This window comes from Spea bombifrons, chromosome 11, assembly GCF_027358695.1.
Source record: "Spea bombifrons isolate aSpeBom1 chromosome 11, aSpeBom1.2.pri, whole genome shotgun sequence".
In the NCBI taxonomy this organism is placed as follows: Eukaryota; Metazoa; Chordata; class Amphibia; order Anura; family Pelobatidae; genus Spea; species Spea bombifrons.
Genome location: NC_071097.1, coordinates 7,619,763 through 7,691,851, shown reverse-complemented (window position 1 = coordinate 7,691,851; position 72,089 = coordinate 7,619,763). Strand labels below are relative to the sequence as shown.

General features: G+C 43.7%; 1 protein-coding gene across 1 annotated transcript; it reads right to left on the bottom strand.

Annotated features, from left to right (window-relative positions):
* Window positions 1-41,296: 41,296 nt before the first annotated feature.
* On the bottom strand, window positions 41,297-51,147 carry RBP3 (retinol binding protein 3). Its single transcript, XM_053450515.1, has 4 exons — window positions 48,130-51,147; window positions 47,603-47,793; window positions 45,082-45,224; window positions 41,297-41,916 (listed from the first exon to the last, which is right to left on the bottom strand). Exons 1-4 carry the CDS (start codon window positions 51,130-51,132, stop codon window positions 41,588-41,590), a joined length of 3,666 nt encoding a protein of 1,221 aa, XP_053306490.1. The 5' UTR covers window positions 51,133-51,147; the 3' UTR covers window positions 41,297-41,587.
* Window positions 51,148-72,089: the final 20,942 nt, after the last annotated feature.

Sequence of the window (72,089 nt, the reverse complement as noted above, 5' to 3'; positions counted from 1 at the left end):
AAGAGTTTAGAAAGCGATCGTAAACTTCAATGGTGTAGCAGAAATGCCTTGATAGTGAGGCATTCGGTAACACCAAACACCCACCCCAGGAAGAGCTCGCAAGATTGCGGCTAGTCCTTTAACCCCTTAATGACAAAGCTCGTACATGTACGGGCTCAAAATGCATTGTTTTCAATGGGTTTAGGGACTGCCCATTGTCCTTAAGGGGTTAAAAAAATAAAGAAGTTTCCAAAAAGGTCTCTCCAGACGCTCTTGAAAACTATGCAAGTCAATAGAGCCCAGCTTTCTAATCACAATATGATTAGTAAAATAAATTTTAAAAAAAATAACAAACAAAAATAAAAACATTAATGTTTTAAAAAAACGGTAACATGTAAAAATAATTTTCCACTGATGTCACCATCAGGGGAACCTATATATTAGCTAATTAGCACTATATCTTCAAACCACTCTCACATGGAAAGAGTTAAAATATTGGCATGTTAAATGCCCATGGGGTGTCTACTTTTAAAAAATGTATGATTTGATGGGGTAAATTGCATTGGCCGGCTTCAAAGATACCCAAAAGAGCACATGGGGACAGAAAGCCTTTCTTGTACTGGAAAAAAAACCAATATATAATTTGTGTGGGTTCAGTAAACGGGAAAGAAGAAAATTCCAGCTAAACACGAGCACTGTAGAAATGTTAAAACAGCCATTATCACGAAAGGTACAAAAAATAAAATCAGTAATTGCCACGAAGGGGTTAAACAGATGAAGCTGTCCTCCTCCGTTATCTGAAGCTGGTAACATCAAAATACAAGTGGATTACATAGAGGGTGTTTACTCTCTCGTCTTGCTGTTTTCTTGAGTTCGGTTCCTGTACACTGCAATACCCAGAAATCATCATGGAGGGAGTCTGGAAAATAGTAGCTCAGAGAGAGAGGGGTCACAGTCACTCTGCCACGTGTGTAAAAACTGAGCAGTACGCACTCACTGCCTAAACTACCAAACACAATGGGAATCTCTGTCTGTAATATAGGCTGCTATATAGGCACTGAGTTACAAATTACTGTTTTCTTGGATGCCTAAACAGTACCATCAAAGCACTGGATTTATAAGAAAAATACCATAGCTTAATTTTAGGCAGAAAACATCTGATGTAGTTCTCACAGATTGAGTCTGAAAATGTCTGTCATTTTATTGAAACGTATATGAATGTAGGATGTAACTTGAGCCCTGTGTGAATGGTGTTCATTCTTACAGGAAATATACAGACAAAATCACCAATTTGCAGGCCTGGAGTGCTCATGAGACAGTATAAGCAAATGCCTGGTGGTTCAGTGCCTGCCAAATTTGTTTCCCGCTTGTGCTTCGTGGACACCTCGTGCTGCGCAAAGGGTGGGGAAATGTGCTATAAATATAGGGGCAGTAATGAAGGTTTTCATGCCTTCTGGCTTTAGGGTGGAAGGCTTTGTTTAATGTTTTATTTATAAAGATGTTTGAAACTCTAGGTTTGAGCCAATAGGTTTTGTTTTTACAAGTTATTAAAGTTAAATAAAAGTCCACGGCCTGTTTATTCCAAGTTTCAAGTATATGTGTCTTTTATTAAGAAAGGTATTTTATGGCAGTACCAACTATCCCTTACAACCACATACATACGCGCATGCCTGTGACTCAAAAATATAGGACACTGGTGTGTTCACATCCAGGTCAACGTCAAAGTTTCTTACAGGTTAACTGAGGCCATCTATGCCCATAATACATGGTACGCTAGACATGACCCAGAATAGTGCCTCACTTATCCGCAGTGTCTATATCCATGCTGCTGTTGAGTACTGGTATATGATGTTATGAATGAAGATAGCTCAGCATCATCTCTCGCTGTGCCTCTTCCAGGGTCCTGGGCAGTATTGTTGCTGTCTACCATTGTATTGGAGTAATACAATAGACTTGCATTGTTTATCCCACCAAGAACCAGCTGACTCTTGGCTAAAGGGGTATAACAAAACAACCTCTTTATTAGGGGAAAAACAGCCTTTCATCCAGTACAGGTCAACATTTTCAAGTAATTATCTCCAAAATACTTATGTTAATGGAAAACAAAGAAATGGCTATAGGTAGGCCTATTGAAATGAGTTAATTGCTTTTAATTCCTTACTAAAGTAAGATTAAAATTGTAATCATGTGATATGCTCTTGAAATTTTTCTGTGCCCAACTCAACCAGCTTGTTCTTTCACCTGGAACTTTTGTTATTTATTGTGTTGACCATAAGGCATAATTCCTCAAGTAGATAAATAAATGGAAAATGCTGCACTCATATATCTGTATTTGACCCGTGTTCATTTTGTTCCTGTAAGCACAATTTCACTCAATGAAATATTAAGTCAAGCCGGTGCAGAGTTTTCCACTTATCTACTCTGTTTGCTGTTATCTTGGAGGCACCTTTAACTCTCAGCACCCTGCTAGATTCATCCAGGCTACAGGACCAAACCTCTTGGCACCCCCACCAAGACTGTAGCCAGATCTCATTCCCCTAGACAAAGCTTTTAGTCACGGAGGGGGGGGGGCAGGTAATGCCAAGTGGCCTAATCAGCTTTTTGCCCCTTCAGGGTAACTAACATATGGACACACACTCCCACACATACAGAAACTTACTAACTCACGCTAACACACAAACATACGCCCTCTTACACTAGCAGACACCTTAACACTAATGCTAACACACTCCCTCTAACGCAATCTTACATACTTATGCTAACATATTTACACACACACTCACACTTACACACAAACACCAAAACACATATACACACATACATAGATACTCCCTTGCTAACCCTCTCACTCTCTTACTCCCTTCCTTATCCCACCTGGAGCATTCTTTCCAACTCCTTGCGTTACATGATCCCACCAAGTTCCAGGCTCTGCAAGTGGTCCAGTCTGACTGGGCTTTTTTGAAGAACTGAATGCTTCCCAGGCAGACCTGCACCTGCTTATATCTCAAACAAATTGTTATTACAGGGAAAAGAAAAAATGTCCGTGCGCTAAGCTAGTCTCAGACTAGCTTAGCGTACCGACATTTTTTCTTTTCCCTGTTTGCACATATTTGAGGTTGTTGGCTCCTCATCAGTCTGGTTGCAGCTTGCTGTCCAGGGGTTAAATGGGAGGAGGTTTAATTGCACATCCCCCAACACATTAATAAGGTTTTGGTAGCAGTATAAACTGCTTTGTGTGTCCACTATGTAGGAGGTGAGAGTAGGTTCTCACCCTATTGAGAGTGTGCCTTGACGTGGCGGGTGAGCTTAATTATGCTTTGGTCAATTCATATAACCAAATCCTCTCATTTATATTATGTTTTTATATTTGTTTCCAACTTTATTAGAGTGAGAAGTGCAGACAGTTTTTGTTTTTTGTATAAATTGTTATTACACTTTACAGAAAATCATGTCTTGTCTAGTGCTTAACCACGTTGCTGCAGCGTGAACAGTTTTGCAGAATGAGCTTGAAGTTGAAGCTGTATGCCCATTTGTGCCTTTCTTCTTTCTAGTCTAATCCAGGTACTAGAGAAAGATTCCCAGATACAGCACACTGTACAGGTCATTGCTTGGCTGTTCACAGAAGCTGTCCTTTGGGCACTGCTCATGTTCAGCTGTGCTCATTTTGTTGTAGCTTGGCAACAAGAATCTGTGATTATCTTTACAAACCAATGCCTTAAAAAATAAACATTTCACTATTATTTTACCCATCTTTAAACTATTCTTGTAACAATTGGAGCAAAACTCAGAAAAAAACAATTTACAGAGAAACAGATGCTTCAAATCACATTTCATATTCTTGTCTTGAGCCTCCAAATGTTCATTTAAAGAGAGCTACTTATAATTAATGTAATGCACAATGATAATGATATTATGAAAGTGTATTTGGAAAAAGATATATTTCAGGGATTGAGGATATGTTTAAACATTTTTTTCCATTGTTTATTTTATATATTACTGTATTTATTAAGTTGTATTTCTGTTGAATATTTGTTCCAGAATAGATATAAACAACACCTCCTCTACACATGGAGTTTATCAGTGATGGTGGTCTGTCCACTAAACTGCAAAGGCTTGCAAATTGGCAAAAAATGTGAGCTTTATGTTAACATTTTCAAAATTACATTGTTTTATATTATGGATGAACACTTTAATTAGGTCATAAATTGAGTGATGGCTTTGTGTATTATTGCTAGACCAGCCCTGAAGGGTGCTTGGATAGACCTCATCTGTCATGAACCTTACCAGGTCAGGAAACAGTCTAAGCTCGGGGTTAACGATTACCTAAGATTGGAGGTCTTTATTCATAATGATAACCGAATACAAAAGGAAAATAAAGCACACAATAGTCTAGAAACAGTTGAGTTAATCCAATGCAGCTAAGTTATATCTCTTGTTGCAGACAATTCAAAAATGCATAAGATAGCGAACATGAAAGTTCATAGCGTGAAGTCTAGGAATAAATCCAATTGGAGCTGTTGTAGAAACAACAGTTCATGAAAGCAGGTTGGCAGATTTACACCGGTGAGTATAATTCTGTTACCCCAGAGTCAATAGCTGAAGTCCAAGTGAGATATTGGAGCGATAAGAAATATCGGAATCATTAGTAGATGTAATAATGATGAGCAGAATCAATGAAGCAGAGTTGATGAGCAGAATCAATGATAACAGGCTTCTGTAGTTGAGGAACTTGAGTCGAGTAATCGTAATATTCCAATTCTTAAGAGAACAGCTTCAGAAGTATTCCATTGGTACTATGTTCTTTAGTCAGGTAAGTGCAGGTTTAATCACAGGATATCAGTAGCCAGATTATACATTTTTATTAACTATATACTACAGTACAATAAATAAATACTTTAAAACAGGTTAAAGGATATAATGAAAAATGATAAAATGAATATAAACATTTTACATAAATTAGAATAAATACATAAAACCAGTCTTTGGGACGTTGCAAGTAAAATGTTCCACATATTAAGGCACCAAAGTCTCTTTGCGTTCATTGAACCCATGCCTTTGCAATCCTTTAAAAAGTGTTTGTGTACATACCACTTAAAGCCATCTTAAGACAAATGGAAGGGTCTATATATTATTTATGAAACAATAAAATATTCCTGGCCTTCCAAATTGCTTCTTTTATACAATTTATCATATTCCATAAAACACGCGACTGGTCAGCTGTGGGACAGGTAAAAAGGCCATATAAAACAGCTGCATAGCTTAAAAACTGGAGGCCACAAATCCATTTTAAAAGCGGGCCTGTCTTTTTCCATATGTCCTGTGCATATAAACAGTTCCAAAATAAATGCAACACTGTCTCATCTTGGGAACACTGATCCCAAGCCAAGCCAGATTCGCAGCAGTGCTGTAAGGTGATCGCACTCTTAATGTAAAGGCCTCTGACACACGGGAGTGTCCAGATATAGGCCTGGTAATCAGGTAAATCCAGGTGAAAGTCAGACCAGACAATTGTCATGTAGAGTGACCCCTGGTGGTCGAAATAGGTAAATCAGAACAAACGTAGGGTTTGACATGAAAGATCCTGCAGTCAGGATAGAATCCTGTCATCATCCTTCCTACAATTATATTTACGCTACTTCCAAGATCCCACAGGAATGGAGGTAGAAAGACTGGGATGGGGTCCGTGCCCTTTCAAGATTTTTTTTTTAAATCACTTTAGGTTTTTAACCTCCATCAACTTGCATTGACTCAAACCTCCTGCATTCGACTATATGCAAGTTGGGATTCCGTTCAGCTTTTGCTTGCATGGCTTTAGGTTCTTCAATTACAAGGATGATTTGTCTCCTTTGGAGGCAATTTAAGCACTCTTACATGGTTTTCCGAGGCAATGAACCCTTTCAAAAAGAACAAAAGGTTAATAACTGGTATTACAGTTAACCCAGAGTCTCTGTGTTTACCCTTGTACTAAAGAACAAACCATTTACCAAAATGTACAATTTCTGTGCAGGGCCAAAAAGGTTAAAAATTCTAAAGCTTGTTCTGACCCTCCAGGGGCACTGTCTCCTGTGATTAGCTCAAACACAGGTTCTCCTTGCTTCCTCTTGACTGGCTCTCCAGCACAACCCTCCTCTTTTTTTCTTGGTTTCTTTTCTCTGTGTCACTCGCTTTGCTTGTTCTGTGGTTGCTATAAGCAGACTTCAATTTATAAGAAACATTTTCAGGTAATCACTTTTAATTCTTTGTTTATGGATTGGGTGATACCTTGTTGTCTAGTGTGATACCACAAGATCATGGAAATACGGTAAGAAGTAACAATTTGCAAACCTTTGTCAAAAATAGTAAATGCCTAGTTGAATTTTCACCAGCAGAGGGTGGGAGGATGGATAGTTGGGGGGGGGATACGAAAGATATTTTAAATAATGACTACTCAAATAATGCAGGGTCTCAAAGAGTGGCTGTACTTTCTAGTGAGGAAATTTAGCGGCAAATAAATGGATAGTTTTTCAAGAGTGGTACCTGGAATTTTAAGACTGTCAGGAATACAAACCACTCTATGGGAAAAAACTCAGGGAGCCTTTCTTGTTTATTTTTATGTCCACATTTTACTTCAAATTAGCATGCAGACATTATTGTTCTGGTGTTATGCAACATGATGCTATAGGTTCTTATGAGTTATTTGATGGTTTTGTATGTTCACTCTTAAAAGATAGATGAAATTGCTCAGAAGGTGACAGTTTAGAGTTCTTGGTATTGATATGGTGTAGAGAAAACCTCCAAATTTTTAAAAATGATGCATATTTTTACGTTATATATTACAATATTGCATTTAATTGGGACACTGGTACAACAGGTATAAAAAAAAGACATCATATGTTTGAGTTATCCAACAGCACCACCTACTGTTTAAAATGCTGTATAGCAACATTCAGATATGTTCAATGACTGTGCTTAATTTGATCTGAAATATTATAATTTTATAGCAAGATATAATTTGCATAACATCTTTACTCTGCCACCAATAGCAGCAAAGAGACAAACATGAAAACAGGCCTTTTTTGCTGCTACGGCCAACAGGTCAAATCAATCATCCATTCAATTTTCCTATATTGATTGTTTCTATTATTGATTTTCGTTATTATCAATAGAAACAATCAATATAGGAAAATTGAATGGATAATTGATCTGAGCTGTTGGTGGTGACAGCAAAGAAGAGGAGGAGGAGGAGTGGCTGTCTCCAGGCTTTATAGTGCCTGTTTTATGTTGATTGGTTATATATTTTGATTTTCAGGTTTGTCTCTTTGCAGCTATTGGTGGTAGAGTAAATTATGAAGCCTCCTGTCTTTATTAAAATTTAGATTATATATACACCAAGGTTATTATAATCTCTAATTCGCCTGGTTATAAGTGTAATTAAATTAAATTTTTGTTTTCGGTATTCAAGTTGACATAAGCTTGTGGAGAGGTATCACTGTTTCGTTTAAAAGTTAAATACCTGGGGGGCAACTGCAGGGGGCAGGTTGGCAAATAAAAACAAAAAAAATATTTTTCTCAATCATAACTTTTATTAAATTTGAAAAATAGTTTACATGAATGCACATCGGTCCCCAGTCTTGCCACTCTGCCACCTGAAATGCCTTATACCCCCCCTATATGCCACTCTGCCTCCATGATATGCCTTATACCCTCCTATATGCCACTCTGCCCCATGATATGCCTTTTAACCCCTATATGCCACTCTGCCTCCAGAAATGCCTTATACCCCATATGCCACTCTGGCATATAGGGGGTTACAAGGCATCTTATGGGACAGAGTGGCATATAGGGGGTATAAGGCATTTCTGGAGGCAGAGTGGCATATAGGGGTTAAAATACATATCATGGGGCAGAGTGGCATATAGGAGGGTATAAGGCATATCAGGGAGGCCTCCAGAAAAGCCCCCCATATAACACTCCCCCCCGACTTACCAGTGCTTCTGACTCCCTGGTGTCTGGCGCGGGCAGAGGGTGGAGGCTGGCATTAGTTCTGCCGAGGCTTCTATGACTGAGCACCGCAAGGTCATGTGAAGCCGGTGCTCCGACATAGAAGTGCTAGCAGTAGCAGGGGTTGTCTGCGTCCATAGAGCAGACGTTCACCGGCTGCCAGAGAAGAGAATTGCCCGCTGTGCTGCGGGGAATTCTCCTCTCTGGCAGCCGGGGAAGGTATGCGCTTAGACACTACCCGTAGACAGCAGCTGAGTTTACCAGACAGGAGGATCCAGGTCCCCTGCAGCACTGCGGGGATCTGGATCTTAGTCTCATAGTCAGTCCTCTATTTGAAGTCTGATTATAAGACAACCTCGAGTATAAGACAAGCAAATACCGTAAATTCCTACCTGTGATATTTTTCATTTGTAACTTAACATTGTTTTTATAAAATACACTCAACACCAAAATATCATTCTGCATGTGAAAAGCAGGATGAAACAGAATGTATCATCACATCACAAGCAAATTCAGCCCTACCTCTAGTTTGCATTGTTTTTGACCTTTTACTGTCACTGTTTATCTGCTTCTCAAGTAGACACAAGCCTCAGGGAGCTGCCAACATTAGCATCTACAACTTGACAGAAAGCATGGGAAAGTAAAGGAGGGAGAAAATGTTATACATTTGTCAGGATGTTTCCAGAGACAGATATTAAAATAACATTTACTTAATGAATGCCTAATGGTATCCTGCCTTACATGAGACAAAGATGGATTCTATATATTTGGTCTAACATTTTTATTGAATCCTAAAGCTGAAGTGGGACATTCTGACAAATGTATTCATAATACATCTATAGTCATAAAGGGCCCCTATGTTAAAATCTGCTAGAGACTTCCAATAGTCACTATTTCCAGGGGACAATCCTGTGACTGACACTTCCGTATCTTTGTTCCCTTTCTGTTCCTGATTCTTTATGCTTCTATTTATGTTTTCTTTGTTATGGATACATTTATCTTTCATGCCACTAAGTACAGACCTTCCACCTGCTCCTTTGCCTGTAACATGTTAGAATTTTATAAATAAGGTAAGCCATGTGCCTGACCCCTACCCCCAAAAAGGGGCAGCATAACCTTTTGACTTGGGTAGTGGTATGGGAGAGAAGTGATATGGTAGAACTTGGGTGTAATTTAGGGAAGGTGGTACCTCTCCTTTGTTCACTCCCTGTTTGGGTATTTAAAGAAAGTGAGGGATAGAGTAAATCCTCTTTTGTAAAGGTGAAATTGAGCTTTGAAATTGGACATTGCAAGAAGCTTACTTGATGGCTTGAGGGGGATGCTGGCACAGAACCACGCGTCTGCACTCCAGACCGGCACAACACGGCTCAGGGATAGGATGGCAGGATTCACAGCCGAGTTGGCTGCGTCGCAGCTGTTAGTGAGGACCTCACAGTTGCCAGGAACAAGAGAACAGAATATGAACATAAGAACAGATATGGCAATGCTCACAGTCTGTCTATGCCGGAGTGGCAGTGTGGCGGAGCCCTCTATCACTGGGGCCACTGGAGAGGCCTGACAGCCAGCCTCCTCCCTATTGACTATGGGCCCTGACTTTGTTGAGACTTCTGTGGCTACCCCCAGCAGGATATCATCTCATCACTTGGTGAGGGGATTATCCCTGGCAGACAGCCAAGATCTGCAACCAGGGAGTGGCCGCCAATGTTTTACTTTAATATCAGCCCCCCACCCCATGGTGCACTATATGTTGTCCCCCCCTTCCCACCAGTTCCACCACTACAGACATTTCTTCCGGCCAAAGCTTGGAACTGATTTCGGCCAGTAAAAGATAGTGGCATTTGGGACCCATATTGTATTGTTAATCCCTTTACTGACCGTGTTGTCTCAGGGAGGCAGATTTAGGGGGCAGTTTGTATCCCAATATCTTCTTTTATGTTAATGGTGCTTTGCTGGCTATATCCAGCCATGTGTGTGAAAAATAAATCAGTCTTCTTTTTGGTTATACCCTACACTGAGTCTCGGCTAGTGACTGGGAAACCGGGGAAAGAGTGTGTTGTCCCAGGATTGGGGAGCACAAGTCAGCGGAGGCAGTCGGTCAGACTATCCAGCTCCATGATAGTTAATGAAGTTGGGCATCCCTTTCAGTCTGGTGTCGATGGTTCAGGTAGCGCTTCATCAGCAGCAAATTAATTTGAAACAGCAACACATTCTTTTTGAATCGGATATGCTGCAGAGGTGGCTAAACTTCTCACGAACAGCTAGCCTGGCCCTGTCAAAGATCTCCCCCTTGACCAATGGTCCGGCAGACCAGGCAGATCCACGCGGGTCTGCTGAAGGCTGTCCGACTGGACAAAGTTCAAAGGTGCAGGCCCTAGTTTATGGCCCTATTTGTCAGAAGCATCTATAGAAGGTGGGCCGGGGTTGCCCAAAAATATAGTCAGCAGTCCTCTGTGAATTGGAGGACGGTCCCAGCTCAGCCGGGGGCACATAGTTATCCCCCTCACCGGGATAACAGGGACACTTGGGGACTCTTGCTCCCTCGTCTTGGGCTTGGGATCTGGGCCTGAGGCAGCTGCCGGGAAACATGTAGAGATAGGAAGAGGGGCCTCTACTGGGACATTGGAGGGACCAAGGGGACACTCCGGGGTGGGTACTGGTTTAGTACAGGGATACCAAGGGTTGGGAAAAGCCATCGGGGAACACAACCTCCACCACCTGGGCTACACCCGGTGCCACTCCTGGGCCACCAAGCGCCGCAGAAAGAGGCACAAGGATCGACGAGGATCTCTACCAGGGTCTCTGCGGGCAGGTCTGGGGCATTGTTGGGGCTGGGGGCAAGTATCCTTATGGGGTTACTGGGTGCGCCCAGCTGCTCTGCTGGAATCTCAGGCACAAAAGGGGGGTATGCAGGAATAAGGACCTGGATTTCTTCCAGGGACTCAGGGAACACTTTGGGGATAGGGACCAATGTCAATGCTAGAGCACAGGGAGGGCTATGCAGACCCTCAATCTCCCTCTCTGGGATAAGTGCCCCTACATGGGCACACGGAAATTCAGGGGAACACTCTGTTGGTGCCCTTATGGGGTCACTGGGCGAGCTAAGCAGCTCTGCGGGGTACTCGGGGGACCAAGGGAAATACTTCAAGTTAGGGACAGGTGCCAATACTGGACCACGGGGAAGGTTAAGCAGACCCTCATTCGCCCTCTCTGGGACAGGTGCCTCTGTCTGGGAACGGGAAAAGTCAGATGAACACTCTGGGATAGTGTCCTGGGCTTCTGGGATTGTGCCACTTGTTGCCAGGGTTGTTGATGGGAGACTTGGGTCGGAGCTTTTGGATTCCTCCTCCGCTTCTTCTTGCCGGCGAGGACCTCGGTTCCTCTTGCACAAGAGGAAGTCACTTATGGTTCCTATAGGTACACCTTCCCTCCGCTTATACCACCTCTGGGTCGGCTTGGAAACTCGAGATTAACTGGAAAAAGTATACATTTTATGAGAGGAAAGTGGTCAATGTGCTTACTAGGGGCCAAGATCTAATTTTGAGTAAGTCGCCATCTTTCCTTGGCGGAGCCCTACAGACAGTTAAACTGTTACTTTAGCAGTCAAGTGAGTAGTCAGGTTTTCTGTAATTTCTCCTCTTTATTTTTCCCTCTTACCACTCCCGTATTCAGGATTTCATCCGTGCCACACCCCTCCTGTGGAATTCCCTTCCCTGTTCCATCAGACTTTCCACCTCGTACACAACCTTTAAAACCTCTCTGAACACCCACCTGTTCAGGGAAGCATACAGCATTCCTTCCCAGTATTCTCAACCATCATCATAATTAAGCCATCTGAATAATTAACAGCTTCAACATATCATCGGAACCAGATCAACTCATCCCCATCCAAGCATCTTATTGTCTCACTTCCCCCTCAACCACCGACTAGATTGTAAGCTCGCAAGAGCAGGGCCCTCTTCTCCTTTGTACCAGTTTGTTATTGTGTGTGATTCTAAATTGTTCTACTGACTGCGCTGTGGAATCTGTCGGCGCTTTATAAATAAACGTAATGTAATCTGTTTGGTGTAAATAATCTGTTTAGCATCTTTTTTTGTATGCACTGTATGCAAATATTCCTTTATTAAATTCTGTATTTGTCTGGTAAAGACTCACGTTACCTGATTAGACCAATTTATTGGTAATTTGAAATCACATAATTGTGTGGGTTCTTCGTTTGAGGGACCAAGGCACCCCATTTATAAATTGTCTTGGTGGTGGCTGCGTTATGATATTAGTTATATCATTATAGTTAATTGTGTAAATATATTTCCAGTATAGGGCAGTGAATTTTAACCCTTTTACCACCAGAACCAAGTTACGGGCATGCTTGGAGTTCCTGACACCACCCATAATTCATAATGTACCTTACTTATAGATATGCGACTCTACCCCCCCAGATATGCCACTCTGCTCCCCTGATATGCTTTATGCCCCCAGATATGCCATTCTGCCTCCGCAGATATGCCTCCGCCGGCTGCTGGAGAGGAGGAACCAGGTTCCCTGCAGAGCTGCAGTGGACCTGGATCCTAACCCTGCAGCAGGGCTAAATGAATAAGAAACCCCTACACAGCACCCGGAACTGCATGTCCTGGGCGTCGAGCAATAAGAATTGCACATCCCTGAGCTAAACGCCGATTATAGGCCGCACCCCCACTTTAAAGATTTAAAGTTTGGGGGGGGTGTGGCCTATAATCTGGCAAATACAGTATTCGCCGCTTAATCTTTCTGCTAATGTCTACTGCAGGATTTTTTGCTGATTCATTCGTAAGGGTATCAGTGAAACACATTAGTGGGCTGTTTATAAATGATGTAAGTTGACAACCTCAGTTGTGGTCCCATACTATGCAAATGTATATGATTATAATTTCTGTCATTTAACTGACCTTGTAACATCTTGTAATATTTTAATATTCTGGTATATCTTGAAATATCAATTGTAATATCTCAATGGTACATTGTACCTTTGTTGACTATCATATGATGCTCTGATATTACACTGTATTGTATTGCTTTTCATATAAATAAAGGAGAATTGAAAAAGTTTTTGGTATATGATTGGTAAAATATTGTGGTAATGTTGCATTAAAATGTCCACTTTTTTTTTTTAATACATAAATCTTACAAAAAACATATGAAGGACAATAACTTACAATACAATAGCAGCATGAGATATTGGATATTGCTGATCATCTATAGGTCTCTTTATGTATAGAGGTCTATGTGATCTTCTAAATCCAGTCTGATTACAAATTATCTATGCATGCACATTACAAATACAGACAATGTTATTAACATTTATATAGTATATGGTATTTGTAAGATATTATTCAGATAGAAATTTCCAAAGTGGGTTGATCCTCTTCTCTTCTAATTTCTAAGTATTTATATGGTAAGTCTTCCCCGTATTTCCCAAAATTTGTGCATAAGGCTTGGTTTCCATTTGGGTTTTTTTTTGCTAAAAACGCCTATAAAAACGCCAATAGCGCCACCTGGCGTTTTTTTGTGAAAATTCAATAGGAAATCGCAAAATGCCATTTCCACTTGGCGTTTTTCTGTTTGGCGTTTTTTCAGTCCTCTTTGGCGTTTTTCTGCTTTTTTGGGCTCTGTGGCAGTTTTTCAAAACTGCAGCATGTTGACACTCTGGCGTTTTTTGCAAGAAATCTTGGCGTTTTTTCTCCAATAGAAGTCTATGGGAGAGAAAAAACGCCATGAAAAAGCCATGTGGGTTTATTGCCTTGGCGTTTTTTATGGCGTTTTTTCCACAGTTACAATGCAGAGGATGGACCCAGTATCTGTGTGTCCTACGAGAAATAGGCTGAAAACAAACAGTTTCACACAAAACAAAGTCCTGGACTGGTTCATATTGAATTTTACACCATTTGGAACAAACATGCCATTACAAACAAACATACGCGACGCATCAACTGGATCCTGCGTGCCAAAAGCAACAGCAAACAATTTGCACCATCATTTGGGGCCAATCTTCCCAGAGGAGCAGACATTCGGAATAAAGCATGCCTTACAAACCACAGAAAAGAGACAAAAGGGTCTACCAAGTAAATGACATCAGGAGAGGGCAGATACTTGCCATTTATCCTAATCCCTTTTAGCTGGGTGAAACTTCTAACTTGTAAAGGCTGGAAAAACTGCCTAAGGTCAAAAAAAGCAATTTCCACAGAAAGGCTAAAACGCCAGAAAAAACTGCAGAAAAAACGCCAAAACGCAGGTAAATGCAGTGGCAGTTTTCTTGGCAGTTTTCCTGGTGTTTTTCATCAAAAAAAAAACGCCGGACAAAAACCCAAGTGGAAACCTAGCCTAAGTCCATTAGCTCTATAGTCCACGTTTTAAATTTCTGGTCACCTTATCTTAGATAATTGTGAGACTCTTGGACCAATCTTTAGAGACTGTAAACATTGTGGACAGAGGAGGCAACCATTGATTACTTATGGCCTTTATCATGAAATCAAGACCATTTCTTAACACTTGCATTGCCACTTAAAACACGCTTTATTTTTGGCAGCACAGTCATGCATATTAAAAATAACCAACACATTGAATTGAATTCCCATAAGGCTCAGCCAGACATACTACTTCCATGATGCTGGCTGAGCGTCATGGGAAGTGCAGCAATAGTAAAGCTGCAGATGCTAGCTGCGAACTAAAATTCCTATGATTCTCAGCCAGCCAGGTGTCCACTATAATGCTGGCTGAGCGTCATTGGAAGAGTAGTCCACAGCATTAGAGGCCACACACCAGGACAGGCTCTGCCGCACCGACACCCCCACACACACATATCAGGACAGGCTCTGTCACACCAACACCCAGACATACACATACCAGGACAGACTCTGCCACACCGACACCCACACACCAGGACAGGCTCTGCCACACTGACACCCACACACACACACATACCAGGACAGGCTCTGCCATACCAACACCCAAACACATACCAGGACAGACTCTGACACACCGATACCCACATCTGGACGGGCTAAGCTACAACAGATAAAAATGTATTTGCCACACTGCTTAGTCATTAATCCCCCTTTTGTGTTGCCCCCTTGAGAATCTCTCACAGCCATCCCCTCCCTTTTAATACTGATTTATCATGTAATGGCTCCTGCTGCCCTCTTGTATATTGGTAACCCCACAACCTTGTGTATTGCCCCCAGCCAGGCCTCTATTATGTGTTAATGCCCCCCATTGTGTAATTATACAACCAGCCAGTCCTCTTTTAGTACCAATATAAGTGATATTCTTAGCCAGCCCCCCTTGTGTATCAATGCCCCCACAACCTTGTGTCCCTTGCCTTCCCCCACTGTGTATGTATGCCCCCAACCAGCAGCCCCTTTAGTATTGATTTATATAATGCCCCAGCCTTCTCCTCATTGTGTATCGTTGCCCCCATCACTTTGAGTACTCATGGCCCCCCAGCCAGTCCCTATTTTTTTAGAACCATAGTCATTACCTTTTTTCTCTTTCCCCCTGCTCCGTACTCTCCTCCACGGCACTGACCGACACACAAGCTATTGACTCTGTGACTCTGTGGGGCGGGACAAAGAGCCTCACTGAAGCAGAAGTGGCATGGCACACAAGCCGGCTGCTTAAAGAATTTTGGATGGCAATTGGAGGCGGGTGTGCAGCCTCATCAAATTGCGAAGTTTCTCTGCTCCACCGGCCTGCTGATGGGACGGCAAAACGGGACAGCGGTAGGGTTATGCGGGACTGTCCCGTCTAAATCGGGATTTCAGTAAGGCCACATAGAAGACTTATAAATAAACTGCAATCTCTGAGTTTAGAACCCAATGTTGTTGAATGGATTAGGGAGTGGCTGAGTGTCAGACAACAGAGGGTTGTAGTGAATGGCGTATATTCAGAGCAAGGTCTTGTTACCAGTGGGATACCTCAGGGATCTGTACTCGGACCCATTCTTTTTAATAATTTTTTTAGTGATATTGCAGATGGTCTTAGTGGAAAGGTATGTCTATTTGCTGATGACACAAACATTTGCAACAGGGTTGATGTTCCTGGAGGGAGAAGCCAAATAGCAAATGATTTATCAACTGGCATTTAATGTGGATTAAAGCAAAGTAATGCATCTAGGGCATAAAAACCCAAGGGCAGAGTATAGAATATTTGATACTGTCCTAACCTCAACGTGCGAGGAAAGGGATTTAGGGGTAATTATTTCTGAGGATTTAAAGGTAGGCAGACAATGCAGTAGAGCAGCAGGTAATGCTAGCAGAATGCTTGGTTGTATAGCGAGAGGTATTAGCAGTAGAAAGAATGAAGTGCTCATGCCGTTGTACAGATCACTGGTGAGACCTCACTTGGAGTATTGTGTACAGTACTGGAGAGCGTATCTCCAGAAAGATTTAGATATGTTGGAGAAAGTACAGAGAAGGGCTACTAAAATGGTTCATGGATTACAGGATAAACCTTACCAGGATAGGTTAAAGGATCTTAACATATATATATAGCCTGGATATGATGGAAACATTTAAATACTTAAAGGGAATCAACAACATAAAGGAACAGAGTTTATTTAAAAGGAGATATACTACCAAAACCAGAGGACACCAGAGAGGTGACCGCACCCCCCACACCAAGTGAGTGTAGATAATATAAATAATACCAATTCAATGTAGCTTCAAAGAGATCCGAGCAGTATATTAAATTTAATCATAAAACAAGAAAAAAAGAAAAAGACATCATAGTGTAATTCAAGAAGACATATATATCTGGTAGGCAAATTGGACCCTTACGTTTGGTGGGGTTTATTCAAGCCCATAGATCGCGCAAAGCGTTGAGCTGGAGGGGTTATTCGTCTCCCGGATAGATTTCACTCTCCACCGTAGATTTTTTTATGTCCAAACTTTGTAATCTCAGAAAAAAGTATTTTAAAAGTATAAAAGTATATTAAAGTATTCAATTTTTCATATCACCCTCGCCACCGGATCTGTGCTTCAAAAATTCGGGAAGATTTTCCTCGTTTTCTCTTTTTTTTTTCCTGAGATTACGAAGTTTGGTTATAAAAAAAAGAAAAGCTTGATATTTTGGAGTATGGCTAGGAGAGGTGTCAAATTTGCGATCTAGGCATGGTTTAGGCAAAAGGACTTCCATAACACAAAAATGCTAATTGACTGGAGTAAACCTCATGTACGGTTCATTGGGTTCACACCACATCTCATTTAAACTCTCGCCGCTCCACCCTCGTAGCATCTCTGCCTGAATGGGCAACCAGTCCATGTATCTACTACACACATATTCACAATAAACCAAGCCTACTGGGCCTGACAAGTAGGACATAAAAATGTGTACTTACAGAAACAAAAGGTGAGGAGTGCACGAGTTTAAATGTTTTGGGTGGGTCAGCCACACAATTTCATCTTACTGTAAGATTGTTTAAATAGACATTTGTAGTAATTTTATTACTAAACCAGATGTATTTCCTGCAGTACCATTAGTAATTGTGATATCCAAGAAATGTGGTTATGCGAGTTAGCAAGATTGATGGTCTGACACATCTTGCTCCATGTATGCGTGCCTGGATGAAACCCTCCAGGGTCCATATCTCTGTGGCAGGTGTGAGCAAGTGGCTTGTCTGGAAGCTTATATTGGAGATCTGGAGAAGCAAATTGCAACTTTGAGACAGATTGTCAATCTTGAAAGGAGTCTACTGCTCACTGAGTAGAGTGTAGTAGGGGCAGGTAGTGGAGTGGGAGGAGATAAAACAGCTGGGGAACAGGCACATAGCTGGGTGACAGTTACATGTGGTAGCAGTGGGGTGGGAGAGGAAAGGTTTAGCTAGCCCTGACCTTGTGCAGCCTAACAGATTTGCCCGATTGAGTGAAGATGTTGGGTGAATCTGCTAAGGGGAAGCTGTTCCTTCTTACAGCCGAGGGAACAGCCCCTCTAGTACGGGTGGGGTTGAAAGTGTAAGAAAGGCTAGACAGGTTGTGGTGGTAGGGGACTCTATAATTGAGAGAGCTCTGATCGCCTCAAACTGACAGTTTGCTCGGGTCCAGCATGTTGCTGACAGAGTGGATGGATTATTGGGAGGGGCTGGGGAATACCCGGCTATGATGGTCCATATTGGTACCAATGACCAAGTTAGTGGAAAATGGAAGGTCTTAAAGAATGATTTTGGGGAATTAGGAAGTAAGATGAAGAAAAGGACCTCCAAGATAGTATTCTCAGAAATATTACCTGTGCCGCATGCAACAGTAGAAAGCCAGCTGTAGATTAGGGAGGTTAATGTGTGGTTAAAGTCATGGTGTAGGAAGGAGGGGGTTGGCTTTTTAGAGCAGTAGGGCTGATTTTGCGCTTGGGTACAATCTTTAAAGCCGTGATGGATTGCACCTAAACGGAAGAGGGTCTGCTATACTGGGGGATGGCTAGATGGTTGGATGTGATTTTAAACTAGTGGTATGGGGGGAGGGACACAGAAATCTAAAAAATTTAGATAGGACAGAAAGAAGAGGGGCTTTACATCAGAACAAGGGGACGGAGATGGGAGAGGGGCAAGATCAGAACAGAAGAGGTATGTAATAATAAAAATTCACATAAAATACAAGAGACTCATGATAATATTAAATGTATGCTTACTATTGCAAGGAGCCTAAATAAAAAAAATGGGGGAATCAGAGGGAATAGTATACACTAAGCAAGATGACATAATCGGCATAACGGAAATGAGACCCATGACTGGGCAGTTAACTTAAATGGTTACACACTATTTAGGAAGGATAGAATAAGCAGGAAGGGAGGTATGGTATGCTTGTATGTCAACAACGAGCTAAAGTCTAATATTAAGCAAGTAGAATGTGACGAGTAAAAGGTGGAAGCTTTATGGGTAGATATCAGCTTGGGGCAAAAAAAGGAAATCAACTTCTGGTTGGGAAATGTTATAAACCACCTAAATGTTAATACTGATGAGGAAGATCAGCAAATTGAGAAAGCTGCACATCTGGGTAACATGTTAATTATTGGAGATTTTCATTACCCGGACATAAATTGGGACAGAGGGACTAGTAGTTCTGCAAGGAGATTCAGGTTTTTGAACCTGTTAAATGACACCTTTATGTCACAACTGGTACAAGCACTAGAAACAATGTAGATCTATTCTCAAAGATTCAAGTGGGGGAGCATTTGGGTAATAGTGATCACAATATGGTGTCTTTTGAAATAAACTCAAAAAAGAAATTGCACATGGGGAATACTAAAACATATCATTTTAAAAAGGCCAATTTCAATAAGATAAGGGCGGCTTTACAACATATTAACTGGCATAAACTCTTTAGTGAAAGAAATGTACACGTCTCAGTATGTACCATTGGGTAATAAATATAAAAGCAACAGATCTAAACCAATCTGGCCTAGTGGGAAAGTAAACCAAGAAATTAAAAATAAGAAAAGGACTTTTAAAGCATTTAAATCAGACTAATCGGAGGCATCCTATATAAGATATAAGGAAGCCAATAATTCATGCAAAAAGGTGATTAGATGGGCTAAACTAGAAAAATTCTTTAAATATATAAATTCTAAAAAAAAACAAAAAAATAAAGTGTAGGTACACTGAAAACAGAGATGGGTGTGTAAATTAACGAGGACCAGGAAAAAGCAGAAGCTTTAAATAACTATTTTTCCTCAGTATATATTAAGGAGGAACATATGGCAATGAATATGCAAATAACTACTGCAAAAAACTTGCAGAAATATTGTGATTGGATGACTCAGGACAAGGTGCTGCAGCCTGGCAGGACCCATCTAGTAACCTAGTTGACACTGGGGATCACCATCCCCTCAGACATGCTGCCTACAGAGTATCCTTGGAGGTGAAGGCTGACATTAGGAGGGACATAGAGGGGATGCTGGAGCTGGGCATAATTCGGAAGTCTCACAGCCCATGGGTCTCCCCAGAAAGTTAATGTCAACAAAGCTCTGGGGCCTGACGGTATTCACCCACAAGTACTTAAGGAGCTAAATCTGGAAATAAGTGAACCTCTGTTTTTAATCTTCCAGGATTATTTTCTTTCAGGAATTGTACCAGAGGACTGGAGGAACTCAGATGTGGTTCCTATATTCAAAAAGGGTTCAAACTCTTAGACATGTGAGCTTAACTTCTGTGGCTGGGAAAGTATTTGAAGGGTTATTAAGGGATAATATTCAGGAATTCATTTGGAAGAACAGTTTTATTAGCAAAAATCAGCATGATTTTATGAAACATAGATCATGTCAAACTAACTTAATTGCATTCTAAGAAGAAGTAAGTAGAAGTGTAGATCAAGGTGTTGCAGTGGATGGAATCTACTTGGATTTTGCCAGGGCGTTTGACACAGTTTCACACAATAGGTTAGTATTCAAACTGAAAGAAATTGGTCTAGATGCAAATTCTTGTTCTTTGGTTGAACATTGGCTTAGTGATATAGTACAGAGAGTTGTCATAAATAGTAATTTTTCAAGCTGGGCAAAAGTGGTAAGTGGTGTCCCTCGGAGTTCTGTTCTGGGACCAATTTTATTCAACATATTTATAAATTACCTTGAAAGTCGTGTTTCTGTGTTTGCAGATGACACTAAACTCTTGTAACAAGGTGCGGGGTGTTGTTGTGGAAGGGGTATACATTCCCCCTCGATTTTGCAGGGTTTTATATGACATATAGGGCAGGCTGGTGCTCCACCCCGCAGTTTACATGCACCTGGACTGACACAGGATCCAGGCCAGGAGTTTAAGCTGACTCTAATGCACTGGTCAGCTGCAAGTAATGAGCTGCACTGACTGCAATATAACCTGACCTGTTGGACAGAGGGAGAGAGTTTGTTTGGAAGCAGCAGGGCCTGCTATGCACAAAAGAGACCATCAAAAATTTTGGTGGGATTACGTTTTGTTTAGTCTTAGACTAAAGTAGTGAGGGAGTTATATGTTAGTAAGCGCTCAGACGAGCTAGGCTTTTGTTTGTAGGGAATTTGTGTACTATGAAATTCTGTATATAGCTGCATACGTGGACTACAAATAAATCGTGGTTGATTACCTAACTGAGATGTGGTGTTAATACCCTAGAGGACCGTGCTGTTTGGTACCCTGTGTGGGTGCAGGATCACACTCTGTAAAGTAATACAATGTGGGCAGGATATTACTTTGCTGCAGAAGGATTTAGACTGGGGGACTGGGCACACAAATGGCAGATGAAATGTAATGTAGATAAATGAAAAGTTATGTACTTCGGGGTAAGGAATGCACAAGCAACTTACACCCTAAATTGTAGTAAATTAGGGATAACAACAAATGAGAAGGATTTGAGAATTGTTATAGACGACAAAATGGGCAACAATGTGAAATGTCAGTCAGCAGTTGCTAAGGCCAGTAAGGTATTGTCATGTATAAATAAGTACATCAATTCGCTGGATAAAAATATAATTTTGCCTCTTTATAAATCAGTGGAAAGACCACGCCTTTAATATCCTGTGGCAGGCAGAGACCACTGGTCTCCCTGCTATAACAGTTAAAGGTCTGTACAAGTAACTTTAGTGGTCGTTCGTATGGAGTTTTAACTGCTGTAGCAGGGAGACCAGTGGTCTCTTCAGGCCAAGTTGCTGGGAAAGGATTTTAAAAGTACAGGTGTACTTTATTGGTTGATGGCAGAGGAGGCCCCTGCAGGCGACCAATAGAGTTGCTCGTACGGACATTTAAACTCCTGGCGCCAAAGCTGCTGCGTAGTCCGTACCACGTTAACCCCGTATAAAAAAAAAAAACGGAAAAAAAACAAAGAAAAAAACGAACACGAAGAACGCACGCAAATATTCGCCCGAACAGAAGACAGGAACGGGCGAATACTCGCGGAAGACGAACATGAAGACGAACACGAAGACACTACCGACGCCCAAGTGTACTTTCCATTACCTTTCCCACTACAGATGTAAGACTTACTGGCCTGTAGTTGCACAACTCCTCCCTACTGCCTTTTTGTGAATGGAGGGTTTTTGAGGGCCCAGCTCAAGACCTTACAACCTAAAGGAATAATATGACTAATTGAAACAAAAGTAGAGTTGAAAAGAGGGAATAGTAGTTATCTGGTAGCAGTAATTAGGGCTAAGTGGTTTCAGCATGGAAAAGAGGATGTAAAAATAAAATTAACGGGTTGGTGGATTAGAGGTTGGCTTGAGATGATAGTAAGCATGCAGCTTGCTATGGTGCAGGAAAGCTAAAAAAGGAGAAAGAGAGATTAAAAGAGAGAAAACTTAAAGTTACAAAGGGAAGGAGTTATGGTTGTGTGAGACCAGAGGGGGAGGGGATCAGGGCAAAGGAATGTGCAGATACCAAACTTTGGCCAAAAACAATTGGACCAAAATACATATTTGGTACATCTACAGGAAAACATGCATAATTGTACAAAATATGAACAAAGAAACTTGCTCACAGATCTGGCACAATGGTCCAAATGAGTTTCAATATCTTTTATATCTTGCAAGTGTCACGACCGCTGACACCACGGCACTCACCACAGAAGTTCTTCCACCTGGAATCTTCCATTCTTCAATGCTTTCATTTAAGAATAAATATATATTTAAGGCAAAGTTTTCCCTGTTCTACCATTGTGTTTCTTCTAGGTGGAGACTTGACCGCAGCCTAGAGTTCTAGACTTGGTTACAATAATCATCAGTACTTGAACAACCTGGAAGCCTGAAAACATATTAATTACAGGACCATGAACTCTAGCCACAAGGAGGATCAGTTACTTGTTTGGCCTAATGGACAAACGTGCAGGATCATGGGAGTCCACGATCTTAGGGGTGAAATGACCACACAATGTAGGTGATGGTAATTTAACTAGTAGTGTATTTTGTGACATGGCTTTCCAGTCATGACAAACTTTTCCACAGTAGCTCATATAAGGTCAAAGGTGACTCCAATTGTACAGATATAACTCTTTAATAGTTTTCCAGCTGTAAGGACAGGGCTGTCTTTAATACTGATTGGACCCTGGGTAAGCATTTGCTTGCCCCCTCCCCATGCTCCCTAGCATACAATCACACTCTCCACCCCAAAACCAGAATAACCACAAGAAAAAAAGTAGTTGCTGCACTGGCTCTGCAGATTAGGAGGAGACTGTAAGTCAGTACGATTTTCCCTTCTTCTAAACCTAGTGTGACACGTCCTTGCACCACATGTGTAGGGCAGGGGAGGAGGGCAATACAATACTGATCACATAGTAGATGAATAAGGTGAGGTAGGTAAGTGCGAGTTGCTATCAGTGCCGGCCTAAGTTTTCCAGGTGCCCTGTGTGGGTCATCCTCATGGTGCCCTCTATCATGCCCTGGTCTCCTCCTTCACCGTGTCACACCTCTCTAAGCCTCCCCCATATAGTTCAGATATAGATCAAATGAACAACACATGGAAACACACCATTGCGGGTATAGATCCACTGAATAAAACATACAATCCCTGCATTTGTAGGAAAACGTATATAATACACAGAAACATATCATTGTGGATATGTAGTAACTGAATAATACACAAATCCAGCCTTTCAGGTATAGATAAACTGAAAATAACATTCAAACTAAGCATTGAAGGTATGGAGCAAATAAATACTACATGAAAACCCAAAGTGTAGTTTGAAATCACAGGTTACACACCCCAAAGGCCAGCCCTGTCTCGCAGATAGCACACATAGGATTTGCCCCAGCACCCAGATAATCTTTATTTCTCTCTTTTCTCTCTATATCTCCCATTTCTGTTTGATCTCCCATTCTCATTCTCTGTCATCCTCTTTCTATACCTCCTATTTCTCTTTTTTTCCTCCTCTTTCTCTCACCCTTTTCTCTTTATCTCACCATGTCCTGCTTTTTGTTTCTCTCCTCCTTTTTCTCTTTATCTCCTTCTTTCTCTTTACCTCATCCTTTTTCCTCTCACCATTTTTGATCCCCTTTCTCCCTACATCTCCCCTTTGTATCATCTGTACTCTCTTTTATCTCTCCTCCTCTTTTATATATTACTAATTTCTCATTATCACACCCCTTTCTCTTTATATCTGTTCTTTCTCTATCTCTCTTCTTCTCTATCTATATCTCTTCTTTCTCATTATCTCTCCACATGGTCATCTGTGCATGTAAATGCTGCTTTGCTGAAGTACTCTCTTTATGTTGGCTCGGTTAGAGGAAGATCTATGATCTCCCCAAATGGCCTTGCTCCTCCAGTCTGTAGAGAGCTGTCAGGCTGGCAGACACCACAATCTCTGGTGGTGGACATGTGTCAGACACCTTGCCGACAAGGAAAACCCCCTAAGGCTGAGGACACATGGGGGGGTATATTTGAGTTTGGGAGGGGATACTGATGGATTTCTGGGAAGACTGACTGCCCAGCACCCTCTTTGGTCTAACTCACTCGATGACGAGACATGTCAGCAACACCGATTATGATTAGAAAGCGATTGCCGATCGCTTCCTAAGCACTGTTTTAGCTGGGGGAGGGCTTTCCTCCCATGATCCACGGCCAGCCTCACTTGTGAGGCTTCCGTGGCTCCTGCAAAGGCGCCACAGCAATGTAGGTAATTAATCAGTGCATCGTGACCCCGTACATGTACGGGCTTTGTCGTGAAGGGGTTAAACACAGGACACTCACTCACAAGTTTCTTCAATAAGCAGGCGTGTGGAAACTCCTTAAGTCCAGATGGTTTCTGATGATGTTGTTCCAATCAGAGTATATCATGGAGTACCTCATTTGAGGTTCTTGTATTGCCCCTAAATCTGAGTCTTTTGGAAAGAACATACCTGGCAACTCTCCGGGTTTGACCCGGAGTTCGCCAGGTGAAGCACGCCCCGCTCCCCGTCCATTTTCCCTTTAAATGGTGGTGTTACCCACTGCTATCATCGGGAATGCCCCCAGCGTCATCAGGAACGCCCCTGATGTCATTGGGAACGCCTCTGATGTCATCAGGACCTCCTACTGATGTCAGCGGGACTTCCCACAGCGGGAGTACCCAGTCGGGGTTCAGGGCATCCTTCTGGTCATGGGGGGGGGGCAAGTAAAGTCCATCAGCGCCTTGCCACCTAACAAACACACTGGCACACATATGGCACATATACACTCAAACGAAAACATACACTAACTATACATACTCACGTACTCATGGTAACCCCTTGAGGCTGAGGACACAGCCTCAAGATTCCTGGGGAAACTCCTTACCTGCCTGCCCAGTCCTCTCTTATGTCTAAATGAACTAGAAGCCCCGTCTGGCTTCCCATGAACTAGTTGGCTATTAGGTATATGCATAGAAACCCCCAGTGCACCTAGCCGCAAATTCATGGAACTGTACAGTAGTTAGGAACTGTGGCGATACTCACCAATAATTGGAACTGTGTTGCTAAGTTGCTCGATTTTACTGTGCTTGTGGTGGGCAACACACCGAGGTGGTTACAGAGAGGGAGCTCATTTAGAAACCCTGGTTTTGCACATAAGCAGACATGCACATTCATGCTTACGCACACATTCATGCTCACGCACATGTACACATCCATGCTCACACACACGTACACATTCATGCTCATACATAAACCCTTAGACCTACAGAATCATAATACCACACAAACACACTTATACACATTCATTCTAACTAACATACATGCATACAGATATTCAATTATTCATTCATAAATGCTTCCTCCCACCATCAACCCTTACCTTAATTCCAGCAGAAAATTGAACCAGGTACCAATAGGCTTGCTCTGATAAAAGTGAAAGCACTCTCATTCTAAATTTTAACCCCCAGGTATCACAAGACAATGTGACTTTTACAAATGAGCTGCTTGATTTAGTAGTTTTTCTCTCTTTCAGGGTTTCAATGCCCACATTGTGAGCAGGAGTTCAACAGACAGTTCTCCTTCCTGTCCCGCTTCATGTACACAAAATGGAAGGAATGTGCTACTGGCATGTGCCTCAAACATGGCACCAACTTTCATAGCCTGGCACGTGATATGGAGGAGGCAGGTGAAGGCTACAAGTCAGTACTTCTGGAGAAAATAAACCGTTCGGATGGTGCATGCAGAGAGGAAGTGCTGAGAATGGGCCTTATATCTAGCAGCAAAAGTATGATGTGGCTGCATAGAGCAGAACTGAAGGAGAGCATATTTTCAGAAGTCCAGAATGCAAAGGAAGACCGGGGAAATAGAGCAGGCAGTGCTTTCTCACCAGTGCTTAGCAGGCAAAAGATAAATCCATTCGGCATGATTAGCAAGAACTACAGAGCAAGTGAAATAAGCGTCTGTGATACAATTAATGTCACAGGTATGAGAGTGAGTGATTTCCATAATATTTTTTCCACTCCCCCAGAATATTTCTCATTAGCTGACAACCTTTCAAGTTGCACCCTCAAAGTAGTGTGGCCCAAACCTGTAACAGCCACACATCACCATCCACCACAACTGCTGCCACCTTCTTTTACATCTTTGGGATCTACAGCACACAACTGGTGTGCAAAGTGCAGACTATCCTTCCACATGACCTCTGACCTTGTCTTCCACATGCGATCGCGCCACAAGAGAGAGACAGGAGCAGAGTCACAACAGGAAAGAAGGAGAGAATTGCAATTATTGTGTCCTGTTTGTTATGCCCCCTTTAGAGAGCATCACCACTTGTCTCGTCACATGACTTCTCACTGCTGATAGGATCACTTTCTTAAATTCATGTCATATTACCGTATGTGCTTGATTATAAGACGACCCCCCCCAAAATCTGAATATTAATTTAGGAAAAAAATAAAAAGCCTAAATATAAGACGACCCTATTGGAAAAAAAAGTTTTACTAGTAAATGTTAATTCTTGTACTATTTTTTTTTTTAATAAAAGCTATGATTGAGAAAAATATTTTTTTTTGTTTCCTTTTATTTTCCAACCTGACCCCCAGTTATGCACATCTGCCCCCAGGCTTGCCCCAGAAATGCCTTATACCCCCTATATGCCACTGTGCCCCATGATATGCCTTTTAACCCTCTAAATGCCACTGTGCCCCATGATATGCCTTTTAACCCTCTATATGCCGCTGTGCCTCATGATATGCCTTTTGACCGCAGTCCCATCCACCCCTCCTGGGTTAACATCCTTAGATGAAAGATCAATTAAATTCCCACACTCTGTAACCTCTGATGTAAGTGCTTCTGCTGGCACTGTGCTAGTGGAGACTGCAGTCCCTTCTACTACCCCAGTCTCTGGGGCCAGAGAGAGAAGTGGGCAGAGACCAGCGGTACTCTGCCCTGATGCCACCGCTTCTGCTGGTGCTTTAATATCCTCTGGCTCTGGGGCAGTCTGCCAAACAGTCTAGCAGCTGACAGTATGCCCTTTCCAGCTGCCGTTCTTTCATGACAGATAGTCCAGATCAGGTCTCAGCTCTGGGACTTCATCAAGACCAAGCATTGCCTCTCTGTTTTCTCCAATGTCCTCTAGATCATAGTCCCCTTCACTGCCAAATTCAAAGAAATCAGTGATGCTCTCCCACAACAATCCAAGGCCATCAAAATCATAGGCCTCTGGAGACCATTTTGTCATAGTTCCCAAATATGCTTCCTCTGCATGCCATTGGTTGTCCAGCTCTACCTCCTGTTGTACCTGCTTGTCCAATTCGGATACCCATTGCTCCTGGGGTTTCTGTCCCAGGAATGACATCCATAGTTCCCGCTGGTCTCTAATCCTTTTGTCTGGAGCTTAGAAGAAACTGACCGGGCATATAACAGCCTCCTGGAGGGCCACCTCCCATAGTGACCCTTGAATCTGTTGCCTCAGTTTCTGATATTGTTCTGTAGACAGAGCAGTGGTGTAGAAGGAGAGGATGACCCACAGCAGCCCCTGGAATTCTGATGCCACATCTGTGTCCCCGTCAAGGCGACCGAAGTCTGCCTTCTTGTCAGTCAATCCTGGTAGAAAGGAAGCGTCCCACCACTTGCCGCCAATGTGACGGGATGCCCTGTACCCCAACTGGGTACCTCCATCAATAGCTGCTTCCTAGCTCTTACAAGAACTGTATACGGAAACACTACAAAGCTCTCCAGTCACCCAAATCACTAGCCAGTTCTTGCAGGGCGAAGTGCAAGAACTGTTGATTCACACACAGGGTTTTTAATACAGACATAAATAAATTTTCAACATAGTGGAATACAATTGGTGGAGGAATGGGGAAAGGATGATTTAAACATCATTTTAGTGCATCATTGGGGGGTCAGACATTAAACATAATCCCCTCAGCAAGTGATAAGATAATACATATCCGGGGGTAGCTGAAAACATGGGGAGACACAGGGAAAAGTTATTACAATAAATAATTGCAAACCATCATCTGTGTTGGCAGAGCCAGCCTTAAGTGTTCTGGAGCCGTGTGCGGACTACTCCTCTGGCACCCCCCCATACCCCAAAAAAAGAAAGGAAAAAAATCTTGTAACAAACAACTAGCTTTCATTAAAGATAGTTTTATGTGCAAGTGCAAACAAGTACAGTAATATATAACTGGAAACAATAATATACATTAAATACAAGGAAAAAACAGCTAATCTGCTGTAACAAAAACATTTTTTTAAATATTGAAAAAATTGGACCCCAGAAAGCATTTCCTTGGGCCCTGCTCCACACTCCCTAGCATGCAATCACTCCCTCCGCTACCACACCAAAAAAAAAATTGCGAAACTGACAGCAGATTAGCGGAAGACTGTGAGAGTCAGTGTAGTCTTCCCCCCTTCTCACCCTGACCATGACTTTGAGAGGTCCTCTCCCCTAAAATCATTCCCAGTCCCTTTGTCCCTCATTCACTAAGCCATATCTCTCCTTTCCTACCTCCCTGTGAACTATAGCTCAAACACATATAAACAGCACTTGCATGTGTAGATCACATACAAACCCTATATTTGGAGGTATGCATAAATGATGTATGGAAAGTTGGAAACATAGCAGGTATAGACCCACAGAATCAACACAAAAACCAAGCTTTGCAGGTATTGATCAATTGAAAAATCACATGTTAACTCGGCATTGAAGGTATAGATCAAATAAACAGAATCAGACATACAAACCCTCTATTTGTAGGTATACAATAATAATGTATGGAAACAGAGCGTGCCAGATACAGATCAACAGAATAACACACACCCAGCTTTGCAGCTGGAACTCACATATAAACTCAGCATTAAAGGTATAGATAACCAACTAAATTACTAAAAGTATGTGGTGTCCACATTGCCCACATAGAACCTGATCAGCACCAAGATTACGCACATACAGGGCCGGCCTTAGGACTTAAATTATAACATCGTTTGTTTTTTTGTAACTTTATTTAACATCCTCCATGTTAAATAAAGTCACTCTTCGTGACTCCGTCGCGGTGCCGGCGTTTCGTGCCTCCCCCTCCACCCCTTCTCACTATCTATCCCCCCCACCCCTTCTCACTATCTATCCCCCCCACCCCACCCCTTCTCACTATCTATCCCCCCCACCCCACCCCTTCTCACTATCTAACCCCTCTGCCCCTTCTCACTATCTACCCCCTCTCCCTACTTCTCATTATCCTTACTTACCTTGTTGCCAGAGTCCTGCGGTGGGAGCGCGAGGCGTCCGTCTTCCTATTGTTCCGCAGTGCGCGATTCACAGCTGAGCGCCGGAATATGGCATCAAATTCTGGCGCTCAGCATGAAACGTCGGCACCGCAACGGAGTCACGGAAAGTCAGGGGCACCGAACGGTTGCTGAAAACTTAACGAGCGACCCCTCTGCGCCCCTGCCCGGGACTTAAATTAAAACATCAGGTTTTTTTTTTACTTTATTTAACATGGAGGTTGTTAAACAAAGTAAAACAAAAAAACAAACAGAAAAAACTATTTTTTAATTTAAGTCCCGGGCAGGTGCCCCTGCTGCCGTTGCGTACTGTGCTGCCGCATAGGTTGCACACCCCTAAGGTCGGCCCTGTGTTGGCAAAGTACAGGACCAATCCACATCAGCGCTCCACAGTAGAAACTGACCCCCTATACCTACACACAGAAGTCTTTACAAGGCTAGGGCCCATAGTCAATAGGGAGGAGGCTGGCTCTCAGGCCTCTCCAGGGGCCCCAGTGATGGAGGGTCCGTCACAGGGCCGATGGTGTCCAGGATTTACATGGTTAAAAGTCCGTGGGCAGGGCATGTGGCACATGGATAGGGTAGGACATGAGGGAGAACAAAGGACACACAAACACTACATATCTGGGGAAATACATAAGTCACCAATAATTAATATCTCAGCACATTTTAACCCCGGATGGTCCGAATGCTACTAGGATTAAACAGGGCCATCACATCTGACATACCCAGTTGGCACTTATCTGATTTAATAGTGAACCCAGCAGCTGCTATGCAGTCTAGAACATGTGCTAAGTGAATCAAGTCTTCCTCCCAGGGGGCTGTTGGATGTCTGGATGGATCAGTTCTTGATTTTCAAGAAGAATCAGATGGGCATGGAAGGTGGAGACCCTGATGTTCATTAGGTCAGTGGGATCGTGTCAAGTTGTGTGTTGGAATGTGTGTTTAACTCGCTTACGTGGATAGGGATTGAGTTAATGTATGTAAGCTGTGACCATACGAACACCTGGAGCAGCCTCTCCCCCAGGATGTATTGTCCAGAAGGGGGCGTTGCTGAGACCGGGGTCAAGTCAGTGACTATATCTCCCCCAGGATGCTGGTCTCAGTAGGGGAAACTTCTGGAGCGAGGCTGAAGGGTCAGTAGTTGGTAGCAGGGTTTGACCTGAGCTGGGGTAGGCACCGAGTCATTTACAGAGACTGACAAGTATTAAGCTCAATGCTGACAGATCCGAAGACTCTGCCGGAACCCTCCCAGAAATGGACACACACCAAACTCTTGGTGAAGACTTCTCGTTTATTGCAAGGCAGACCAGGTTATATAGGAAACAATGGGTGGGTAAAACACTACAAACAACCCAGTACTTTGTATACAAAAGCAAAGTTAACATAAGGAAATTAACTCAGGCATTTAATTACATCCAGAGATACAATAGTTCACACCACACCACAACAAAGGATCAATAACATCACCTCAAGATAATGGCAGTACAAACAAGAAGCAGCACCAACAAACATAAAGGGATTATACAAAGAAGGAACATCAGTTTGAAAATACACATTAACCCTTGTATGCCCACAGGTCTCAGACTGCTACCATCACACTTCTCCCCCCAATTATAGAGGGCAGATTGGGGTGGTCACCCCCGAGACCTAACAATGTCTGACCTGCAATACATAAGAGAGATTTACTTAAACATCGTCTTGGCGGGATAGTCCATCTGCATTACCATGAGCACGACCTGGTCTATATTGGACGTTAAAATTATAAGGTTGGAGAGACAGACTCCAGCGCAACAACCTCCCATTGTCCCCAGATACTCGATTCAGCCATTGCAGGGGCTTATGGTCAGTCATCACCGTAAACTCCCTGCCATACAGATAGGGCTGGAACTTTTTAAGGGCCCAAACTAAAGCCAGACATTCCTTCTCAATGGCTGCATACCCTACCTCCCTATCCACCAATTTCCTGCTTCCTGCTAGCACTGGAGCATTGGCTAATACTTCCTTTAGCTTTTGGATTGCCTGAGCACAAGCCAGAGACAGATGACAATACGGGGTAAAACCTTCTTAGTCAGGTCTGTCAGGGGTTTGGCAATACTGCTGTTTGATGGCACAAATTTCCGGTAGTAACCAGCAGAGCCTAAGAACACCAAGACTTGTTTTTTTGGTAGTCGGGGTGGGCCAGTCTACAATAGCAGCAACCTTTTGGGGGTCAGGTCTGAGATATCCGCTTCATTTGTTATGGCCCAGTTCCCTTCTGCCATCCCTATCTGACATTTATCAGGAACTATAGTGAGTCCTGCAGTTTGTATTAGGTCTAGTACATCCCCAAGGGGGTGTAGGTGTTCATCCCAGGTACGGCTGTAGATGGCAATGTCATCGAGGTAAGCGCAGGCATAACTCTGTGCTCCATCAAGCATACGATCCACAAGCAGTTGAAATGTGGCTGGGGCGTTCTTCATCCCGAATGGCATAACCTTAAACTGGTATAGGCCAAATGGGGTGATGAAGGCCGACTTTCTCTGGTCCTCGTCCGCTAGAGGAATTTGCCAATACCCCCGGCTGAGATCCATGGTGGTCAGATGTTGGGCTCCTGCTAATTTATCTAAAAGGTCGTCTACCCAGGGCATGGGGTATGCGTCAGTAACAGAGATGTCATTGAGTCGACGGTAGTGGCGAGTGGTCCCATCCTTCTTAGGGACTAGAACTACCGGCAATGCCCAGGGACTATCAGGGTGCCCAATGACACCCAGAACAAGTATCTCTGCTATTTCTTTCTCTAAGTGGGGTCGCACTGCCTTGGGCACTCTATAAGGAGGCTGACGCAGAGGACGATGTCCTGCTGTGACAACCTCATGCTGCGCTAGGTGCGTGCGACCTAGGAGCTCGGATCCTACACAACTCCAAAATTGGTTATAGGAGGTCCAAGACAAACTGAGCACCACAGTCCAAGAGGATCTCCCCTGAGAAACCTACACGAGTAAAAATAACAATAAGGGCTTCATCTACCCTCTTAGCAGTGATGGAAGATAAGGTCACTGCTTCAGGGTAGCGAATAGCATAATCAACCACTGTAAGAATATATTGTTTCCCTGATTGGCTGGGTTTGGCTAATGGACCAATAATGTCTACAGCAACCCGCCAGAAAGGCTCCTGAATGATAGGTAAGTTATGTAAAGGCATTTGGCAGCGATCTCCACTTTTACCAACCTGCTGACAGGTATCGCAGGATCTGCAAAAGTTACGCATGTCTCCTGTGGCCAAAATAAGGCCATCAACAAGCGTTTAGTAGGCCGTGTCACCCCCAGATAACCTGCCAGTGGAATCTCATGGGCAATACTAAGAAGTGCCTCCTGGTAGGGTCGGGGTACCAGTAGTTGCTTTTTCTCTAACCAGGGTTGTGCAGGGTTTGGGCACTCTATTATACGATACAACAGTCCATCTTCCCATTGCACCTGATCCATGTCCCCCCCGTCCCCGGAATCTGCTCGGGACCGGAGAGCGGACAAGGATGGGTCCCTTGCTACCTGTGTCCTAAAGTCAGCAGGGTGGGGCCACTTTAAAGGTGAACAGTCATGGTCAGGAAAGTCAGAAGGCAGTGTACTTACTGTAGAAGGGTCTCCGGCTGGTTCAGCTAAGGCTAGGTTGCCGTTCCCTGTGGTCTGGCTGCGAGTTACATCGGTTATTTCTCCCTGAGGCCAGTATTGGCTAACCAACATTCCCAGATCATTTTCCAATAATACATCCGCAGGTAATCAATCCATTACCCCAACTACAACAGTCCCTTGTCCTGTCGCCCAATTCAGGTGGATCTTGGCAGTGGAGAAGGTATGGTAAGCACCCCTAGTTGTGCGGAGAGTAACAGGTTATTTGGAGACATTGAGGTTGGACCAAGGTGATAGTGGCCCCAGAGTCTCTCAATCTTGTGAAGGGTCGCCCTGCCCACGGTAACAGCCTGCATATGTCTGTCTAGACTTGAGTTACCGGGTAGATGGGTAGTGTAGGCCTCATAGACAGTCTCAGTCACTGGAGAAAATTTGTCGTATGATTCGTCTTGCACAAATCCCACAACAGCAGACCTCGGACATTGGGCTTGGACATGTCCAAATCCTTTGCATCTGTAGCATTGTATTCTGGGGGAGGACTGCCGAGGAGTAAAGGAAGCGGTTCCGGTAGGAAAATGTGGTGTGTTCCCTGACTTAGGTCTGGTGTTGTCAGCTGGCGCCAGAGCCCAAGGCTGTCTGGTCAGTGGCTCTGTTAGTGGGTTATGTTGGAGAACCCGCATATGAATACCTCGATTTGCCACATACTCGTCTGCCAGATGGGCAGCGTCACTGAGGGTTTCTTATCTCTTACCCAGTTCCGAATGTCCTCATGGCAGTGCCAAAAGAATTGCTCTGTTAACATCAGCTGTTTTAGCTTATCAAAGTCCTGGATATCTGCCTTTAGGAGCCACTGCTCATAGGAACTGTTTATGCGGCTGGCCCATTCGCTATGGGTTTCTATCAGATATGCATTTAAGGCATATCTGTCCAAAAGAGCTCTTTTTACTGTTGCATAATGGAGGGCCCCCTCACCTTGTAGAGCCAGAAAGGCAGCTCCAGCCCGACCCATAAGATTACCTTGCAGCAGTGGAACCCAATCAGCCTCTCTGATCCGATAGACCTGGCACTGCTTTTCGAAGCCCTGTAGAAAGGTGTTAATGTCCTCTTTAGTTTCATCAAAAGGTTAGAAGGATTGCCGAGTCACCCTTAAATCAATTTGTAATCCATGGGACTCCCCTTGTGTATGCTGGCTGCAGCTCTGCTGCTCTTCTCAAAGTGCCAAACAAATTTTATCCTGCAGTGCCAACTTTTGCTACAAGGTGACAGGCCTATCAGAGAGAGCAAGAACCTCCCTCATCCAGAGATTAAACTCTGTCTGCGGGGTAGCCATGTTGTATTGTTCCCTGTGAAAGTTTGCCATAGAAAAAGTATGAAATAGAAAGCTGCTCTTCCATCTTGGGCTAGTTAAGTGCCAAGAAGCTAGGACTAGTTTAGTGCCTAGTATTGTAACTAAGAATTAGAAAACAACTATTGAAAGAATCCTTTAAAGTATTCTATATGATCCTGGTATCTAGAGCCATTTTGGAAACTGAACACCAAAGGAGTCATTTGATATGCTGATACTCTCTGAAGTTAAGTACATATGTTATTACAATGTTATTAGAATATAATTGTCTGTAACTTTGTTATGGTAACCTTTTTCGATATATTGTTTTTACTGCTAGAGGTATTAATAAAGTATATCATTATATATCATAACATCTGTTGGTATTCGTCTTTACATAATTTAACTGTATTCCTGAATCAAATGTATTGTTGTATTGTTATATATGTTTTGTCTAAATTGTGTATTTAAATATTAGCATAATTTTGCATAAAACAGGCCACGACCACAACACCATGTCAGGAAGGAAGTAATTAGATCACATCCTGCAACACAATATCCGGGGGAAGGACAGATTGAGATGAGACATAAATAATTACATTAATTGGGGAGGTAGACATAGAATGACAACAGACATATCATTGAATTGAAATAAACAATGGCTAGGGCATAGGGCAGGGGCGTCCAACATGCGGCCCGCGGGCCAAATGCGGCCCGCGAGACCTCGAGGTGCGGCCCGCGTAAGATCGGCAGCCAGGGCAACCGATCTTACACGAGCCGCACCTCAAGCCCTGCTACTTACTTGTGGGAGGGTCTTCTGGACTGCACAGAGGAAGCGGAGTTCACGTGACTTCCTCTGTGCTTTAGCAGAGAAGGCAGAGGGAGGCCGCGCCCCCTGCTGAAGTCTGTGAGCGGCATCGAGGAGCTGCAGTGCAGGTAAGGGGGTGGGGAGGGTGTTTGAATGAGTGTGTGTGATTGAGGGAATGAATCTGTGAATGAATGATTATATGAATAAATGAGTGTGTCTGTGATAGCATGGATGTGTAAGTGCTGGAACCTAGGCATGATGGGACTGTGATTGCTGTTAGCAATCACACTCCTATCATGCCAAGTCAGCCAGTACATGCTGAAACCTGGCTAGCTGCCCCCCCTTGTGTATTGAGGCTGCCAGCAGTATGGGGTCTGCACATCACTTACAGCCACCCTATACCAGCATGTATTGGGTGACTTGGCATGATAGGAGTGTGATTGCTAACAGCAATCACAGTCCCATCATGCCTAGGTTCCAGCATTTACTGGATGGATGTGTAAGTGCTGGAACCTAGGCATGATGGGACTGTGACTACTGTTAGCAATCACACTCCTATCATGCCAAGTCAGCCAGTACATGCTGAAACCTAGCTAGCTGCCCCCCTTGTGTAGTGATGCTGCCAGCAGTATGGGGTCTGCACATCATTTACAGCCACCATGTACCAGCATGTACTGGCTGACTTGGCATGATAGGAGTGTGATTGCTAACAGCAATCACAGCGAGCACAGTCCCATCATGCCTAGGTACCAGCATTTACTGGTTGCCTGGGTATGATAGGAGTGTGATTGCTGTTAGCAATCACACTCCTATCATGCCAAGTCATATTGCTAATTTTGTCCAATTGTGTGTTACCTACTTTTATTAAAAATGTGAGTTTTTGTTATTATTTTTAAAGGTGGGGGTCATTTTCGGTTTTGGCTAAGTGAACCCTGAATGTTTTGGTCCAGAATTTTCATTTTAGTTCATCCCTAGAATAAATCTAGGGAATCCTGAATTTGTAGTCGCAAAACTTTCTAGGCCCAGAAATCAGTGAGAGGAAGAGTAAAGGTTTTGTGTCATTTTACTTTATTTTAATCTGCATATTTTATTAAAGGCCATATTTTTTGTCACAGTGAAAAATGAGTGCGGCCCGCGCACGTATACAATTCTGATGAAGTGGCCCACTGCAGAAAAAACTTGGACACCCCTGGCATAGGGCTAACAGGGGCTAACAGGATTAACAGCTACTGGCTGTGTAGTTATTATATACACAGCAGTAGGGGGTACACAAAAGACAGTGAATGGCAGTACTAACACCTAGCACCTAACACATTAATACATTTCTTCACAACCCAGATAATCAGCCTTCTTCTTACACCAAGATGTCCAGCTGGCATTTACAGTTCTGAGTCTCTCTGTGGGAAATGTGTTAAAACATACAATAAGGGAAATCAGTAGAAAGTGGGTCCCTGTACCCACTATCCCAAGAACAGAACCCCTTCTAATGTCAGGGCCCATTGTCAGCAGGCAGGAGACTAGCCATCAGTCCCCTCCAAAAGCCCCAGTGACAGAAGGTTCCGTCACATTTCTCCCCCTTCTGAATGTGACTGACCCATGAGGAGACCCCAAACGGGTTGACTCCGTAGTCAACTGCACCTTTTCTCTGCAATCTTCTCAGCCTCTGGGGAGACAACAGGGTGGCGGGGTCCCTTTGATCCATGGTTGAGGATCTGAGCCAGCTGCCCACCATTTCTGGGGACTACAGGTGGCGACCACAGTCTCATCCACCATGAGATGAGACTGTCCTGCAGTGCAGGTAGAGAGGGCGTGTCCTGCCTCTCTCCAGTTCCAATACTCCCCACAGGACAGAAGTGCCGACTTCCCCTTCTCCCTGGAGTCCACTCAGCCACTGGAGAGTGATGCCGCCTGCACCCCCTCCCTGGTACTCTGGCTGCCGCTGGGGAGATGGACCGGCTTCACCATCTCCCTGGTACACACTCAGCCACTGGGGGGTGATGCCACTTCAATCCCCGCCCTGGTGCTGCCACTAGGGAGTTGGGCCAGCAGCACCATCTCTTAGGACCTCATTCAGCCGCTGGGGAGTGATGCTGCCTGCATCACCCCTTTGGTGCTGCTGCCGGGGAGTTGGGCCGACTGAGCCATCTCCCAGGACCTCACTTAGCCGCTGGGGATTGATGCCACCTGCATCCCCTCCCTGGTGCTCCTGCTGCCGCTGGGGAGATGGGCCGGCTACACAGTCACCCTGGTGCAGCCGTCAGGCTTCTGGTGAAGTAAAAGAACTGACCAAACTCATTACTGGATTACTAACCTAATGTACAAGAAGTTCCAATCCTGCAGTCCTGTCCCATCAAGACAGCCCCTCCATTTGGCGAATTGGGGGAAGAATAGAGAAAGAACGCATGGTTCACAGATGGGTTGGCAATCATGAACCACAAAGCACAACACTGGGTCATAGTAGTTTACAACTCATAGCAACAAATCATGATTCAAGAGAAAGGAGTAGGAGGATCTAGCCAGTATGCTGAATTGGCTGCCGTAGTCATATTGATGGAAGAAACCACAGATTCAGAGCTCTACATCTATAGTGATAGCTGGGCTGTGTACAAGGTCTGTGTTACTTGGATGTGTTACCTGTGATACTTGGATGTGGAGAAACAACAGGTGGCTAATAAAGCCGGTATGGGGAGGAAAAGATCTATGGGAACAGCTATAGAAATCAGCTCATTCAAGATTAATACACCTCAGATTTGTTGATGCTCATGTTGATTGCAGATGAATTGACTTGAATACGAGAAGCAAAAATCACACCAGAGCCTGTAGATCCAGTGTTACTTAGAATGGCAGACTGGGCCATGAGACAGCGGGTCATAGAGGAAAGGCCGCAACTTTAGAGTGGGCACGATTATCAATAAGTCTCCAGATGAGTGCCCAAGCACAGGAAATATGTGAGACCTGCAATGCAGTTAAAAAGTGGCCACTCGCAAAGCAAGCCCACCGACATTTAAACAAAGGGACAACAGCCGGACAGATCTGGCAGATGGACTACATTGGTCCCATGCCCAAAGGCTGGGTGGGTGCAAGTGGAGACCACAGTCCCATCCACTACACCCAGACAACTTTCTTCCTTTCGCTGGGAAGGGAAGCCAACTGCATACCCTCCCGGACCAACATCCTCAGATGTAAAATCAATTAAATGCATGGACACTGGGACATACTGTTGAACACGGTCGAACAGTTTTTTATATGCCTTCTCCAGTTCCCACTCCTGTGTAATTAAAAAATTCTAAATCACCTCTTAGTCCTAGTTCCAACTCCCTGAAATCCCGGATGTCCTCAGGAGGGCCACCTGCCATAGTGCCCCATTAATCTGGCTCCTAGAAACAACAGGGTCAGTAAAAGGATTAACAATACAATAGGGTCCCAAACTCCATTATCTATTACTGGCCAAAATCAGTTCCAAGGTTTGGGTGGGATAAATGTCTGTAGCGGTGGAACTGGGGGGGGGGGGGTCTGACATTAAACTAATAATCCCCTTAGCAAGTAATGAGATGATATCTTGCTGAGGGTAGACACAGAAGTCTTTACAAAGCCAGGGCCCATAGTCAAGACGGAGGAGGCTGGCTCTCAGGCCTCTCCAGTGGACCCAGTGATGGAGGGTTCTGTCACACTGTTCAAAAGTACTATATCTGTTATATCAATCCCTGCACCAATGAGGCGTATATATGTATTGTAATGAGGTGCGGGGTGTTGTTGTGGAAGGGGTATACATTCCCCCTCGATTTTGCAGGGTTTTATATGACATATAGGGCAGGCTGGTGCTCCGCCCCGCAGTTTACATGCACCTGGACTGACACAGGATCCAGGCCAGGAGTTTATGACTCCAATGCACTGGTCAGCTGCAAGTAATGAGCTGCACTGACTGCAATATAACCTGACCTGTTGGACAGAGGGAAGAAGAGGGAGTTTGTTTGGAAGCAGCAGGGCTTGCTTTGCTCAAGAGAGACCATCAAAAAGGTTGGTGGGATTACGTTTTGTTTAGTTTTAGACCCTGAGTAGTGAGGGAGTTATATGTTAGTAAGCGCTCAGACGAGCTAGGCTTTTGTTTGTAGGGAATTTGTGTACTATGAAATTCTGTATAGGCTAGTGACTGGGAAACTAGGGAAAGAGTGTGTGTCCCAGGCTAAGGGAGCACAAGTCAGCGGAGGCAGTCGGTTGGACTAGCCAGATCCGTGACAAACCGTAACTCAGCTAATGGCCTACAGTACAATAAAAATGTGAGGAGGCTATAGAGCCACGCCATGTGGAAACAGTGGCAAAGCTCTTCATGTGTACCATACATACGGGAACAGGCTTATGAAACATTGATGTGATGGTTCATCACTCCTACAAAGCTATACCATAAACATGTAACTTTAACTTCCACTGCCGGAGTGTTGGAAGGGATGTGGCTCCCAGGGTGCATACTTCCATGTATGGCGGTCTTGCCCCAGAATTAAATTTTTTTTTGTAAAAAGATTAAAATCCTTACAGTGCGAGTTCTCCCGAAACATTTTCTCCTCTCGATGGACAATGCTGCTCTCTAAGCTTCAAGACACTCTTCCTAAGGTTGAAAATACACTCCTGTCCATGATTGATTTGGCTGCCAGAAGAGCCCTAGCCAAAGTCTGGAATCAACCTAACATTGACAGCACATCTGCATGACACTCCCTTGCTGGCTTGATTCCCCCAAAAGGATTGACCAATCAACGAAGAGAAGGGCTGCCCCCACCATAATTCCTGCCTGATTCCATCTCTTCTCTTTATACTTTTCCCCATTCTCCTCCATTTTTTTTTATAAACCACAGTAGACATTGTGAAATTGAAGACCAATTTACTGAGCATGATATTGGAATGTACACAAGCACACGTTACTGATGCTTTCTCATATAAAACTGACATTGTTAAGCTCTTTGATAGCATATATAGCATGATATTTGTTTGCACTTAAACCCGCATTACAATTTTGACATTGTGATGTTCAAGACTGGTGTATTCCCTTTGAAAACTTATATTGCTAAGCTATATGATTTTAATTGTATGTAAGCCTGCATACAAATGGAGTGTTTTTTCAGTTCTTTGCTTGTTTTGTTCTAATAAGCCACATTTACATTGTGCAATCCTAGTTTGGTCTACCAATACTTTCTCTTACAACATTTAGATTGTTCATCTCTGGAATGGTTAATGTGGCATGATAGTTGATTGTACTTTATAGTACAATAGTTGTTTTTCTTTATTTTTTTCTAATTGCAACGTAAAGTTGTTGAGCACAAAATAGGATGGTGCACAACCATACATTACTAGCGTTCTCTCATTTACAATATGAAGCACGCATTTCAATGTTTTTTGTGAAAAACTGATAAATAGAATTTAGAAAATTGTTTCTCCAGATCAGCTTGAGAAAAATGTGTTTTAGGAACAGCTCCACGCGCCAGGGCTAGGACAGACAATGTCCTGAACTATATGAGTTAAGGAGGGACTACTGTCCATCTAATTATGAGATAAACAAAAGGAACATGTGAGATCATGTCATCTTGTTAATAGTATTTCTTATTTTAAATAAACTCTCTTCCTTATGTTGATCATACCCCCGTCACATCTTTCTTCCAGGCTATATATGTTACTATGTTATAAAGGGGGGGCATTTAATCTCATTTAGACTTTTAAGGGCCTGGGGAGGAGTAGGTTTGACATGAACATGAACTAGAATTGGTCCAAATTACTAAAATTTTATATATATACACTGATATTGTGCATTACAGACCCTTTGTTTTTGGCGAGGTCTTTGCAAATAGAATCATATAATGCAGATTAAAATATAATATTTTTGCACTTCATAAAACTGTAGCTGTCTCATTCTGATAACTATATATTTGTGTACATGAACACATTAAAACATTTGAAAAAATTATTTAATTTTTGGAGGTTGATATATTTCCTCCTTAGTCATTATGATTTCCCTTTAAAATACTCTACAGTTGTCCTGCATTGTGCATCAGGCTTAAGTCACATGTTATTAGAGCAGATTGTACATATATGCGGTGCAAAGCTGTGTAAATGTGTCTGTGCTATGCAAACCAATATCTTTAGGATGGTGAAGGCAAAGTATAGTACATGTGTGGAGCAGAACAAAACAGTATGTGTTTGTGCGAAACATGTTAGGTTGTTAAAATGTGGACCTTACTTAAGCATCCTAAAACAGAATATCTACACCTATAATTTCTACCTGTCCATTTGTATTTGTGACTCGAGGATTTCTCTTGCTTTTAGAAGAGCATTTTCAGAAGAAACCTCAGTGTTTGGGATTACCCCCTTTCCTTCCCATGCTAGTCCTGGGTCATCCATGGCAGAACGGGACGTGGGAATGCTAAGGTACAAATGGGTGTCATCCACATGGTACGTCTGTGCAGGGTGGCAGCCTCCACTTGTCACTTCTCCGACCACTTGAGCCCGTCCCAGTCTCTTCATTATATACACAAACTCCTCAGCTGCTCCTTCTGTCACCGAACTGGTAAGGATGACAACAGGTTTTTTTGACCCATAGGAAGAGCCTGCACAAAACAAATAGCATGTAACGGTTTAATATTCCTTACAGATAATGTTTTACAAATGGATTACTCAAGTAATTTCATAACATTTAGCAAATTTGCTAAAAATAGAAAAGAAAAAATGACATCCTAATGTCAATTACCCAATAAGTTTTCACACTTTTACCCAACAATCCATGTCCCTAGGACCCTTTTCATATATATGTCCAAGTAGAAATAGTCCTACATAAACTACCGTATTTGCTCGATTATAAGACAAGGTTTTTTCCAGAGCAAATGCTCTGAAAAATACCCCTCGTCTTCTAATCGAGGTCGTCTTCTAATCGAGGTCGTCTTCTAATCAGACCTCATTCTGCTGGGGCCGTGATGCTTACCGGGCTTTGATCGCGAGCAGCATCTCTGCTATTAGCTGCAGGAGAACAGGAAGCTAGCACAGTCCTCACATAACTCTGCCTCCCCCCCTCCTTCCTCTGGGGGCGGGGCCAGAGAAGTTGCTCGCACAGCCGGGCCCCTGCAGAAGTCTGCGAGTGGGAGATCTGCAGTTCAAGTAAGGGGATGGGGGGGGTGGAGGGTTTGAGCGTGTGTGTGTATGTGTGATTAATGGAATGAATGAGTATTTAAATGTTTGTGAATGTGTGTGTGTGTGTGATAGCATGGATGTGTAAGGGGGGTGGGGGTGGTAGCATGGCATAGGGAGGCTGTAATCACACTTCTAACATCCCCAGGTTCCAGCATGTACTGGCTGCCTTGGCTTGATAGGAGTGTGATTGCTGTTAGCAGTATATATATATATATATATTTTAGGGGGTTAAAAGGCATATCATGGGGCACAGTGGCATATAGGAGGGTATAAGACATTTCTGGAGGCAGAGTGGCATATAGAGGGTTAAAAGGCACATCATGGGGCAGAGTGGCAAATAGGGGGGTATAAGGCATTTCTGGGGGCAGAGTGGCAAGCCTGGAGGCAGATGTGCATAACTGGAGGGGGCAGGTTGGCAAATAAAAGGAAATAAAAAATATATTTTTCTCAATCATAGCTTTTATTAAATATGAAAATTAGTTTACATGAATTAATATTTACTAGTAAAACTTTTTTTATAGGCTTTTTGTTTTTTTCCTAAATTAATATTTGATTTTGGGGGGTCGTCTTATAATCAGGGTCGTCTTATAATCGAGCAAATACGGTATATATAAATTATGTGAACTCAAAAATCTGAACTCTCAATTTTGGGACAAGGCCAACAAATAGTTCCAACCTAACACTATGTCCTTTAACCCATTCAGCTTAGCCTTCGAATGCACCAAATACACACAGAAGATCTTTGGGGGAGCAATCATTGGCCTTGTAGGTTAATAGGTTGCCCAGGACCACTGTTTTATTTTTTTTCAGAATATAATTCTTTTTTTTAAATCTAATGATGTTGTTGTAGAGGGTGGAGAAGATTAACTTTCATGTCACTGCTGGAGGAGCAGGGCTGATTGGGGAGATTGTGATTTGCTGGCACTGAGCACATTGGTTGATCCGATGTGTGTGTGGGTGCAACAGGGAAATTGCTCCCTGATATAGACTGAGGAGGGGAGGTCAGGCAACATCACACTGCGTGACTCTCCAAGGCGAGCTGCTTCAAGTACAGGCTGAAGCTTTGCATAGTAAGTGACCTGCATAATCTTCACTGCCCCTCAGGATTTATATTCCCCTTAGTTTGCCCCCCTTTACCTCTAACTGCACCTTAAGTTAACTTTATTACATTTATTAAATTAACCCTCAGTCCCTCAGCATTAAATTAACCCTAAAGACCCCCTTAACCATAACTGCCCATAGATTAACCCTAAAGACACCATTTACCATAACTGCCCTAAATTAACCCTTAACACCCCATCAACCATAACTGCCCCTCAATTAACCCTAAACACCCCATCAACCATAACTGCCCCTAACTTAACCCTAAACATCCTAAAATCTGTAGGATTCGAATCTCTGTAGGATTCGAATCTCTGAAGGATTCTCTGAACGACTTTCTGCCTTCAGTGACATCACTAGAGTAGGCAGGCAGGAGGGTTCATTGACTCTAATGAAAGGGGCGGGGCCAATCATCAGTGTGACTGCAGGGAGGGACCGGGAAACAGTAACTTCTGTGAGTCACACTGAGTGATCTGAAGATTCGGAACATGAATCGGATCATTTCAATTCACTTCATTCACTTTTCGAACTTCCCATCCCAAGCAGGAAGGTGATTTGTCTGAGTTAAGGAGGAGACAAAGGGATGGGGCTTCCCTGAAAAGAACTGGCAGGGGAATTAGGTCCAAGGTAGGCAGTCCCAAGCAGTGAGTGGGCAGGGTTAAATGCTGTTCCACTGCCTGGAGATTAAAAACACTCACCTAGATGCCCGGTAATCTATCCTGATCTCTAGAGCCTCTAGCTGCAATTTGGAGAGTTCCCAAGCATGCCTATATGGTTTTGATGATACGTCCTAAATAGTAGTTGCCTAATGTTTAGGAAACTCTTTCGTAAGAGAAAAGGTGTAGATTATGCTGTTTTGCAAGGACATTTTGGGAGCAGAGTGTCTAAGAACCAGTAATCTAATGTGTTCTCATAACATGTATCCCTCCTGCTAAACCAACTTTTAGGTTGATGTGGGCAGGATGTGCATTTAGGCCTAATGTAGGCCTATGCATACCTGACAATGTTTTTACCCTGAGTCTCAGGGGTTTCGCCTCATCTTAAGGTCTCAGAGTGAAGGGCCAGATTCTCAGGGTCACACTGTCTGGAACTGACTCCTTCCTATTCAACACTGATGTGATCATATGTAAGACACTCAGTGCTTTTGCCAACAATATGTTACGGTTGAAATCCTTGCTTGAATGCAGGTGACCCAATTGAGTGTATCATAAAATAATGACAAGTCAAGGTTTCAATGAGGACCACTGTTAGAGCTATTTGGTTAACACATTTGGTGAGTCACTGCAAATAATCTTCATGATGGACTTTTAAAGGGTTAATTTTCCAAGAGTCTTAGGGTCTGCTCATTTACAAAGTATGGGGCTATGGTTGTGGCAGAACCGCCAGATGTGTAGAAAATCTCTCAAGAGATGCTACCCACAAGTGTGAAGAGATACAATTTATTTTATGACAAAGCACAAAGGTTTATTATTAATATTCCAACTTGCCTGCAACCTGAGGGAGGCTCCACACATCTGTGAACGTGTTAGCTGTCCGATTGTACACTTTATCCAGCAGAACAGGCGCCCCTTCATCAAAAAAATACGAACAAAGAGCTGGGATAGAGGAAGTTGGTCCACCTATGTTAAATCTGTGAAGGAAGTTACAAATCATTCAGTATTTTGACGTTGTATGTTTGGCATCTATCCTTTCATATATGTTTCATGTATATCATATATATAAATCTTATTGTATCCTCTGCACTGTTTAGACTAACCTTTTGTATTCATCACCCAGGTGCTCTTAACAAATAGTATGACAAATACAAAATATAAGCACTCACGATGTTTGGTAGAAAAATAAGTTGTGGTTTATTCACACATCAACGTTTCAGTCTCTCTTTGGCTTGATAAAAGTCTCCAGAGAAAGACTGAAACGTTCATGTGTGAAGAATCCTCAACTTATCTTTCTACCAAACCCTGTGAGTGCTTATACTTTGGATTCTTTATATACAGTATATCACAAAAGTGAGTACACCCCCTCACATTTTTGTAAATATTTTATTATATCTTTTCATGTGACAGCACTGAAGAAATTACACTCTCCTACAATATAAAGTAGTGAGTGTACAGCCTGTATACCAGTGTACATTTGATGTCACCTCAAAATAACTAAACACACAGCCATTAATGTCGAAACCTCTGCAACCAAAGTGAGTACAATGTCCAAATGGAGCCCAAAGTGTCAAGATTTTATGTGGCTATCATTATTTTCCAGCACTGCCTTAACCCTCTTGGGCAGGGAGTTCACCAGAGCTTCACAGGTTGCCACTGGAGTCCTCTTCCACTCCTCCATGAGGACATCACCTGTTGTCTCTGTTAGTCAATTTGTTATGTTACATACTACTTGTAATGTCCTGTCTACCCATTGTACAGTGCTATGGAATTTGATGGCGCTATATAAAACAATAAATAATAATAATAATCACGGAGCTGGTGGATGTTAGAGACCTTGCACTCCCCCACCTTCCGCTTGAGGATGCTTCACAGATGCTCAATATGGTTTAGGTCTGGAGACAGAAGCTCTCAGCTTCTTTAACAAGGCAGTGGTCGTCTTGGAGGTATGTTTGGGGTCGTTATCTTGCTGGATTACTGCTCTGCGGTCCAGTCTCCGAAGGGAGGGGATCATGCTTTGCTTCAGTATGTCACAGTACATGTTGACATTCATGGTTCCCTCAAATAACTGTTGCTCCCCAGTGACACTCCCACCACCATGCTTGACTGTAGGCAAGGCCCACTTGTCTTTGTACTCCTGGTTGCCGCCACATGCTTGACATCATCTGAACCAAATAAATTTATCTTGGTCTCATCAGACCACATGACATGGTTCCAGTAATCCATGTCCTTAGTCTGCTTGTCTTCAGCAAATTGTTTGCAGGCTTTCTCGTGCATCATCTTTAGAAGAGGCTTCCTTCTGGGACAACAGTCATGCAGACCAATTTGATGCAGTGTGCGGCATATGGTCTGAGCACTGACAGGCTGACCTCTCACCCCTTCAAAGTCTGCAGCAATGCCAGGAGCACTCATAAGTCTATTTCCCAAAGCTGAGCACATGCACTCAACTTCTTTGGTCGACCATGGCGAGGCCTGTCCGTAGTGGAATCTGTTATGCGAAACCGCTGTATGTGTTTGCCCATCGTGCTGCAGCTCAGTTTCAGGGTCTTGGCAATGTTCTTATAGCCTTGGCCATCTTTATGATCCTGCGAGAGTTTTTTGCCACGAGGAGCCATGTTGAACTTCCAGTGACCAGTATGAGAGAGTGTGAGAGTGATAACACCAAATTTAACACACCTGCTCCCCATTCACACCTCAGATCTTATAACAGTAACGAGTCACATGACACTGGGGCGGGGAAATGGCTAATTGGGCCCAATTTGGACATTTTCACTTAGGGGTGTACTCACTTTTGTTGCCATGGTTTAGACATTAATAGCTGTGTATTGAGTTATTTTGAGGGGACAGCAAATTTACAAAGTTATACAGGCTGTACACTCACTACTTTACATTGTAGTAGTGTTGTCACATGAAAAGATATAATAAAGTATTTACAAAAATGTGAGGGGTGTACTTGTGAAATAACATATATATATATATATATATATATATATATATATATTTATCTGTTGACATTTTACCCTTTTTCCTAAACTGTCTTCATCAGGAACAGTATACACAATAGGAGAATTATGCCTATAATATATTATGTAGCTTTACAGTGTTGTCTTGTGGCTGTTTTGAATATCTGCAGCTAAAAGCATCACATACCTATAATATTTTTACTCTTTCAGTGATACTATAGTGTACTTACATATATGTAATGTATAAGGCGCAGTAAGTCAGTGCTTAATTAAACTAAAATGAAAATACACCTCTCTGAGATTATAAAGTACTGGGAACAAACTGCAATGCATCTCACTTTATTTCCCTGTTAGCTGCAACTGTTCCAAATTATCTTCCGGCAAACACATACCTCATATCGATTATTAACCCATCTGTATTCACAACCTTTTTCCAGACATGCTCTACAAGAAGATCTGACACTTGGTTAAGAAGATCACATTCAGCAAACATGTCGAATCGCATATAACCAATGTTCTTTGGAAACACATCAGTGTAGAAGGAGAACTTTATAAGGTCCTCAAACATCTCTGGAGATGGGATCTAAAAATCAGACATGGTCACTAATATAAACCATTTAAATGTACATTTGATCTTGAATTTGAATTTGAGAATTACAGAAAATATGTGGATCCTATGTGTGATCATTAAATGTAGTAAAAGGGAGCTTGCTTGGTGGTATTTCTGTTCTAGTTCTTTTAGTGTAATATACCCAATAAAACATCATACCAGCCATGAAAGATGTTATGAACATATAATTTGAATGCAGATATACAAATAATTTGATTGATCATAATTGCAACTATTATATCAAGGAGTGGGAGTAGCAAAGTGCAAACTTATCCTATGATGAAAAAGAGAAAATTAGCATTATCTCACCTGCATGGGTACTATCCCTGGAATATGATCCTTAGAGTTCTCCGGTATGTATAAAGCCTTAAGGTGGACATCTCCAGAGAGAGTCTGAAGGTCATAATTTAGTTTGTCAGCCAACTCCACCTCAGATTTAATCATTTTGTAGCCTTTTTTCTCCACCAAAGAAAGGAGTCTGGAAGCTACATCTGCACCTGTTCCAGCAAATGCATAATTATCTGCAACCAGCTTACCAGCTGTTTGAATTACAGAAGGTATCTTGGAGCGCAGTTTGATTATATGTTCTGCAACATTCATTGCCTCAGTGGCTTGGATGGTAATGTGAGGCTCTACACCAGATACACTCCATATTTTGCCTGTCACAGAGCTGATTACCACTTGATTAGGGATTGAAACATAAAGATGGCTTTCCCCTACTCTGTACATACCCACAGACAATGAAACTCCACCTGTTGGCTCCCCAATGATGGTAGCCCTGTTTAAATCTTTCATAGACCTGGTAAATGCTTCAGCTGCAGACCCTGTCATGTGACTGGTGAGTACATAAATATCCTTAGTGGAACCATATCTTTGCCCAGCTACCACTGGCAGTGTCCATATCTCAGTACCTGTTGATGTGCTGCGGTCATATACCGTGTATAGGTGCTGGGGAGGTTCTGGGTCAAAGAAGTATGAACAGAATATAGGTATAGCGGTTGAGTAGCCACCAGTGTTGAATCTCATATCAATAATCAAAGAAGTTGTGTTCACTAACTTATTCCAGACCAAACTGACTAGCTGTGGGCCAATAGTTTTAATGATTTCTGCTTCTGCCATCATGTCAAAGCGTAAGTATCCCACATTTCCTGAAAGGATTTCAATTTTAAACAGTGCATCAATTATGTAATTCAGCTCTTCAGGGGAAGGGATTTTTAGTGGCTTGTCCTCCATAACCTCTGGCTCTATGTCACTGTAGAAGACATGAAGCCTATGATCACCAGAGACCTCTTGCATGTCAGTTGTAAGCTGGGATGCAAGGGATTCAAGATCCACCACTGAACGATAACCACCTTCAGACCATTTACTCTGAAGTGCGCTACTGACTTTATTAGCCACCTCTGGAATGGCATAATGTACTTCAAGGAGTATACCAGTTCCCTCTACCAAGGCAAAAACCTCTGGGTGAAAGACAATAATTTCCTTAGCTTTGTCTAATGCTTCTTCTGCTAGGACAATAGCATCGGGAACTACTCCACCTCCCAGCCAGCAATCACCATTGTTATCTATGAAGTTAATTACTGGTACAGTAATAGTTAACTGGGTCCTTTCTAGATTAAATGATTTTGAATGCATGAGTGTTCCTGAAGTGATTTCACCAATAATGGTTGCTCTGCTCAGCGACTGCATGAGGTAAGCAAATTCTTCAGCTGCTGTGGCAGTTCTGTGGCTAGTTAGAATATATACTCCTCTTTTAGACCCATATGGTTTTCCAAGGAGTTCAGGAAGAGTAAAGAATTCTTTAGTTGTGTTAACCAGTCGGTCGTATGTGGTAAAGAGACGGACCCTGCTATCTGGTTCTTGAAAGTATGAAAGTAGCAGGGGGACAGCAGAAGACGGCCCTCCAGAATTGTAACGCAGGTCTATAATGAGGCTCTCTGTGCTTGTGATATGATCCCATACTTTGTTAACAATATAGGGACTTAATTTGTCAAGAATGGAGGCATCAGCAAACTCGTCCAAGCGCAAATAACCAATATTGCCTGGAAGGATATTTACTTTGAAGACAGTGTTAACCATAGCTTGGATGATGGACTCATCTTCTGGTAGGTTTTTAACCACAGGGAATTCTTCTGGAATGACAGGGGTGTCTAACTTATACCTTACAACCAATCGTGGGTCTTCTGTAACTGACTGAAGTTCATAATTGAGTTTGGAACACAGATCTTCTTCAGAAATAACTGATGAGTAGTCAATGTTGGAAAGGTGTTGTATCAATGATGGGATGCGGTCATTGAAAGCGTAATAATTCTTAAGGATCTCAATTAGCTGCCCCAATACATTTGGAATTTGGAAGCGAACAAACAGGATGGCCACAGCTTTATTTAATGCATCCTCTGCATTCACTATTACACAAGGAAAGACACCAGCCACCTCCCAGGTCTGGCCAGTTAAGGGGCTAATGGACCGAGACACAGGGACAGTAATAAAAAAGTCTGACTGTCCAATCTGCATTTTCTGGATATCAAGTGACCCACCTGCTGTTTTTTCTCCCACAATGATTGCCCTGTTCATATGCTTCAGGATATATGCAACATTCTCAGCTATGCCCTGGGTGTGCCTACTTGTGAGCACTAAAACATCTTTATCCTTGCCATAACGCTCACCCAGCAGTGCAGGCAATGTTCTCAGTTCCATTGTGGTATTGGATGGACGATTATAAATGGTGTCAATGTGGATAACTGGTTCAGGCTCACACAGGTATGACACTACAAAAGGAATGCCTGAAACCTTCCCCTGGGTACTGTATCTTAGGTCCAGAATAAGTGCAGAACTTGTCATCAGCTTCTTCCATATATTGTTGACCAGAAAGGGACCAAGTTTTTGCACTACTTCTTGTCCAATAATGCAGTCAACCCTGAGGTAGCCAATGTTACCAGGCAGAAGTTCATACTTGATAGAATGGTCTACCAGGAATTCCAGTTCCTCTAGATTGGGGATTGTCTCTTTCTCTTTAGTCACTACAGTGTCAGAAGGTTCATAAGAGACTACAAGACGTGGGTCATTTAAGGAACCTTGTACTCCAGCAGTGAAGACATTTGCTAAGGTGTAAGGGTCTGAGATGTGCAGAATCTCCCCACTTTTGATAGCTTGCTCTATAGTTTCCTGCATTCCAAACAAGTTCTCTGGGAAACAGTAATTATCCAATAATACTTTAGCCATGTCCAAAACCAACGAAGGCTGGGAAACTGGGTTGCTGCATGCATTGCAAAACAAAAAGACCAAAACCAGTGCCTGTAACCAGGTCGTCATGTTGAATACAGCCGCTCAGGGACTGCCACTGAGTTTGAATAAAAGCTAAGCACTCTGTAAAACCCTGTGCCTTGGATAATGAAGCATTAAACCAATGGCAAGGGACAGACAAAATCTCTTTTTATCTCTGCAAAACCTTTAATCGCATTAATGAAATGGTTTGCATCAGCATAAGGACACTGCAGTATGTGGTTATTCAACTGGAACAGGATACAAGCAGCACTTTAACCATTTCACTCTATATGATGATTTATTATGGTGCACTTGGGTCTGTGGGTCAGTGTTTTCTCTAGCACAGTCAAAGTAAAAAACAGCTTGTTATAAATATATAGCTTGTAAATGGACAAATGCCACTGAAACTAAATTAATTAGAGTCATCTCTTAACTGTTCCAGAGAACAAAGAAAGAAGACTTTGGGTGCGCAGACACTTGTGTGGTTTTGATTGTATTTAATTTGGAACATGTTGGGGAGTTTGTTCCTGTGTTTTTGCAGCACCACTTCACCAGAATGTGTAATACTTATATTTAATTAGAATATTGCGCTTCACTTTTTTGTATTTAAAGAAAGAAGACTGTGTATGCAAATGTGTAAATGAATACACATATATGAATACACACAGCATATATAATGCTGCCCCCCCCTCCAACCAAAACCACACCCACATTTCTTATGCTATATCATGATTAAAACTATTTATGCTCTCTAACACAGAGCCACCATCAGGGGACTATAACTATCACAGTTGTAAGGGGCCCGGCAGTCCTAAAACACAACACAAGAGCACTCACTAACAGAGGCATCACTAGTCTACTGTTGCAGTAAGGTGGTTGAAAAATGCTGCAAATAAGGTAAGGTGCATTTTTAGTCCCCAAATAGCTTCCCATTACCATCTTTGACTCCCAAACAGCTTGTCTGTTCCATTTATGCCCTCAAACAGCTTCTCAGTTCCATATTTGTCCTCAAACAGCTTCTCTATTCTGTGTTGGCCACCGAAATGTTTCTCTGCCCCAAAGAGCTTGTCTGTTTCATCTTTACCACCACAAAGTTTGTCTGTGTCATCTTTGTCCACGAAGAACTTGTTAGTGCCCCAAACAGGTTATCTGTTACATTTTTACCCTGAACAGCTTGTATGTCCCAAACTTGTTAGTGCCCCCAAAACAGTTTGTCTGCACCATCTCCTATCCCCAAAGAGCTTTGTCTCCAGGTTATCTGTGCCATCTTTGTCCCCAAACATATTGTATGTGTCATCTCTGTCCCCCAAAAAAACTTGTCAGATTGTCTGTACCATCTATGCCACAAAACTGCTTTCCAGTGCCCCCAAAAAGCCTGCCTGTGTCATATTTGCCAGCCAGACTGGTTGTGTGGTGGAAGGCATCTAAGAAGGTTGGCCCCAGATGTCCCTGTCTCCTTTCTCCAGCTCAGTTTCTTCTCTTGCATATTCTAATTCTTTCTTCTTCCGTTTCTCACTGTGTTCTTCCACTTTTCTGTGAACATGGCTGTCACTGAAGGCTCTGTGCCTTGGGCTCCTGGAGGAGCCTGGGGCCAGCCTCCTCCCCACAGACTATGGACCCTGGTCTTGAAAGGGGTTCTGTTTTTGGGGAGGTGGGTACTTTGTTCCCCCTTGTACAGAGTTCCATGTTTCCCCAATTACCAGAATACTGTGGAGCCCGGATGCGGATTTGGGGAACTTGCATTTTGGAAGTGGATTAATGTGTGGTGTTACTCTCCATCAGGTCAGGACTAACAAGTCCTCTATGGCCAGCAGGTTTCAGCCAGAAGTCAGGGAACTGCCCGTGCTTACCATCTTCCCCACACACTACAATAGCGACCCCCTACTGGACTGAGGGGGTGTCACGACCGAGGTACGGGCTGTGGATCCGTGCTGCAGAAAAGGCGCCTCCTAGCGGAGAGAGGACACTCAACAACCAGCACAACGGAGATGCGAGCCGATCACCACAAAGAGCAACGTAGAAGGTGCGAGATATTTCAGGAACATAAAATAAAAAAATTATAATAATTTCTGAAGGGTCAGGCAATAGAGTAGTCTGGGTCACGAGAAAAGGTCAGGGCAGGCAGCAAACAACGTAGGTCAGGAACAAGCAGGAATCAATACCAGAAAGTTAAAGCAGGTCAAACGCTAGTGTAGGCAGAAAGGCACTATCACAGGCAAAGGTGTAGTACCAAATGAGGGTTTAAATATCCTTCCATGAAAACAGATCCTCCTACCCACCTAATTAGGGGGAGGAGAAAAAAAGATAAATGTCACTTTAAGAAGCGACTCTCATGATGTTGAGACGCGAGCCCCGTCAAGATTCCTTGAACTCGGCGGGGACACGTGTCTAGGAGGAGGATGGACCCTGCGGCGGCTCCCATCAACGGAATGAGTAGGGAGCTGAACGCGTGGGCTGCATCTCGGCATCCCTGCTTGTGGAAGAGAAGATGCCACGGAGGAGGTAACAGGTGGGATGAGTGCAAATAGTGAGCCATGTGCAATGTAGGACCTGATGGAGAACTATGTGTGGTTTGCTGTGTCTATTGTATGTAAATTGCCCCTTATACAACTGAGCCCTGTTTTCACCTCAACATGAGTGCTGTTTGATGCTGTACACTGTTTGATGCTGTATGATAATAGTAGGACAATAGTAACACTGTGTAGCTCAGCTTCTGCTAGCCACAGTGCCAACACAGCTCTGGTGCAGCGGCACCCCCCCACTTCTCTCTACAATGGTTCTGTCTGGTGTTGAAGGGGTTAGTCCCTGGCAGGAGGAAGCAACGTTTCGTGGGAGTACCCAGTCAGGGTACAGGGGTCTCATCAAAATGGCCTCTCAGTAAACTTCCCCAAAAGGAAGGAGCTTCCAGGTTACACCCTCTCCCCTGATTGGAGGAATGAGAAGAGGTGATGCTTGTGGGTCCACACTTTTGTGGAAGTGCACTCAGAGGCAAGACTAATTCAGATTTATGGAGAAATTCTTCTCTTTCTTGATTAAGCTATCCTGAAAGAACATGCCTTGGGGCGCCAATTTGCCACCCTAGTCAAGGTGCCGTCTGTTCCCATGGACACACTCGGACCTATGTAAGGACCAGCTCTGACCAAAATGTCCACAATTTCAGTTTATCTAAATTTTGTGGCTTAAGGCATCAGGACAAATATTTGCTTCCTATGAGCTTGGAGCATTTGTACATTTGTGCAGCAACTCAATATATTGTGCAGCAACTCAATGGATTTAGTCATGTAGACCCACTTGCTGAAGTTCAAACCGAGCATCAGAATGGGGAAGAAAGGGGATTTAAGTGACTTTGAATGTGGTATGGTTGTTGGTGCCAGAAGAGCTGGTCTGAGTGTTTCAGAAACTGCTGATCTACTGGGATTTCCACGCACAAACATCTCTACATTTTACAGAGAATGGTCCAAAAAAAGAGAAAATATCCAGTGAGCTGCAGTTGTGTGGATGAAAACGCCTTGTCAGAGGTCAGAGGAGAATGGGCAGACTGGTTCGAGATGACAGAAAGGCAACAATAACTCAAATAGCTACTTGTTACAACCAAGGTATGCAAAATACCATCTCTGAACGCACAACACTTTGATCCTTGAAGCAGATGGGCTACAGCAGCAGAAGACCACATCGGGTGCCACGCCTGTCAGCTAGGAACAGGAAACTAAGGCTACAATTCACACAGGCTCAGACTGGAAGAACATTGCTTGGACAGATGAGTCTCGATTACCGTTGCTACATTCAAATGGCAGGGTCAGAATTTGGCATAAACAACATGAAAGCATGGATGCATCCTGCCTTGTATCAACGGTTCAGGCTGGTGGTGGTGTAATGGTGTGGGGGACATTTTCTTGGCACACTTTGGGCCCCTTAGTATGAATTGAGCATCGTTTAAACGTGACAGCCTACCTGGAGTATTGTTGCTGACCATGTCCATCTCTTTATAACCACAGTGTACCTATCTTCTGATGGCACAAAGCTTACATTGTTTCAAACTGGTTTCTTGAACATGACAATGAGTTAACTTTACTCCAATGGTCTCCACAGTCACCAGATCTCAATCCAATAGAGCACCTTTGGGATATAGTGAAATGGGAAATTTGCATTATAGATGTGCAGCCGACAAATCTGTAGCATCTGTGTGATGGCATCATGTCCATATGGACGAAAATCTCTGAGGAATGTTTCCAGCACCTTGTAGAAAGTATGCCACAAATAATGAAGGCAGTTCTGGTACTGCCAACCAGATGCTCGCAAGGTGTACATAATAAAGTGGCCAATGAGTGTATATATACAAACTATATGGACCATATGACCATTACACCACCAGGGACTTTCATGACATCACATTCTTAATAAATAGACATTTATATGTAGCTGGTCCCTCATTTTCAGCTATAACACTTTCCCTTCTGGGAAGGCTTTCCACAAGATTTCCACAGCATACCAATACATTTTGGACAATGCTGTGTTTCCAACTTAGTGAGAACAGTTTGGTGAAGATCCTTTTCTACTCCAGCATGACTGTGCCCCAGTGCACAAAGCAGGGTCCATAAAGACATGGTTGGATGAGTTTGGTGTGGAAGATCTTGACTGGCCAGTACAGATCCCTGACCTCAAACCCATAGAACACCTCTGGGATGAACTGAAATGGAGATTGTGAACCAAACCATCTCATACAACATCAATGCCTGACCTCACACATGCTCTACCGGATGAATGGGCAAAACTTCCCAAAGAAACACTCCAAAATGTTGTGGAAAGCCTTCCCGGAGAGTGGAAGCTGTTATAGCTGCAAAGGGGGAACCACCTATATGTCAATGTATTTATCATGTGATGTCATAAAAAAACCTTGTTGGTGTAATTGTCAGGTGTCCCAATATTATATTATAGTATAGTATATTTTTTCCGACATTATGTCAAATCCTTTTATTTTTGAAAAAGGAAACTAGTTGTCTCATCCACATCCTAATAAATACAGACATAGTTAAACCTGAGTTATTCCTAGTCATTAGGATTTATCAGCCTTATCCCAGTATTACATATGGTTACATCTGACCATAAGTTACAGCCAATAGAACAGAAGCTGAGGTTAATGCAGAACATGAACTTTTCAACCTGTCATGTGCTTTAAATAGGATAAAGTATCTTAATCCTGTCTTCATGCATATGAAGAAGTGGTCAGGAGACCAGCTGAATTTTTGAATTTTTTTTCTGACTGTATTGTGAATAATCTGAGCAACATTCTTTTAATTTTCTACACTCAATAACTGACAAAAGGATAATTTGTTTTATTATTATGTGCACGGGCAACAGGTTCTACCAGAAGTTTTAGGGGTAAATATAAAGTGAAAAAAGACACCCTTCCTGTAAGATGGCAACAGACTGGCACAAATCAACAAGGGAATATTATCGATCTACAATGCATATGAAACATAATACCGTATTTGCTCGATTATAAGACAAGGTTTTCTCCAGAGCAAATGCTCTAATCGGGGTCGTCTAATAATCAGACCTCAACTAGGTCGGACAATGAGACTTAGATCAGACTTGATGCAGAGGACCTGGATCCTCCTGTCTCCCCCCCCCCCCGAATTACCGGTACTTCTAAGTCCCCGGTGCTTAGTCCGGGCAGCATGTAGAGCTCTACGCGATTCACGTAGAGCTCTACACGCTGCCCAGACTAAGCACCGGGCAGCGTGTAGAGCTCTACGCGATTCGCCTACAGAACTTCCGCTGCAGCCGGAGATCACGGGGAACTCTGATCTCTGACAGCCGGGGAAGGCCTGCACATTGGACGCAGACAACCCCCGCTGCTAACCGCACCTCCTCCCGGCTGCAGCTAAAGTTGTGTACGCGAATCGCGTAGAGCTCTACACGCTGCCCGGACTACGCACCGGGGACTCAGAAGCTCCGGTAAGTTTGGAGGAGGGTGGGGGAGTGTTAAATGGGGGACATAAGGCATTTCTGTAGGCAGAGTGCTCTATGAAATGCCTTTTAACCCCCTTAATGCCACTCTGCCTCCAGAAATGCCTTTTAACCCTCCATACGCCACTCTGCCTCCTGAAATGCCTTATGCCTCCCTATATGCCACTCTGCCCCATAATATGCCTTTTAACCCTCTAAATGCCAGAGTGGCATATAGGGGTATAAGGCAATTCTGGAGGCAGAGTGGCACATAGGGTCAAAAGGCATATCATGGGGCACAGTGGCATTTAGAGGGTTAAAAGGCATATCATGGGGGTACAGTGGCATTTAGAGGGTTAAAAGGCATATCATGAGGCACAGTGGCATATAGGGGGTATAAGGCATTTCTGGGGCAGAGTGGCAAGCCAGGGGGCAGATGTGCATAACTGGGGGGCAGGTTGAAAAAAAAGGAAATAAAAATAAAGTATTTTTCTCAATCATAGCTTTTATTTAAAAAAATTGTTCACATAGTTTACATGAATTAACATTTACTGGTAAAACTTCTTTTTTTCATAAATTAATATTCAGATTTTGGGGGGTCGTCTTATAATCGAGCAAATACGGGTAATACGTGAATCATCATGTATTTTAAAAACCAACTGAATATATTGTGGGCCCATGCGACCGCTTGTCCGCAGCTTTCTCTGGCATTTGCACATTGTGCCTGCAATTTAACTGTTACTGAGGGGTCACCTAATGTCAACCTGCTTCCTCTGGGCTGGTACAAAATAGTTCACATGGTAAAAGTAAGGCTGCTCGCTGAAATTGCCAGAGTGAAAGCTGCAGGTGAGGTGACAGGGAGGGAGCAAATTAGTGAGGGGAAGATAAGAGAGGGAGTATATATGTATGTATGTTACCATGAATGTGTATGTGTACTTGTGTAGATGTTTGTGTAAATGTTTGCGTATTAGCATCGATGTATCAGTATTTGCGTGTTAGCATGGATGTGGTTGGGATATGTTAACCACCTAATGTTAATACTGATGAGCATACCTGGGAACTCTCCAGGTTTGACCACAAGATTGCTGGGTGAAGCACCGCTTCTCCGGTTCTCCGGGTCAAGACTCGAATCCTCTAGGTTGCTGGAGCGGGGTCTTGACATGCTCTGCTCCCCGCCCATTTTCCCTTTAAATGGGGCGTTTTACAAATGCCGTCAGCGTGAACGCCCCCGACGTCTGCGTGAACGCCCCCAACGTCTGCGTGAACGCCCCCGACGTCAGCGTGAACGTCCCCGACATCAGCATGAATGCCCCCACAGTGGGACATCCCACTGACGTCAGGGGGATCTACCACCGACGTCAGTGGGAACTACCACTGACGTCAGGGGGATCTACCACCGACGTCAGTGGGAACTACCACTGACGTCACAGGACTGTCTGCTGACAATAGTGGGCAGTCCTGGCCGTGTCCCACAAGGGAAGGCTCCGGGTAGCCGGAGCCCAGAAGTTCCCAGGTATGCTGATGAGGAATAACAGCTGTTAGAGCAAATTGAGAAAACGGCACATCTGCGTAACACGTAAATTATTGGAGATTTGAATTACCCGGACCTAAATTGGGATAGAGGGACTAGTAGTTCTGCAAGGGGATTCAGGTTTTTAAACCAGTTAAATGACACCTTCATGTCACATTTGGTACCAGCACCAACTAGAAAGGATTCTTGTCTGGATCTTGTTCTAACAAACAATGTTGATCTATTGTCAAACATTCAAGTAGGGGAGCACTTGGGTAATAGTGTTCACAATATTGTGTCGTTTGAAATAAACTCAAAAAAGAAATTGCACATGGGGAATACTAAAACATCATTTTAGAAAGGCAAATTTCAATAAGATAAGTGCAGCTTTACATCATATTGACTGGCATAAACTCTTTAGTGAAAAAAACACTGAGGGAAAACCAATGTGGCTTAGTGGGTAAGTAAACCAAAAAAATAAAAATCTGTGGCATCCTCTATAAAGCATAAGGAAGTCAATAATGCATGCAGGCAGGCAGGCAAGGGTCAAAAACAGAAATCAGCAGCAAACTCAGAAACACGGGTAGCAGACCACAACAGGGTGCCTGAGAAAGCTCAGTAGGGATTTTTAAATTTGGCGCCAGAGAGAAAACCCCACCTCCAAGCTGAGCCAAGACCACGCCTCCAGACGTCCATCACGTCCATGGCACAGCCAGAAGGATCGCTGCGCCTCCAGTGGATGGACCGGAGACAGGACGTCAGGTAAGGGAACCCTTCCGTGAACTCCTGCATTGACGGGCAGCCTTAAATCTGCCCGTAGAGGAGTTCCCGGGACCGACCTTCCTTCTCCCGTGTCAGCAGTCAGTCTGCCCGCCACCAGCATGGAGAGAACATGACGGTTTCTCAGGTGCCCATGCACCGCGAGCGGCAGTCCGCTCGCTGACCACGGGACCGTGATCTGCGAGCAGACCCCCGCCCGCGGCCAACGGATCCCAAGGACATGACAATATTTTTGATTCTTTCCAATCAGGCTTCAGAAAACATCTGCACTGAAACTGCCCTGCTTCGCGTTCTGAATGACCTCTTGATGGCAAGAGACAAGGGTGATCATTCAATCCTAATTCTTCTAGATCTGTCAGCAGCATTTGACACCATTGATCATTCTTATTTGATTCTTATTAAGCGGCTGCAAGACCTATGAGGGCTGGGAGGCACAGCTCTAACATGGTTTAAATCTTTCCTCACAAACAGGTCACTGAGGGTGTCATCAGGAATGTGTTCCTCAGCTCCCACACCGCTAATTCTATCTCCCACTCTATTTGCCATATACATGCTGCCACTGGGGGACATCATCAGGCAACATGGATTAAGATACCACTGCTATGCAGATGACACGCAGCTCTACCTTTCCTTTACACCAGGAACTAAGGATCCAACATCTCTTTTCAACTGCTTAGCAGATCTCTTAGAATAGACGCAAGCTAGCTGGTTAAAGGTAAATCCTGATAAAACAGAAGTCCTGTTGATCATAGAACAAAGGATAACTGCACCGATCCTAGGAAATACTAACACAACTGGCATAGAATTCGGGGGTTCAGAGCTACTCAGGTCAAGTGAAGTGCGAAATCTCGGAGTACTCCTTGACAGTGGTTTGTCTAAACATCAAATCTCTGCTGCAACAAAACCTTCTTCATATGAGGAATATAGCCAGGAAAAGGCACCTAATCCCACCAGAGGATACTGCCACCCTAATCCATGCATTTGTGACATCTCATCTGGATTATTGCAATGCACTGTACTTCACAAACTGCAGTTGGTTCAGAACGCAGCAGCCAGACTATTAACAAATCAACCCCGCTCTTGCCATATTACACCTATTTTACAGTCTCTCTATTGGCTTCCTATCAAATGGAGAATTCACTTTAAGATAGGTGTACTGTCATTTAAAGCCCTAAAGGACCAGAGACTCTGTTACCTGAAAGAGCTATTTCCCTACATCCCTGCTCGCTCCCTCCGATCCACACATATCTCTCTTCTCTCATTACCCAAAGTGCGCACAAAATCCGGCTCCAACGCATTCTGTCATGCTGCTCCCACATTCTGGAACTCTCTACCCCATCGCTCATCGCTCTGGGTAGTAACTGTCAACTGATGTAGGCTACAGGGTGCTTCTTGCCGTCGTTTCCCACTTGACTCAGCACTGCTCCCAATCCTAAAGTAGAGGCATCTGTGTAGACAAAGAAGCGTTTTGAAGGATCAGGAGCAGTCAGCACAGGTGCAGATGTTAGGGCATCTGTTACAGCATCACCGTACCCAAGGCTGGGTACCCCTGTTTGAGGGCTAAGGAATCACCAGCCAGGACCCTCACTCGGATAGCTCTTGCTACCCAAGGAACGGACAGACCACAATTTGTATGGTAAAATCGGAACTACTTTTATTGTGATAGATATCAACTTATGTAGTTCTCTAATTTCATTAACACAGCTAACAGAGGCATGTAGCAAATAGGTACACAACCCAACCCAACCCCAAATTCTTTTAACGCCATGAGGTCGATAAAAGCTTAAAAGGTCAACACAAAAGTGCTCCATGACATGGATAACAAGTGTGTCATAGTATTTTCCGATAGGAAGTCTATATACTGGTAAAAGTCACCAGGCTGCCTGGGTTGGAGTTCCATGTGAGGGATACCTTTTGGTGGTAGCTAGGTCCACATGGTATTCACAACAGCCTGGCCCTGTGACACCCATATAATCCTGGGTATTTAACCCAATGCGATAATCTGCCATAATGAATCCAAAGGAATGTAGAAATCCCAGATTTCAGGTGTGATGGAACCCTCCATCACTGGTGCCACTGGAGAGGCCTGACAGCCTCGATCTCCCTCTCTGGGACAGGGAAAGTCAGAGGAACACTAACGTTCAGACAGAACCAGCATGGTAGATAGAAGGGGGGACGTCGCTGCACCGGAGCTGCGTTGGCACTGTGGCTTAGCTACACAGTGTGACTATTGTCCAAAAAAGGACAATAAAGTATCATAGCAGCCCGCCCCAAGCATCAGACAGCACTCATGTTGAAGTGAAAACAGGACTCAGTTTAGTGGGAAACAGTGCAAAGGGGGTAATTTACATACAATAGACACAACAAACCATACACAGTTCTTTATCAGGTCCTCCTTTGCACTCAGCGCTAAAGGGGTTATTTGCAGCTGTCCCGGCAGGAGGAAGCAACGCCTGGCAGGAGTACCCAGTCAGGGTACAGGGCGGCCCGTCATAATATACATTAGAGTTTGGCACCAGCCAACTCTTTATGTTCGTCTTCGTGGGGGAAAAAAAATGTTGTATTCCGCGAATATTCGCCCGTTCCTGTGTTCGTACATTCTTTGTGTTCATTTTTTTCTTTGTTTTTTGTAGAAGGGGTTAATACGGGGTTAACGCTGCTTTGGCGCCAGGATTTTAAATGTCCATACAAGCAACTCCATTGGTCGCCTGCAGAGGCCTCCTCTGCCATCAACCAATGAAGTACACCTGTACTTCATTGGTTGATGGCAGACGGGCCCCCTTGGTTGATGCCAGAGGAGGACCCTGCAGACGACCAATAGAGTCGTTCGCACGGCCCCTTAACCCCTGATGGCAAACCTATGGATTTCCGCTTCTGCCAACCCCTGTGATGCTGCGTAGATAAGGTAGGCTAGATGGGGAAGGGGCCAGGGAGATTAGTAGACGAAGACGAAGATTCTTCGTTTTATGCGTCTTCGTCTATGTTTTACTGCTGCTATCTTTGCTTCTTTGTTTCTTCGGGATGAACAACGAAAACGCACTCTTCATGTTCGTTTTCATGTTCGCCCGAATACAAATGCATAAGTCTAATATACATCATCCTGGGCAAGAACAATAGGAATGGGTATTGTCACGGAAGCCTCCGTGCCTTGGGATTTCGGCAGCGGCTGGAGGCTGTATTTCCCATGATAGACGGTGGACCCCTGGATTGCATTACATACTTCCAGCAGGTTACAGTGCAATACCTGGATCCGTTGCTTGGATTTATGTTTAAGTCACCCTGTATCTGATTAGAGGTACAGGGTGGCAACAGTGAGAGAGCCGGAGCTCTCTACATCCCAGTTTCACCCTTCCTCCTGCCTGTCTGACCAGTATTATTGGTTCTGATGGCAGGATTGTGTTCAGGATTGAGTGCTGTTATAACTAATTTGCATATGATCTGCATATTGTTTTACATATAGTGGGATGCATGCTGGTTGTAGCTCACCACCACCTTATTGAAAAGGTGGTGATTGCTTCCTCAATAAAGTTAATTCCTGTTTTACCTCAATGCGAGTCTCGTCTTGTTATTGGGGTAAGTCTCGGTGCTGCCCTTGTCAGGGCGGTAAAGCACTGTATTGCTATACTTCTGTATACTACAGTGCCACTGAGGTCCCAAAGAGCTATGATTCTTGCTGTCTCCGTTGCTGGTCCTGCCTGACGGTGGAAGTTTCGTGTTCCCGGTGTGGCCATGGGGAGAAGGAAGGATTGTCTGGCGCGTGTACCCAGTCGGGGTACAGGTCGTTCCCGTACCAGGTATATCTTCAGATGACTGCTTCACGAACATGACAGCTGTCTCAGCTGCGGTTGGCAGACGTTTGGCGGGTAGGAAATTAGCTATCTTCGTGAATCTGTCCACCACTACCATGAGAGTGGTGTGGTGGTCTGACGCCGGCAGATCTGTAATAAAGTCCATGGTAATGTCTGACCATAGTTTCTCTGGGACAGGGAGAGAACACAATAGACCAGCAGGCTTCGTACGTGAGTCCTTGGACCTGGCACAGGTGTTACAGGAACATATCACTGGACGTCTATTTTGAGGTTTGGCCACCAGAATGTCCGTTGTATCGGGTCTGTGGTTTGTGTGATGCCCCCATGACCCGCAGCGAGTGCTGTAACACTTTGAGACGTACGTCAAGAGGTTACGGACGGGGTCCAAGCAGAGGTACGGAGGACTTCCCATAAGGGTTTTGTGAGTGTTAGGAAGTGTCCCAATGACAACACCGTCTCTTGTTCCTGGGGATGTGACGTTAGTGTTTCGAACATGCGGCAAAGGGAGTCGGCCTTGGTGTTACGGGAACCCGGTCTGTACGTAATGTGGAGACGAAATTGTGAAAAGAACAAAGACCATCTGGCGAGCCTGGGTTGTAGATGTCTAGCTGTCCTGAAGAACTCTAAGTTTTTGTGGTCCGTATAGACGGGATGAGGAGTACTTTCCAATAAATGGCGCCACTATTCCAACGCCAATTTCATAGCCAACAGCTCTTTATAGTTATAGTTTCGTTCAGCAGGGTTTAATGTACGGGAGAAAAAAACAACTGGATGTAGTTGATTGTCATGGTTATCCCTCTGAGATAATACTGCTCCTACTGCGGAGTCGGATGCATCTACTTCGAGAACGTACAGTCTGTGTGGTACTGGGAGCATCAAAATAGGGGCTGTGGTGAATCTCTCTTTCAAGTATTCAAAAGCCTTTTGTGCAGCTTCAGTCCAACAGAACCTTCTTTTCAGGGACGTGGGAGCAGTGATCGGTTGGATAACCTTGGAGAAAATCCTGATGAATTTTCTATAAAAATTGGCAAACCCGACGAACCGTTGGAGACCTTTCCTGTCTGTAGGGGGTGGCCACTGCACGATGGTTGTCCAGTGATTCACACATTTTTCGGGTTTAGCATATAATCCATTTTCCCTGAGACGCATCAGCACTTTGGTGACGTGTTCCCTGTGCAGTGTGAGTGAAGGGGAGTAGAACAGTATGTCATCAAGGTAAACGGCGACGAAGTGGTCCAACATGTCTCTAAACACGTCGTTCATGAAATATTGGAAGGTTGCTGGAGCGTTTCACAGGCCATAGGGCATCACTAAATATTCAAAATGTCCATAGCGTGATCAAAACGCTGTTCTCCATTCGTGTCCCTCCTTGATGCGGACAAGATTGTAGGCTCCCCTCAAGTCAATTTTAGTGAACACGGTTGCCGTGCAAAGGCGTTCCATCAGTTCTGAAATGAGAGGCAAGGGGGGCCGGTATTTCACGGTTATGTTGTTCAGTTCTCTATAGTCCGCACAAGGGCGCAAACCACCATCTTTTTTTGGAGACAAAGAAGATGCCTGCGCCTGCCAGGGACGTGGAATGCCATATGAAACCTTTGGCCAGGTTCTCATCTATATAGTCTTTTAACGTGGCCAGTTATGGTTCCAACATAGGGTAGATGCGGCCAAAAGGAATAGGAGCACCCGGGTGTAGGTTGATAGGACAGTCATATTCCCTGTGTGGTGGTAGTTGGTTAGCGCCTTTCTTTTCAAAGACATCCGAGAAGTGGCTATAGTGAAGCGGTATCTGCGTCTTCGGGAGAGAACAGTAATCATGCGCAACATTAATGGACAAGGATGTTTTAGGGTAACGAGAAGTTTTATTCTGTGGAAACTGGACAGACCGCATCCTCCAATTAACAACCAGGTTGTGCTTCCTTAACCAGGGCAACCCCAAAATAACAGGAAATAAGGGTGAGGGGACCACGTCAAAAACAATATTTTCAGCATGGTTGGGTTTCATAGACATGTGCAGGGGTTCAGTCTCTTTGGTGATGGGTCCGGTCTTCAGGGCACTCCCGTCGACCATCTGAATGGAAACGGGTGTTGCCTTGTCACGGATGGAGATATGCAAAAGCCGTGCAAGTGCGGTGTCCAGTATGTTGCTGCTGGCCCCGGAGTCAATCATCGCTGAGAGGGTGGTGGAGTCTCCCTTCCACTGTAACGAAATGGGAAGAGACACATGATTGGGGCGCTGCAGAGTGTCTGTGCAAGGACAGGTGCTGGGTGGGTCGCTTACCCCTGGATGCTCTTGCCTTGCTGTGGCATTCGTTTGCATAGTGGCCTTTGTGACCACAATAGAGGCATAAATCAAGAGCCCTGCGACGGTCCCTCTCCGCCACTGGTGTTTTGATGTAATCTGATGAGTAAATCCTTGGTTTCAATCTGAACATGATTTGACACAAGGTCATGAAAGTTATGTATTTCTTACGTTCTCCTGTGAATTTGTCGGGCAGGGGTATTGGTGGTTCAGGGGCGGTGGTGCCCTGTTGGTTCCCCCCTGCAGCTCATCATGGACTGCAGGAACTCCTTGTCTCTAGAGCATCTGCTGTCAGATCTGATTTTGTCCGGCTTGGACTTCTTGGAGTGACTGATTAAAGACAGCCATCTGTTGCGTGAGTGAGGCAACAGCCTCAGCCAATCCTGCGGGTTCCATTAGGACTCGGTTTTTATGTAGCGTTGGTAACGGCGAAGGAACCCAGTATGCAGAGGATGGCGGTAAATAAACAGCTTTATTAGGAAGCAGGACTGAAGCCACTAGATAATAAGGCTACAGCAGATCAAAGTCCAGAAGTACACTGTTTAGTCACCCAGGCTTTAAGGAGAACAGGAACACCATGTAGTAGATCCGGCCCACTGATGTACATGTACGCTAGATAGAATAAGGGGCGCCGTTTAGTAGACCAGGCCCGCAAAGAGACAGGTACGCCAGGTAGAATAATGAGGACCGTGTAGTAGACCAGGCCCACAAAGGTACAGGTACGCCAGGTAGTAGTGCAGGATACGACAGTAGCAGGACAGCAATTGAATAACTGGATAATATCAGCATACACGATAACCGAGCACTGACTAGTGCCATGGAGGCAGTGGATAAGGGTGCCCCCCCTCCCGGCGAACAAAGAGCACACACAGAGGAGGAGCCTTCGCGAGCGCCCGCTACGCGGGGGTGCTCAGGAGAACAGCAGCGGCGAACAGGCGGCGGACGAGGTAAGTGCCGAGTACCCGCCAGGAGCGGGTACTCGGGTGACGAAATGCGCCGTGGGACATGACACTAACGCAATATTAAAAAGAAGCGGGGACAGAAGCGGGGGCCTTGAATTAACGCCATTAGTATAGATCACAGTGCATGGCTTAGAGTAAATGTTCCTAAAAAATCCAAGAAAATTAGAGCCCATAATCTGAACTTCAAAATCCTCACAATGTGTGTCCATGCAATCGAATCAAAGGCTTTATGGGCATCCAGACTAAGTAACGTATAGTGGTGTTTATGGGTCGCAGTAGTAGCGCGCATAACCGCAGTAAGAGCCTTACGAATGCCTAGAACTGGACTATTTTTACCGTATAAAACCCATCTGTGTAGCAGAGAGAATATGTGGTAGAATTCTTATTCTGGTAAGAATCTTGATATCATTATTTAGTAACGTAATGGGACGAGAAGACGTTATCAACAGCCTGACACAAGGGGCCAGCATTTATGTTACAAGATTCTTTCTTCTTTTGTGAGCACTTTACCCTCATTTTTACAGGATACCAAAGATACGGTGAAGAAAATGACCGATATAACGGTCACTAACACCACACTTTTGGCAAGTCTTGATGTAGAATCTTTGTACACTAATATCCAGCACAATTTAGGGATTCAAGCAGTGAAGAGTTATTTGAACACTAGAAGTATTATTTTTAGGGAACAGAATTCTTTTGTCCTCACATTACTACGGTTTGTACTCACGCACAATTTTTTCTTGTTTGGTTCCACTTTTTATCACCAGATTAGGGGTACCGCCATGGGGAGCACATGTGCGCCCACTTATACTAATTTATTTTTGGGGTGGTGGGAGCACAAGCACGTTTTTAATGAGGATTTATTATTTTACACTAGTCACGTTTTATTTTGGGGGCGGTACATTGATGACATTTTGATGTTTTTGGGATGGGGATCCTGCACTTTTTTGGGATTTTGTTGATATTCTCAACAATAATACCATCGGGATGAAGTTCACGCATGAACTTCAGACAAGAAAGATCAATTTCCCTGACATGACTATTTATATAGATGATGGTCTGAAAATACAGACTGACATCTATAGAAAACACACTTCTACCAATAATCTGCTCCATTGGACCAGTTATCATCCAGAACCACTCCAAAGAGGAATACCTGTAGGACAATACCTCAGAGCACGGGGAAATTGCTCTGAGGAATCCACTTTCCAAAAGGAATGTGAGAATTTAAAGTCTAGATTCATGGCAAAGGGATACCCCATCAACTGTTTAAAGAAAGCGTTTAGAAGGGCAAGAAATACCAGCAGGGATCGGGCACTCCATGAAGACAATGTAGACAATGGTTCCCCACAAGTGATACGGTGCATTGGGACTTATGACTGCTACTCTACTGAGGTGTCAATAATTTTCAAGAGGCACTGGAGATTACTGACCATGGATTCAGACCTAAAAGATGTAATAGGCCAATTGGAAATAGACCAATGATTACATACAGACGAGGCCCTATCTTAAAGACATGCTTGTAAATAGTAATTTTATGACTGATAAAAAAGAGAAAGGAACGTGGCTGAAATCCCAACTAGTTGGCTCACATTCATGTGGGAATTGCAGTTTTTGCAAATATCTACCAACTGTAAAAACATTTCGGAATCCCGTGGATGGCAGGAATTGTGAAGTTAGACAATTCATAAATTGTAATTGTATATGCTGCTAAATGTAGCTGTGATAAATTGTACATAGGGAAAACCATCCAGGGGTTGTCACAATCCCGGCCGGAGTACGTTGCGGGGGGACTCACAGCGTCACGCTCCCGTACGGAGCGCGTCGCCCGAGTACCCGTTGCGTCACGGTCCCGTCCGGGACGCGTCGCCCGGGTGCTCGTGGCATCACGCTCCGGTGCGGAGTGCATCCCCCGAGTACCCCCGAGTGGCGGGTACTCGATACTTACCCCTCCCGGGGCGATCCGGTAACACTGTGTCCTCATACGCGGCGGTTCACAAGAACGAACCGCCGCACAGTGAAGGACACCCACGGCATTACCGGACACGCCTCCCTTCCGATCCCATACCCCTGTGGAGGAGAAGCAACGTCCATTGGACGTCGTCATGGTTGGGGGCGGGATCTGATGCCTGTTCAGTGCTCAGTTGTTCTTACAACTAGGCTGTAAGCTTACCTGGTGCTGATATCTGATGATTCATGTTGATTCCTGTTACCGACCTTGGCTTGCCTTTTGACCACGTTGACCTCTCTGCTCCTGACCCGGATTGCCTGACCACTCTCTGCCTGATACCCGGTACCGACCTTGGCTTGCTTACTGACCACGTTGACCTCTCTGCTCCTGACCGGATTGCCTGACCACTCTCTGCCTGATACCCGGCACCGACCTTGGCTTGCTTACTGACCACGTTGACCTCTCTGCTCCTGACCCGGATTGCCTGACCGCTCTCTGCCTGATACCCGGTACCGACCTTGGCTTGCTTACTGACCACGTTGACCTCTCTGCTCCTGACCTGGATTGCCTGACCACTCTCTGCCTGATATCCGGTACCGACCTTGGCTTGCTTACTGACCACGTTGACCTCCCTGCTCCTGACCCGGATTGCCTGTTTATTCTCTGCCTGAGTACTGGACTATCCCTAGTGTTGCCCTGTGCTAGCAACACTGCTCCTGCCTAGGAGGCATTCATACCGGATTAGGTCCGATAAGAGACTGATCCATTGTATCCTGCATCCTGGTTTCCACACCTGTGCAAACGTAACAGGAGTTCCGTAGAAATGATTTGTAATGTTTATTATTTGATAATGATTTACTTACTCTATAGGGAGGTATGACTGTATTATGGAGACTTATATTGTGATAGGGATCTTTGGGAAGGGAATTATTCAATTGTGATGTGTATAACTGTGTATGGCGAATATGCTAAAATGATGTGAATTTGCACTGGTGTTTTTGGATATGGTGCCTTGATGGGATTTGAACCCTGGACCCCGGTGCTGCAGGATAATGGTGTAAGGCACTGAGCCACTGTGCTGCCCACCGAATTTTATTGGTGAACCGGGTGTAATGTGAGTAATAAGAATTACAACGGGTAGGAGATCCAGTAATAGGAGTGGTTCTGAGCGGCAAGGAACATCAATGATTGGTGAGAATAACTGTCAGTCAATTTCTTTGATTGTTCACCTTTGGGAATTGGAGAGAACCGCTGTCCATCATGTGTATGGAATTTTATTGGACTATGTAGGTGATGTCATGCTTAGTTACCTTTAAAACAATTGGCTGGGTTTGGCAACACATCTAATATATCGGTAATCATTGGATATGATTGTTCCCTCCCCTAATCCGTGATGTAATTAACAAAGGAGATATAAGGCCAAACAGTCTCCATTTTGGAAGCCATTAGCCCAGACCTCTGATGAAGCTCTGAGGAGCGAAACATGTCAGGGGGGCTATTTGTTTGAGTTTTTAATAAGCCCGTGTCACTGGTCATAATTTTATTATTCTTGTTGTTAGGACTGCAGCCATCAACAGTATATATGTTGTGATACTATTAGTGTTATACGACTGTGGGCATAGGCCCTCATGTCACAATAACATATACCTTTTACGGTAGGACTGGTGACACTGGTGTTTTTAAACATCTTTTTTGGTTATACCTTTTAACAAATACGTTAATAAAAGTGATGTTTTAGGGTGGGGTAATAATAAGGGTATTTTTGATCCCGGGAATGGGATTGGTTGGTTGTAGATAAGAACAGCATCCCAGTAGAGATGCTGAAGGGCAATATAGTAAGGGAAGTAAAACATGATTGGTATTTGTATTTGGCTGTCCTAGATCTAAAATGAGACCCAGTACTGATTAAGGTTTGAAAATGGTTTGAGGAAATCCAGCCAGACTAGATGAACCAAAAGGCTCTTAGCTATCATTACATCCTATGTGTCTATGTTTAAATTCAGATTTCAGTAAAATGTTCCATAAGGTGGCGATTAGAGTCTCAATATGATAAACCCATAACAAGCGTTATCCACTAGTTTAGCGTTACACTTATAAAATATGTCACACTTGCCACTATACAATTTATGATGACGATTTATTAACATTTTTTGGCCTTATCTATTATCAGCATCTTGATGAGGTAGCATTATTGTCAGCACCCTTCCTTCCCCCAAATGATGACATTCACAGTAGTATTCCTTAACATTGCTCTTTATTCAAGTTAGCTATGGGAAATTTTGGCCACGGTGGCCACACCGTAACACAAATATCAAAATAAGTTTATTACCATTAAAACATACAGCACTTTAAACACGTGATAAAACATGACATAATGTGACAATACATGTGACCCACATATGGAACACGTGCAAGCCTTGAAATAACTGGTAAATGTTAACTATAAATCCTGAAAAGGCTACTATATGCCAATACCTTGAATTGTTCCTAACCAAACACATATTTAACCTTTAACTACACGACCCAGCTGGCACAGGAGTAAAACCATAACACTGTTGCCACCACTGGTGCCCCATGCACAGCAGCCCTTGTCACCACCGGATTCCCCAAGGCACAAGCCCAAGGAGTATCCTGCCCTTAGACCAAGGGCCCGTGCACCACATGTTTAACCACACCTCAAAGTGATTAACCCTTGCTCCATGCCAGCCCAACAACTTCAACTGAATAAGAAAAAAAGGGGAGGGAAGCAACGCTGTCCCAAAGCCAGTTTTAATTAATGCTCTAGAGTGGGCTTATGTATATATGATGTCCTCCACCCCCCCCAAACAGGAGTGTCCAATCTTCTCTGCACCTATCACCTACTAGGGCAGACAGTCAATAACTGCCCTGATTGACAGCCCCCTTCATGTGCCTTCATGTGCCTCTTTTTGCTCAATGCTTTCACCTGGGACTTTCTAATTTTTCTATATTCATGTAGGTCAATCATGTCCAATTTTTGACCCCCCCCCCAAAAAAAGTATTTTTTTTCAAACGTTCAGCTGGTTTCTGGTTCTTCTCATCTGTAACTATGTTTGTCAACAGAATTTTCTGATTGAAATATAAGTTAAAAGGTAGTTGTTTGTTCCATGTATTTTTGGATTCTCGACTACTGTTGCTTATGCTTATATCAAACCTTTGTTCAAAGAGAGAATATTAAATAAGACAGACAACAATTTTGTCAGGAATTCTGTCATCCTCTACCATGAATCCTTTTTCTGTATAACTAATACAATTTTTGTTTGTCTCTGTTAACATTTTATACACCACCCCCAAAAGCATTAGTATAAACAGTTCACTAAGGTTATATAGTATATATACACTCACAGGCCACTTTATTAGGGACACCTGTTTAATTGCTTGTTAACACAAATAGCTATTCAGCCAATCACTTGGCAGCAACTGAATGTATTTAGGCATGTAGACGTGGTCAAGACAACTTGCTGAAGTTTAAACTGAGCATCAGAATGGGGAAGAAAGGGGATTTAAGTGACTTTGAGCGTGGTATAACAAAAGAGAAAATATCCAGTGAACGGCAGTTGTGTGGACGAAAATGCCTTGATGTCAGAGGTCAGAAAAGAATGGGCAGACTGGTTTGAGATGACAGAAAGGCAACAGTAACTCAAATAACCACTCGTTATAACCAAGGTATGCAGAATACCATCTCTAAACGCACAACATGTCAAACTTTGAAGCAGATTGGGTACAG

Coding starts and splice junctions, on each gene's coding strand:
- RBP3 (XM_053450515.1), bottom strand. CDS start 51,132: ATGACGACCTGGTTACAGGCACTGGTTTTGGTCTTTTTGTTTTGCAAT. Junction 47,794..48,129: donor CAGGGATAGTACCCATGCAG/GTGAGATAATGC, acceptor TCTGATTTTTAG/ATCCCATCTCCAGAGATGTT. Junction 41,917..45,081: donor GAGCCTCCCTCAGGTTGCAG/GCAAGTTGGAAT, acceptor TGTTTTGTGCAG/GCTCTTCCTATGGGTCAAAA.